General features: G+C 33.1%; 1 pseudogene; it reads right to left on the reverse strand.

Moving 5' to 3' along the window:
- Positions 1-14,303: 14,303 nt before the first annotated feature.
- Positions 14,304-53,990, reverse strand: LOC108467408 (wax ester synthase/diacylglycerol acyltransferase 11-like; annotated as a pseudogene).
- Between the last annotated feature and the right edge of the window lie 18,099 nt (positions 53,991-72,089).

Here is a 72,089-nt window from a genome sequence, read left to right on the forward strand (position 1 = left end):
TTTTCTCTTCGCAAAGCTCTTCGATTTTACAAGCTCGATCAAACAAAAAAACAAACTCTTTCAATTTAAGAATCCTGACTAACATTCTGATTTCTTCATTCAATCCGTCCTCAAATATTTTACAGATTATAGCTTCAGAAGAGACACATTCATGGGCATATTTGCTAAGTTGTACAAACTCTCTTTCATATTTTATGACTGACATACGACCCTGCTTCAATTCAAGGAATTCTTTTCTTTTCTGATCGATGAATCTTTGACTGATGTATGTCTTTCTAAATTCAACCTGAAAGAAATCCCAAGTAATTTTTTCTTACAGAACTACGGATATCAAGGTATTCCACCACTGATACGCGGTGTCTCTCAATAGTGATACTACACATTTTAAACATTCTTCAGGTGTGTAGGATAATTTGTCGAATACCCGAATCGTGTTCTCAAGCTAGAACTTAGCTCTCTCAGGATCATTACTAACAGTGGCTCTGAGTTCCTCAGCTCCATGTTTCCATATCTTATCAACAGGTGGTTTATTTAATCGTAGAGAATCAATACCTTGAGGAACTACAAGGATCAGTTGGGGAACAGGTGGGGATCGAGGTTACTGAACAGCTGGGTTCATACGAATGTACTGTGTGAACCACTAGTTTAATATTTGAAAGAAGGCTTTTTTAGCCTCACCCCCATGACTACTTGTCACAGGTCTAGATTCAATAGACACTGTCCCTTGAGCGAGAGCTGGCGCATTAGTTTCTACGTCATCCGCTACAACTCATTCGGGATCCATTACTATATAAAAACACATTCGAAAATGTCAGAAGTCATCACACTATCACAGTTTTATATATATAGCATGTATAGCTAGACTCACATACGCTACGTTAGTCCTAGAATCAACTAAACCGTAGCTCTGATACAAGCAAATGTAACACCCGTAACCTATAACCGTCGCCGAAATAGGTTAAGAGGCATTACCAGACTTGTAACTCATTTTAGAACAATCATTTATCAATCATCATCTCATTTTAGTAACTATCATTCGTTCACATTCAATATATACTTAAATTGAGCATACAAAGCTTAAAACATGCATTCAGGACTAAATTGGTAACATATTAAAATTTTGGAAACCAACATTTCAAGTATTACACGCCCGTATGAACAGACCATGTGCCTCACATGGCTAGTAGACACGCCCGTGTCTTAAACTGTGTGAAAATAGGGCATACATACTGACTTATGTCACACGGCCGAGGACACGCTCGTGTGCCAGGCTGTGTGAAAACTAGAGAGGTTATGACTTGAGTCACACGGCAGACCACACACCCATGTACCAGCCCGTATGTCTCGCACGGCCAATAGACACGCTCGTGTCTCTAAGCCATGCCAAACCTGTAGGGTATACTGACTTAATTCGAAAGGGTACCCTAGGGGGCAGATGGCTGTGCAGCATGACCATATGTCACACACGGCTGAGACACATGCCCGTGTGGACAAAAATAGGCTATTTGCGAAGCCATTTTTCCACATTATAAACTCAAGCATTCGAAAACATAGATAATCACATTTTTACAACTCAATAGGAAACCAAAATAACCATTTCAATACACATAATTTTCCATATCAAAACTGAACAATTACATGCCCAAATACCTATTTAACATCATGCATAATCCATTCATTTAATAACTACATATCAAAACTTTACTTGCAAAATTTCATTCCATCATTACCTTGTCATAACATACCATAATTGAACACTTATACACAACCAAATACGATACCAAAATAAGTCAAATCTCATGGCTTAACTCATATACAAAATATACCAAAACCATGATATCAAGTAACTTAGTTATCATATTTTAAACTTGCTTATACATGCCATATTTACAATTATCCACATGTTCAAAAGTACCAATCGGAAATTAGATAGTGTGATGTGCAACTCTAACTTGTCTGAAACGAGAGAGCTAACGAGCCTCAATAAAACATAGAAAAAGAAATAGAGTAAGCTTTATAGCTTAGTAAGTCCCTATAATTCAGAACTGAACTTACCATTTATACATAATCAAAGTAATACTTAAAGTGTAACCAATTCAATTTACAAACACCTAATCACAAGTATTCATCACATGTTAGTTGTAACATCCCGATATAGGGCCTAAACGAATAATGGTTACGAAACCACAAATTTGAGGTAGAAAAATTTATTTTATTATCATTTTAAGGTCTATGGCATGATTGCATGATTGTGTGAAAATTTTGTTTAGAATTTTATCGATAGAGGGTCCAATTTGATATATAGGACTAAATTGCAAAAGTTGTAAAATGTGTGTTCTAGTTCACAAAGGTACTAAGTACTTGTGAGTAATGGGTTTTTAAAGTGGAGGTCCTTGGATATCAATTAGATCATTATACTAGTTTGGATAAAAATACCTAAAGGAAGATAAAACACCATAGTTTTTAGTTAAGGGCATTTTGGTCATTTAATTATTAAAATGAATTAAAAACAAAATTAAAAAGCCAATTTTTGTCCATCTTCAATCCCTTGGCCGAATTTTACATGAGGAAGACATAGATAGGGTTTTTCAAGCTTCCAAGCTCGATTGTAAGTCCGTTTTAGCCCCATTTTTAATGTTCTTTACGTTTTTAGAGTCCCAAAAACTTGATTAAGCTTATTCTAGCAATAATTTAACCTAGAGTTTATATTTGGAAAAATATATTTTGATGTTTTATGGTAGAATATCAAGCTTGAAATTGTGTTAAACAACTTTTGCTAAGCGATTTTACGTGAAAACGAGAAAAATGACATAATTGGTAAAAATACCTAATGTTCATAAGTACATGTTAGAGTGAGAATTTGATGTTGCCATAGAAGGAAAAAATGGCCAACACATCATAAAACATAAGAAAATAGGATAAAGGTTAATTTCCGAGCCTTGGGGAAAAAGTGTAAATATGTAAAAGTTTAGGGGAAAAAATGTAATTTTGCCAAAATTTGAGTCAAGGACTGTTTTAATAAATGTGAGTATTAAATAAGTTAAATTTGTTATTATAGATCAAAAAGAACGAAATCCGGAGTTAGACCAGGGAAAGAAAAAGATAGTGGACTAAATCGATATAATTGATCGTATTTTGTTTTGAGGTAAGTTTACAGTAAATAAATGCAATATTCTATTATTTTATGTTAATTTTGTTAATTTCCAACATGTGTATATTTATTTTATGAAATTATTCAAAGAAGACTCAAGCATGAATTGACGGAGAAGTAATTTCAGAAGATCCCGGTTGAACCTTAGGAATGTGTAGGATACAAATGTCATGACATTAGTGTTTAAGGATACCATGTAAGACCATGCCAAGGCATGGTAGTTGGTAAGGTTTCTATGGAAAGGATATCATGTAAGAACATTTTAATACATGGCATTGATAAGTTTCTATAAGGCAAAGGTCCAATGTAAGACCAAGCCAAGGCATGGCATTGGTGAGTTCATAAGGCAAGGATACAATGTAAGACCATGTCGAGTCATGGCAATGGTAAGTTTCAAAAGGATACCACGTAAGACCATGACAAGTTATGGCAATGGTAAGGTACCTGTGTATCCCTAGTATTCCAAGTGGTGCAACGAGAAAATTTAAAGAGAATATCAAGGTAAGGTAAGGTAAGATGAGTTATACTAAAAAGGGTAAGTATATAATGTTCATGTATGCTTGATAAGAAAAAAGGTAAGTAAAATGTATTAATAAATTTGATTAAGTAAGTAAGTATTTAAGTAACTGAGTAAGTGAAGAAGTTTAAAATATGTCTATGACAATTAATGAAGTTACATTAAGTAGTATCATGCCAAGTAGTAAGATAATTCTTATGAATGTTGTTATTTATTTGCATGCAAACTTAATAATCTTAATGCTTACCCCCTTTATTTTCCTTCTTTTTATAGTTCTGTCAAACTAACTCGGGGATCGTAAAGTATGTCGGAGGTCCGGGCACACTATCACAAGGTTTATTTTGGTATAGCTAGACGCTTCATTTTGAGTGTGGCATGTATAGCATCGTAGCCATTTTGTGTGTATGATCTTGTGATATGGCTAATGAATGGTATGTAAATGCTTGATAATGATTAGGTATTGGAATCGCTAATCAAGGACATGTTTGGTGTTATGTATGCCTAAATGCTAGTTATTCCATGGAATTCATGAAAAGGTGAAATTAGCTTTAAAACAGTATCGGACAGCAATAATGACGTGAATTTGAAAAATCACTAAAAATAGTAGAAATGGATTTAGATAGTGAATGAGATATAGAATTAAATATTATTGAGTCTATTTTCATATGAAAGAAATAGAGTAAATAAAGGAGTTTTATTTTATGAGATATTTAAATTTTGGTGAGACAAGGTCAGAGTGATTTCTGAATCCCCTATTTTGAATTTAGAAATTCACTGAAAATTATAAAAAAATAATTAGGAGTTATACTTTATATGTATAGATTCTTCATTGAGTCTACTTTTAATATAAATAAAAGGCATGGTTATTTGAATTCTGTATAGGGAGAAGATTAATTTGTAGTGAACAGAGGTCAGAGTAGCTGAACACTGAAACAGGGAAAACTTTAACTAATAAACTGTACTAATTGGCTAGACCAAAAATTCTGAAAATAAATATTAGTAAGAAGATATACGAGTATAGTTTCAGATAAAATTTATGGATATGAATTTTGAGTTTCTTAACTCGAGTTATGATTTATTTAGTGACTATGACGTAGATGGACTATTTATTTATGAAAGATAAAATAAATTGTTTTGATTTGTTTAAGTGATCGGAAAATTTTTATTGATTCCAGTTTGTTCCTGAACCATTTTAATTTCATGTTTTAGGGAGGGACATAATGAATGAATGAAACTATATTAATTTTAAAAGCAAATTTTTATGCCCCAAATTAGTAAGCTAAGTCTGGTAACGCCTCATGCTCGACTCCGGTGACGGTCTCGGGTAAGGGGTGTTACATTAGTCATTATAAAAATACATGTAACCATCCATTGATACAATGCTTAGTATCATTCCAAATTCACATATCATACATATAACATTAATAACATTTATAACCTGTATCTTATCTGTATTAACAGTATTTAGACCCGTTGAACCTATTAGAACTTCAAAGGATACACGAGTGAACAATGTCAATAATCCATCAATTCTTTTTCATATATGCTCTTTCAAGCCATGTTCAGTAAGCTCCTCCTGAGCTGATGAACAGTAAGCTCTAATAAGTTGAAACGGTAAGCTCTATCGAGTTGAATAGTAAGCTCATACGAGCTAAAAAGGTAAGCTCTAGTGAGCTGAAAACAGCAAAAGGTAAGCTCCAGTGAGCTGAAAACAGTAAACTCTTACAAGCTGATATATGGTAAGCTCATACGAGCTGTGGTGAGTCCACAAAAAATGCAGGAGCTCGACCAAAATGGTAATTCCTGTAACATGTCACTCGTATCCAATGGATCTATACAGTTCAAACGGGACTTAGTAACAAATACATTATATCAATAAGGCATTTATATTTCAAATATTACCATCATACACATTCATTTCAATAATTACAAATATATAAAAGTTCGATTTTAATTATACAAACTTACCTCATATCTTCGGGTAAAACTATCGGCTATTCGTCCACTTTTTGTTTTCCCCGATCTAGTTTCAGTATTTGCTTATCTTGATTTATAATACATCAAATTAACTCATTCAAACTTTCATTTAATTCAATTTAGCCTAAAACATTTATTTTGACTAAATTACAAATTTACCCCTAGACTTTTGACTATTTTGCAATTTGGTCCTTAATACATAAAAATGGAAAATTACACAATTAAACCAAAATCCCATGGTAGCCGAATTTCATAAGGACTTCTAGCAACCCATTTCTTTCATTAAATTGCACTTTTGACCACCACATTTTACAATTTCACAATTTAATCCCTATTTGACATTTTTGTCAAAAATCACTTTACAAAACTCGTATATCTATCATTAAAACTTCATAATCTTTCACTAAACATCAAAGAACTCAAGTAATCAACAATGGCACTTTACAAAATTATAAAAAAATTCATAAATTAAGGTACGAGCTAGCTAGAATACGAAGCAACGATTTCAAAAACGTAAAAAATCATTAAACATAGAGTCAAATACATACCCAATTGATAGAGAAAAGAAATGACAAACCCTAGCCTTCTTTTTCCTTCAAGAATTTGGATGGTTTTCTCTTTTTGAAGAAGTTGAATGCAAAATACACATTTTATTTTATTATAATTATCATTTTAAACATCAATTACCATTTTAACCTTATAATTATAACTTATAAATCACTTAAACAATGTCCAAGAATGTCTATAAATGGACTAATTGCATAATAAGGACTTCCATATTAATAAAACATAGCTATTTAATACTTTTAAACAATAGAACTCAACTTTACGCGTTAGGCGATTTAGTCCTTTTTACCAAATTAAGCATTTAAACGATAAAATTTCTTAATGAAAATTTCACATAATTAATCTATCACGCTGTAGACCTTATTAAAATAATAAAATAAATATTTTGACTTCGAATTTGTGGTCTGTTACAAAATCACAGTTCTGATTTCACTGAAAACGGGCTATTATATGTATGGAGAGAGTAAAGAGTAAAATAATAGCATAGCTTGATCTTCATCGTCAATATTAACCTTCACATTCTTTAAATCATTCAAAAGTGTAATAAATTGACTAATATGATATCTAATAAGCTTACCTTTGTTCATGCGAAACGTAAATAGAAGTTGTTTCAACACTAAATGGTTAGCTAAAGACTTAGTCGCATAAAGAGTTTCTAACCTTTTCTACAAGGTGGATGAGGTTTTCTCCATCAATACCTCCTGCAATACCCTATTCACGAGGCACAATTGGATTGCAGACAGGGGATTTTCATCAAGCTCTTCCCATTCTGTTTGATCTAGATTCTCAGGCTTTTTCCCGATAACGACCATTTTTAGGTCGGTCTAAACTAGAATTGCCATCATTCAAACTTGCCACAAATTGAAATTTGTGATACCATCGAACTTCACAATGTCAAACCTTGTCTCTGCCATTTCTGAACGAGTTTATCTACAAAATTGAACTAGCTCTGATACCACTTATTGTTGATCGACTCAATTAAGTAACGAGAAAGTAAAAATAGCAAAAGAATTTGAGAAATTGAACTCACAAATTTAATGTAGAAAAAGCCCTCCAAAGAGGATAAAAAAACCGCAGAGAAATATAATTTTACTATAATGGAAAAAGAACGAAGAGTACAAAAGATGAAGATAAAAACTAAACCCCGAAACCCGAAAACAAAGAACCCTCAAAACGTAAAGACAAAATTCTCCAAAAGTGTTATGAGTTCTAATCTTTTAATGGGTGTATTTTCTAAGGTTGTAAAAGAGTCTATTTATAGTCTGAATTCATACGTCAAATAATAATAAACTAATCTAGACTAATCAGATTTCGACTGACACAAATAAACAGAGTTTAATTGGAAGATTATCTCTCAAATTTAACTAAAATATGAGGCATACTCAATAGTAGCTAAGAAAGCTTGTAATTTTCTTTTTCTTCCAATGGCTATGGACGATTTAAGATGAATAAAGACGAGTGTTTTTTTTCCTCCCCCAGTCACTAGTATATATACTTAGATTAAGACATAATTAACCTAAATTTTAACTATTAGTGATCTTTACTTTAATAATTAGCGTTCATTAATTAAAAGTGGGTAAATAATCACCACATTCCACTATCCATATTATATGAATGGTTAAATAACCATTAAGTCCTTTGGTTAATTCCTAATTGGGTCCTCAAATATTTTCTAAATTAAAACTTAATAATGATTGAAATTTTGTAATTTAGTCCTTGTACTATAACTAATAATTTTCTCGATTTAATTACTTGATTGTCTATTAATTTATTTTCATTCTAAATGTGTAAATCTTTCTATTCATAATTTTACAGACTCAATTTATGGAATTAGGTTCCAAAACCATATTTTCCGACATCGTCTAAAATCGATAATTACATGTACCTAGTATCATAATTTAATTTGGAGTCCATTTTGATGTTTTGACATTTAAAATGTTAGAAACTTGTAATTGAGTATGTTTATATATGTATGGAGGTCTGTAGTATACTTCTATTCATATGATGGTAGGCATGAAATTATTGTAATGTTTATACCATGTTTTAAGTATTACTTGCATGCCAAATTTAGTGAACTTAATGTTTGATTTGAAAATGGTATGACCATAATAGCCACCATGTATTTGAATGTGTTTAATAGACTTGTATGAGGATATTAACATGTTTTTAGAGTTTCATAATATCCTGAAATGAATTGATAATGTTTTGGATTAATATAGGTGACTATATTTTAGGTCTTGACAAGCTTATTTCGGTACAAGTGGTAAACCAAAACATAATTAGATAAAATAAATATTATAAAATACAACTTCCAAATAATTGAAAAGCAATCCAAAAAGAATTAAAACAATCAAACCATTAGGGAAAAAAAAGAAAAAATAAATAAATTACATAATTGGCATGGCAAGAAAAACAATCTTAAATTTTTAGCATTTCTAATTCATTAGGTCAATTCCCAAAGATGTACCCCTCCTTGGAACCTGCTTTGTTTAAATTAGCTCAATTTGATCGGTCAATTTTATTGATTTCTATGTTTGTTAGTAGGCTTTAGAGTTCGCAAGAGAGATTGAGATGTAGTCAGTTGCTTTTGGATGTTAATTTTGTTTGTTATACTTCGTTATCATAGCAAGACTTTTAAACTTATCGACTTCAAGCTATACAAAATGTCACCAAATAACATAATATCGAAGAGCTCAGTTTGCATAATACTAACAAATGTTGATAATCTAGTTGAGATTATTTTTAATTAAGTTTGTTAAGTGATAATAAAGAATGACCAAAACCTTTGTTTCCTCATGACCTTCATATATACACCAATAACGAATTAATTTTTAAAAGACATTTGTTGATATAGTGAATGAAGAAAATCTTGGAATACATATGCAATTTTATAGAATTTATAAATATCGAAAACAAGAGAAAAATATTGTCAAGGAGATGATAAAAAGGTTTAGGAGTTAATTGATCATTCAAAAAACCAAGAAGACTATATATGCATAAAAAGTGGAACTTCCATGGAAATTGAAAGCTATAAAATGTAACACCCAAAAGTTTTGAAAATAAAATGATAAATATGACGTTCAAAACACAATTAATTCAAATAAATTTTATAAAATTTAACTTTTATATAATTGAAAAAGTATCCAAATAAATTAAAACAACTAAAAATAACTTGGTAAATAATAAAGCTATAAAATGATTCGTACTTAAAACATGACTAATCAAAATAAATGTATTAAATAAAATAAAAGAAAAAGTCCATATATATGAATGTATTATAATGTAAAATATTAAATTTTTTTAATTACTGCGAACATTTTGAAAATAAAACAAGTGAACTGAATAAACTATTGACTAACATAAGAAGGAATATAAAAAGTTGTAATTGAGAAAAATAGTCACTATGATAATTTTAAAAGGTGAAACGGAAAAGAATGAATTGTAAAAGGAAATATTAAGTAAATATATTTAATAATTAATAATTACATTTCTTAAATAAATTTTTATATTATACATGTTCATTTTACGATTCATATTCAAGATTTGTGGTTGCTCCTCCTAATAATATTGTGTCCAAGATTCGATTTTACGTTCTTCTCTTGAGATTATAATGTGTTTTACCATTGTACTTGTCGAAACCATTTTTTATTTTGGTGTTTTGAAAAAAAAATATAGATCGACTTTTAAAACGAGCTGTGGAGTCGCCACCAATCTCTTTGTTTAGGTGTGATTGGATCACCTACTAAAATATTTTGTTCCATTCAAATCAAATTTGCTCCACGTAAATTTAAAAATGGGTTCGGGAGCCGGTTACATATGAGAAGGGTTAGCACCCTCACTACGCCCAAAAACTGGTATCAAATTGATTAAGTGCTGTCCTTATATCTAGGGTTTTTAAAAAAAAATTTTGAAGTATGGTTCCTTCTAAAGCATTTGAGTGGCTCAAGCTGGTTGTTAAAATTCTCTCGTTTCAAAGGTATATAGCATCACATCCAGCACGATTGGACACGATTCTTCATTCCTTTGAAAACTCGATTGATTGTTGACTTCCAATAACTCTTAGGTTAAAAATTACAAAAGGATGTCCAGATATTCAGTCCAACGAGAAATCGAAACCCAACATTGTAGGGCACAATTTTTCGAATTTCTAAATATTGAACATTGTCTTGTTTTAAAAAAATTTAAATAAATGATTTGTAAACTAGCACAAAATGCCTTAATTTGACTTGAAAAAAAATAAAATAATCGATTTTACAAAAAAAAGTCAGAAATTACAAAGCAACGTTTGCAAACAAAAAAAAGGAAATAATAAACATGGGATAACATGCACAAATAAAGTACAATACTTGACGAATGAGGATAATATAACCTTATTTAACCTACTAACAAAACAAACAATTAAATATAACTAAGCTAAGAAAAATGTAACGAAATTTTCAAGCATGGATGGTGAAAAATTGAGATAACAACACCAAAAACTAATAAATTATATGTAACAATAATGTATATGGCATAATATAAAATAATCAACACATAGTGAACCAAACCAAATAAAATTAAGAGCCAGATGATACAAAACAATTTTAAAATGATGAATTGATGAACAAATAACATATGCTAGAATTTAAAATAATTTACATGTATATAAAAAAACTTCAAATATATAAATAATTATTAAAATATATATTATAAAAGAAGAAATTTGAATCAAATAACGTACAAAATATATTGAGAATTAATACATCTCTTTAAAGTTGACATTGCACATACAATAACAAAAGTAATTAAATATGTAAGGCTTTAAATAAAATATGTTCTTAAAGAATGAATTATTTGCATGATAGGTTTTTAAATATATATATATATATATATATAATAGATTTAAAAAGAATTTATGTATATATAAAATAACATGAGATTAATAATATTCACAAAATACAACTAATTTTACATAGACTATGTATATATATATATTAATGTAAGGATAATTTAAACTAATGATTATAAAAAAATTTAAAATGATATGGCATAAAAGGAAACTTTAAAATATTAATTTTATAAAAAACAAAATATAATTATCAAAGTAATTCAAAATATATACAAACAATTAAAAAATGAATGCCAAGTGAATTTTAAAAATAATGAATTATATAGATTAAAATACTCAATTAAAATAAGATTAAGATAAAAGATATACTTAATAAATAAAATAAACCATTAAAATAAAAAAAGGTAATAATAATAATAAAGGGACTAAAGCGCAATGCGCGCAAACATATAAGTATTAAAAATGTAAATATTTCAAGTCACAAAACGCAGTGTTTAATCATGGGCTAATTTGAAACAATATTGAAAATGAGGAGAGAAATTAAAAGCAAAGACAAACTGCATTAAAACGCAACAGAAATGTGAAAGGACTACACCCGCAATTATCCCCTCCCCATGAGACGCGTGGATCTAAGGAGAATTCGGGCCGGGTCATCGGATCAAGTCATGAAACGATGCCGTTTCAAAGCCAATATTCCTAGCGTAAAACAACACCATTTTTAAACATATATAAAGGCTAAAATCTGCCCTAGGAATCAATTAACAGATCATTCTATCAAAACAAAACCCTAAACTCTTTTAAAAAACTCTCCTAAGCCCCTCTGACCAGTACCTATTGTGTCATCATCACCGCCGCAGCATTAATCGGACTTAGGGATCCGTTTGCTTTTGAGCCGGAGGAGTGAGCGTCGACAAGGTTGACTCTAAAGAGGCAGGTATGCAAACCCTTTTCGTCTTTCCCTTTTATATTTTCAATGGATCAAAACCAGAGAAATAGAATCGGAATTTTTTTAAAAACAATCGACATCTAAAATTGCCCTTTAAAAATTGATCTAAGATTGCTTTCTCTTTTTTCAATTTTCGTGTAAAAATATTCAAGAAAAAAGAAACGAAAATTAAAGAAGAAAACGATCTAAAATCCCCTTAAAACTGATTTCGAATTGATTTTTCTTTCTTTCAATATGCGTGTGTATTTCTATGTGTGTAGAAGAATTACAATCCAAAATGAAAAATAGCTTTATAGCCAAATAAGAAAAATACAATCTTTTTGTCCCGTTTTTTCTTTTTGCTATTGTGTTTGCATTGGTTCGCAGGTACGGAGGAACTAGGTGGCGTGTACGGAGGTGGTACAGGCGTGTCAACGTGGAGGCGCGAGTGATGGTAGCGCTGGAGGCTGCTGCGGCACAAAGCAGATGGGGCTAGGGTTAGGGTTTCCAAAAACTTTGAAAGGATTGGGCCTATCGGGCTCTATTTTTTTGGGGTTTTGTAATTGTAGGATTGGGCTTGTAACTAGGTTTTAACTTTGGGCTGTGTAAATTGGACAGTGGACATTTAATTATTTGGTTTTATATATATATATATATATATATATATATATAGTTGTTTAGGCTAGTTAATGGTTTTGGGCGGGTAAATTTGGGTATTTACAATACTCAACCACTTGTTGATACATTTCTTCAATATTAATATAATATAAAAATATTTAAAATATCAAGATTATCCTACCAATTACTTCAAATATCAAGATTTTCCTTATTGGCCTTTTAATATAAAATTGAATGGACTAAATTGACACTATTTACTACATTTTGTTGATGGTTTTATATTATATATAAATAGAATGTATAACTGTTATTTTTTTTTTAAAATGAGTTATAATTTTAAATTTTAAAGTTATTTGGTATGCATACATATCTATATATACACTAGTGAGAATATGCATACACATTTATAAAAGTGTTTACAGGTCGGGTCAGGTCAGGTTGGGTCAGATCAGGTTAAGACTATGTAATGATATTAGCACACTTTATTCTTATAAAGACCCAATCCTAATTAAAATGTGAGCTTTAAATTTTGCCTAAACTTACCCATATTTAGAAATGATTAACCCAAATCTTTTCAAGCTCACCCATATTATTTTTAATTCTTTTAAATTTTAAATTTATTATTTATTAATTAAATATTTTCTTTCATTGTTTATAGGTGAATTTCTTTTATTAAAATTTAAACATATATAACTTATCTTTTAAACCTTATAGCATTATATATTTAATCTAACTTTAAATAAATTATATACTATAGAAAAATAAAATAAAACATATATTAATTACAAAATAGAAAACAAGTCATGCATGAGTCATTAATGTTGGAGCGAATCCTATTCATATTTTAAACAGTCCTATTTTATTTTGTTTAAGTTCATTTTTGAACCTTATACTTTTCACAAAATCATCCTATATTTTGAACTTGCATTTGGGCTTAGACAAGTAATTTGACATTGAACATGACTATTTCCAAAAAAATAAAGCACATAATTAAAAATTAGAATTTAATTCATATATAAATTTTACATTTTAAGAAATAGTAATATTTAAAAAGGGTGGATAGTTATTTTTCGCAATAATTAAAAGTTACAAGAATCATGAGTAATTTTATTTTATTTTATTTACATAGTAACTTCTAATTTTCTTTATAAAAATTTAAATTATATAATTATTTATATATATTAAAATAATAATTTTAAGTATTTCGTATTTTTATTAAGTTGGTGTCACTTAACTTCCGACACTAAACTTGATTAAGCATTTTATTATAGTAAAGATAATTATATGAAATATTCATCATATACACATATCTTTTATAGTTTTTATATGATGATTTTATGGTATATGATGTGGTTATAAATTAATTCCTTAGTTTTAGTGACCAAGGTTAATTTTTCTTCACTAATGTCAATAAAAATAAAGTTTAATAAATTACATTTTAATTAGAAGCATTTTATATTAATTGTAATTAAGAGAAATCACGTATATATTAATTATATTATACAAAGAACATTATTTACATTTTGGAAAAGTTTTTTTATATTTATTAATTATGATAAATATATTTTTACATTAATTACATAATGAGAGAGAACAAATTGAAAGAAAAACAAAAGTTTTATCAATAAAAATTTTATGTAATTATATAAAATCTAAACACAATTTTTAGGTATATAGGAGCTCCTTTTACATAAATATAAGTCAAATTAATTGATTTACTTTTAAAAAATTAAATCGTTATTTTTTCCCAATTTTATTAGAATTTTTGAGTTGGAAAGAAAAATAAGTTCGATATTGCGGCAAAAGGCTATAATTAAACTTCATTGTTTCCTAGGTCCTAAATTGAATTAGCAATTACACTGTTGTTTAATATGATGGCGTCCTTAAACAGCTTGAGAGATTCTGAAAAATCGTCGCAAAGACGGTGAGGGTCAGGAATCACATTTGGATCAACTGTTACAACAATGCTCATCTTATTAATGTAGCTCTGAAAATGAACTGTCAAAGCCTGAAATAAATTAAAATCCAAAATAGGTTCAACAATTTAAGCAGGAAGAAAACAAAGAGTAATAAATGACAGTATATATGCAAGAGTTATAGATCGATATACCTGTGGATGGCCATAAACAGTGGGAGCAATGAAAGCAATTGGATGACCAAAAAAGCTTATTTCTTCTACTGGTCCAACCACGTTTGATATTGACATTGTAGTGTTGAAAAATATTCTATATGCCAAACATGACGATATCTTTGATCCAAATAACTTGACAACGCAATTGTTGATTAAATATGTGCATAAAGCTAGGAGGGAGAGCTTTTTCCGATCAGCGATGGCTTTAGCTTGACGAATGTAATCTAAAGGATCAAGTCGCAATGCAATGGTGAAAGGGAAGCATATGAATCCCAATTTGTTACCCCACTTGGCCTTTGACTTATTCTTCATCATATCAGCGATTGCCTGCCCATTCTAATGCATATTAAAAGAAGAACCAGAAGAAAGTATACTCACAACTAGAGAAAAATAGTCACCTGGATCCCAATAGCTTGTCTAATATTCACAAGAACAGTTGCTCTTAAGCGGAAATGTCTGGGAAGATTGTTGGACTTGGACTTATCAACTTCAACTGCCCAAATTTTAATAAATCACAAATCAACCCAAATTATTGTAAACTACAAATCAAGAATCCTTTTGTCCATGTTTACCATTCATATGAAACTATATTGTCAGAGGAAAAAGCTCACCATATTTTCGATTTAGCTATCGCGAGAGACCAGCTTGCGTTACTCCCAAAATGACATCGTTAACGGTCTAGTACAGTAAGTGAAAAAAGAAAAAAGGAAAAGGTAATAAGCCTATGATCTTCAAGAAAAATATATGTAATATCTACTTACAAAAGTATAAATTGAGTGAAAGGTACCACGGCCATGGCATTCTTCACTAGTTTTATGTCGTCCAAACTCACAGTCTGGTGGACAATCCTCTTGGGGTTATGCTCGACGCCAGACAATCCTTTTAGAGGAGTCTTTGTGTCTTTCATAAATAAAATAGTTGCCATAAACAGCGAAATATTCACCAAGGTGTTCAAGGTTAACCTTAAAACTGACCAAACTGACAACAATAGCCACAAATCACCACGCCGGTTTCTAGGACGATCGGTTTGCTTTTGCATTGGAATAGTAGGCAAGGCTCCAGGGTCCGAAGACTTTCGGCAACAAGCAAACAGACTTGAAATGAGAGACATCCCATCACCGATTGAATGGTGGATCCTCAAGATGGCAACAGCCTCTGCCTCCGGAGTTTTGAGGTTGAGAATGCGAAGCTCCCATAACGGTTTGGAGGAGTCAACAGGAATTGTGGTGAGATTGGAGATGTAATCTTCAATAAATTGGCTTGGAGATTCAATTTGTGTGTCTACTTGTTGGACTATAACATGGTTGTCCAAATCCACTTCTGTCTTAAGCCATTTCCTTTTAACACCATTAATTACCTTTTAATCATGTTTCTTGGAACATGTTAATGTACGGAAAGATATAACGAAATTATCACTAAAACTAATTTTGGAACACGATTTACATCAAACATGTGTCCCAAGGTCGAGCTATCAGCTTCACCCGACAAGCTCGGCCTGTACAAGTCACGTTCTACGTAAGGAATTATTTTTTAAATTAGGCAGAAATTACAGTTTTATAATAAAAAATATTCGGAAAAAAATGTTGAACAGAAATATGCAGGGCCTTGATACCTTGGTTAAATGATTCAATTACAGTTTTAGCCCTATTAAACTTAAATAAATCAATTTAATATTTTTACTGCTTTTGTTAAATTTCAAAATTATTAATTTTCGCCCTGTCAAAATTATTAATTCAATTTAATCTATTTTAGGGCAACATTTAATCTAATTTTATCTTGTCACCAACAAAAATTCTGATTTCACCTTGAAAACATCTTTTGTTAGTTACTATTTTACTAAATTGACATTTTAATATATTATTATTTTATTAAATATAATTTGTACACTTTATATCGATGTTAAAATAAACTTCTATTATAATTCAGGTCATCAATTTTCGGTTAGAGTTTATTGGTATTTCAATCATATAAAATTAAATCTTATCACTAGAAAATAGATGTATTAAAATTTAATATTTAGGTACTTTTATTCAATTAGTAACTAAGTAATCACAAATTCTTTTACTTTCATTACTAATTTCATTGAAGTTTAATTATGCTTTAAAGTTATTATTATAATATTTTAATTATAAAAATAATTAATAAGTTTAACTTTGTTAAACAATTTGAATAGTATTACTTTATTGTTTACATGAAATAAAATTATACTATTTAATAAATAAACAAATAAGCATGTAAAATTATGAGTAACCCATATACTATTAAGAACTAATATGCATAAAAGCACAATGTAAAAAACATTTTGATTTGGTAAAATATCTTTTATTGGTTATACGGTGAGCCATCTTTATAATAGTCGCATGCTATAACATCATTTCACTATAACAATTAAGTTTCTAGTCGATTCAATTTTTATGTATTATTTTAACTTTTTATAACAATTTTTCACTTATGAAAGCAACAACCATAGTTAAGGAATACATTCTTTATCAATTAGTTCTCTATAACAACATGTTGTCTAGAATTTTAAGTGAAGTTATAGATATTTACTATAAGCAAGTATATTAATTATATTTTATTAATAAAAATGATCTTAACTAAAATATCGTTTCAATAAAATGTTTAAATTTCACATGAAAAATCTACTAATAACATTTTATTAAATTAAATAAACTTTAACGAGTGAAATTATATATATCAAGATTAAGTTCTCGATTAAACATTCTACTATGAATTTGAAACAACATAAATTTATACTGATTAATTTAACTTATTAGATTTATGAACTTCATAATTAGTCATTTGAAAGAATGTAGAACAAAATATGCATAAAAGCTATAATGCATACACCTGCTATACATCTTTCAATTTTATTGATTTGACTCCGACTTTCTTTCCTTTTTGAACATAATTATAATTTTCTTCATTTGATGGAAATTCATATATGAACTTTTAGGTAGGTTTAAAACAATTATCCATCTATACCAACCTGCTATTAAAGGTGTATAATAACCACCGCTATATAACAAACAAAATCTTAATAGACAAATAAGACTGTTATGAGAGGGTCAACTATACTACTAATTTAGCATTTGAAAAATACTTTACTACTTGTTGAGGCAATATGACCTAAGAGGTGTTGAGTTGCAACCGGCAGTGCCAGTTGCAGGCTGCCACTAAGGTGCTATAAATACTTGCTTTATTTGGTTTGGCAATTTAATAAATAAAATCCTTAGACCTGTTAATGTGATGTTTTACTGAAGATACTATGGTCCATCTATGGAAACTATTCATCGACATTTGAAGGTTGGATTGGATTCATGTGAACCAATTAAGTCCTTGGAATGTAGAGATTTGTAGCGATAGTGTTGTTGATTTTGGAGAGATTATATTCGATTGATTGTGTTTTTATTATTAATTATGTAATAGCTAATTTTAAGTAGTTACTTTGTATTCACCTAGATTCTATGTTAGTAAGTAAAAAATTAAACATATGCTTTGAGGCTTGTCTAGGTTTCATATAAGAGCTTATTGAGTGCATTCTAATTTGTTCATAGTGGAGCTAATTTGTAATAGAGTGCAAACTATTACTATAAACATTGTTAAATTTTTACTGCCCAAGTTCTCAGGGGGAGGATTTGGAGGTGAGTGTTCTAGCTCTTAGGTACAAAGGTGAGATGTCTATACTTAGGGATCGATAGAGTGTGAATCAGTTTTTGTATTTGTGAACAAATATAGTGAAATTACTTATTGAGCTAGGCTTCGCAAACGTAGGAAAATGAAACTGCGTAAATAAATTCTAGGTGTTATTTCTTATTTTGTTTGCATAGTTTTCACAATGCCAAGTTGTGGTGGCCACTATAGTGTAGCACTTCATTGTAGTTTTCAGTTTTAACGAGAAAGAAACTTAAGGTAGAAATAATTGATGTCAGTGCAAACAATTAATGTATCTAGTGTTGGATCCTAATGTTGCTTTTTACTAATAATGGAAGGTTTTTCAATTGCTCATTCCTCTATAATTGAGAATGGTAACTATCCCTATTGGAATGCTAGAATGAAAGCCTATATTAAATCTGTTAAAGTGAGAGCATGGCGTTCTATACTCACTAGTTGGCAAGCTCTTACTTTTGATTTGAATACGAGAAAGGTTCCAAAGCTTTAGGTTGAATGGACTACCCAATAAGAGAGAGTTGTCATTGCAAACTTTAAGGCCGTGTATGCTATATTCTATGGTATTGATATATAAGAGTTCAAACGTATATCCAAGTGAACTGTGGAAAAGGAAGATTGGGAAATTTTCCAAACTACTCATGGGGGAACTAATACTATCAAGCAATCTAAGATGCAGATGTTAAGCACCAAATTTGAGACATTGAGGATGTAATATTTTGAGATAATTGGTGAATTTTATGCTAACTTGTGTGACTTGTCTAATCAGGATTATTCTCTTGGAGAAGGGTATTCAAACTTTAAAATGGTGTGAAAGGTATTAAGGTCATTGCATAAAATATTTTCCATCTAAGTGACTGCCATTGATAAGGCCAATGATCTAGAGAGATTAAAGATAGATGAGTTGACAGGGTCCCTAAAAACTTTTGAGTTGAACCTGGCTGAATCTAAAAGAGTTAAGTTTAAGGGAGAAAGGAGCATTACTCTCCAAGTTGTTGATGAAGTGGCAATCGATGCTTCTACAGTAGAAGAATTTCAAGAGCAGATTGCATTGTTTACTCAGAACTTTAACAAAGCTAGGAGGTTCAAGTTTGAAAAATCAAAAAGCATTACTAAGAATAAGAGAAAATATGTTGTTATCAAATATGAGACTGAGAAAAAAAAGAATAAGGGCATCCAATGTCATAAATGTATTGGTTATGGTCATATTTTGGTTGAGTGTGCTAACACTCTTAAGAAGAAAAAGAAGACATTGTGTGCATCATGAAGTGACAAAGATAGTTCTTGCAATTTTGAGTATGATCAGGATCAAGTCAATAATTTTGTTCCCTTTACAGTGTACATTCTGGTTCTATGGTTGAGACAGATGATGATTCTAATGGAGATTTTGATGGAGAGGTCTTGATCATTTAGAAGACTATGTTAAGTAAATGGGAACAAGTGTGTGAGTTTATGTAACAGCCTGATCTAGACCCTAATCGGAACGGTAGTTTTGAGACCACGAATCTGAGTTAGAAAAATATTTTAAAATTATATTTTCTGTTTATTATGTGTGAATTTATATGTGTTTAATTGTCGTTTGAGTATCCGATTAAATAAAAGAATTTAATCGCGTAAAATGAAAATTTGGTGGTTATCTTTTTAAAAGGGCCGAATAGTGGTTGTTCTTTTAATGTGGAGGATTTATGTTGCAATTAACCCATTGATTAAATGAATGGACGGTATTAGGCATATATTATATGGTTTTGTTATAAATTTATTAAGGTTAAACATGTAAATTAAACATGAAGTTAATATAAGTTATAATATATCATATAACATAAAAAAATAAAGCCATAAGTGTCCATACTTTTTCATGACCGAATAAAAAGAAAAGAAAAAGAAAGAAAGCTTCCATAGGTTCAGCTTTTGTTGATAACTTGATTCAAGGTGAGTTCTAGCTCAGGTTTTGATAATTTTTACGTTTTTGAGATCGTTGCTAAGTTATCTACAAGACCCATGCTTGAATTTTTTATTTTGGTGAATATTTTGAGTTATGCTATTGTTGAAAGCTTATGATTTTTTTTGTTTGATGGTAGAGAATAAAAGATATGTGATAGATTAACATGTTTTGTATTGGAATTTTTTATGATTTTGTGTAATTAGAACTAAATTGCAAAAATAATAAATTAAGGGACTAAAATGTGAAATAAATGAAATGTGTGGACTTGTATGAACACTAGGAGTATTCGGGCTAAGCATGGTGTGTGCAAATTTTACATGTTTTGTGTTTTGTGCAATTTGGACTAAATTGTAAAAGGTGTAAAATATCAAGGGTAAAATGGTAATTTTCCCATTTATGTGTTTTTGGATGAATTTGATTGAATATTTGGTTAAATAAGTTTAATTTATATTAATTTAGATCAAGAAAAGAGAAAATCAGATTTGGATCGGGGGAAAACTAAAGTTATCGACTAGTCGTTCCGTTCCGTTTTTCATTGTCCAAGGTAAGTTTATAAGCAAATAGACATTGTTAATTTTAATTAAATGCAATTTATATATGTTGGAATCAAATGTGTGAACATATATTTATAATAGCCGAATGTATACAAGCTTGGAAACTATGTTTGTGAGTTCGATTCGACTGAGATACGACATCCGAAAGTCCCGTATGAACCTTAGGAATAGCTAGGATACATATGCCATGACATAGGATTCTGATATGTGATATCCGAGTAAGACCATGACATTGATATATATGTGCGAGTAAGACCCTGTCTGGGATAGTGACATCGATATGTGATTACATGTAAGACCATGCCTGGGACGTTGGCATTGTACGATGTGTGTGATCATCCGAGTGTCCTACCCAATTCCGAATGGTTCATCGGGCAACGATAAGTGTGACCGAATGTGTAAATTGAGCTAAAATGACCAGGTATGAATTAGTTTATTTTCTAATTGAAATAAGGTAAGTAAGTTATTTGATATTTTTTGTAAGTCTTGTATGAAGTAAAAGAAGAATGTATGTGAACATGGTAAGTGTATTCGGCTTTGTGAATAAATGATATGAAAATTATGGAATTGATTCTTGAATATGTGTGTAAATGACCATGTATATTCGGCCTCATAAGTAATATATGTACATGATGTTATATTATGATTATTGAGCTTGGGCATATATGTGTATGTATATTTGGTTATATAATGACATTTTGGTTTTGAAAGTTGAATGATAATTTTTTACTTTAATTATATAAGCATTCGACCAAGGTAGCATTTGTGTATGAAAATGTATTATTTATGAAATTTGTAAGTTTGAGACTAATTGTGGTAATGATAATATAATTTGGTTTAGTTTAATTGAGTTGATTATATCATTGGGTTGTTTATTTGCTTATGACTTACTAAGCTATGTAAGCTTATTGTATGTGTTTGTGTTTGCCTTTGTTTTATAGATTTTGGAGTCGAGTTACGAGTTCGGGGATCGTCAGCAAAGTCTATCACACTATCGACTGTCTTTGGTATCTTTATATGTGAACTTTCAAATCTATGGCATGTATAGGCTGGATTATGTTTTGAAATGTTGTATTTTGGACTATGTATAATTTGAGCCATGGGAAAATGGCTTAACGTCTATGCTTGAGTTCGGTTTTGGTTTAATTATGGTTTAAGTCCGTTTTGGTTTAATTATGGTTTAAGTCCATTTTGATTATTATGTTATGTGCCATGGATGATTAGAATTTGTGATATGTGTTTGTGTATTAAGGTTGGTTGATGATTTCGAATGTGGTAAGAATGAATTGGTTATGATGTATATTTGGTCTTGGTTTGAGCTTATATTGAGAGTCTATTATATATATATGATGTTGTGAAGTTTGTTATGTGTTTTGGTCATATGGTATGTAATGTTTGTTAATCGAACTAAGATATATCCAGTATTAGCTAGGTAAAAATCAAGATATATGCATAGGGTAAATTCGGTGTTCACTTATGGACTATATTAATGATATGTATGATATTTGATTTGTTGTTATAGCAAGTCGGACATATTGAGGCTTAGATTTATATAAGGAGATTGGATTAATGACTAAAGGATTTGTGTGCTTTGGTTTTTTATCATGATATGTTAGTTGAGCTCTTATATGTTTTTACATGTATATATATGTGCTTATATTATGGTTGATATGTATATGTGTATGGCTATATAAATTAGTAGTTATTTGTAAGCTTATGAATATGTACAAATGAATTGTGTTAGCTGTATAGATAAGAAAACGAAATGGGCTTTATATATAACTTTCAGTAATGTTGGTTTTGTTTATGATTTTGGGTTATTAATATGTACAGATATGACATGAATTATTTGAGTGTAATGATACTTGATTAATTAAATAAGGTAACTTGTTTGATTCATAATCATAATTTCAAATACCAAAGTTATTAAACAACTATATGAGTTGATTGTTGGTAATTTATGGAGCATGCACAATTTGTTGTTAAAGTACACAATTTGTTGTTAAACAATTAGTTATAAAATTGTTTTGATACTCAGATAATAAGTGAGTTGGTTGATATATGCTTGGTATATGATATGTATTTCAAATCAATAATTTTAAATTTTAAATAAGATGAGAGTATTCATGTGATTGATTTACTAAATATAAATTGTTTAATTGTCTGTTTTGAGTTGCGTTTGATCAATAATGTCTCGTAACCCTAATCTAGCGACAGATACAGGTTAGGGGTGTTATAATTTAACACTTAGTTGTCACAGGAGAATACTCAAATAAAGAAGGAAAATATGAAGTTGATCAAGCATGTTGAGGGTAAGGAATCTTTGTTAACCAATGAGTTGGATCATGTAGTTAACATTAAAAAGGAGTTGGCTAACACATAATTTTTTCTTGAAAAGTTCAATGTTAGGAGTAAAAAACTGGATTTCTGTTGGTAAAACACAACCTAGAAGAGGTGGACTAGGATTTTTGATAAAAAGGAAAGTTGTTATGGAGAGTCCAGCTATGTTTGTGAAAGCATCCAAGCAAAATGAAGTTAGTGAATGCTCAACCAAGGTTATAATGATCAAGACTAATAAAAAGGTACATGTTTATACTAGAATTGTTTGTCATTATTGTGATATGCCAAGGCATATTCGACCAAAGTGTTTTAAGATGTTACATGATTTGAGGTGGAAATGTTCAGTTCTAGCAAAAGTGCTAACTGGACTGATAGTATATCAATCTAGACCCAAGAAGAATAGATCTTAAATTCATTTATGGATTTATTCACTTCTGACGTTATAGTGTGGCTTACCTATTTCGTAATTGGATGATAGACTATATATCTACGACTCATATACTTTGATGTAAGTAAAAACCTGACTTCAAATAGATAAAGAACCAAAAGCTGATGTGTTAAGTATATGACTTCTTCGATATGTGGCGTCATTCACAATAATGAAATTCATAACTCAAAACGTGGGTAAATGATATCCTCTCATTACCATTACATGGTTGATGAAAAGTAAACATTCCCACAAGTCACTCGTCTTTATGATAAATGAACTAATTACTATTTGTTAGTAATTGATTTTCATGAAGGAAAACATAATAGTTACCATGAGATAAAATAGGATCATATTAGGAGAACAAATACTATCCCAAAGAGATTAATGATATCCTATGAGGGTAACACACTTATGAAAAGGTCATTGGATGAGCATTGATCGAGTTTCTTTCGTAATGGTATGTCATTGGGTAGAGCTTAGTCATGATACTATAGTGGAATGACTTCGTGACTAAATAAGTTTATTATTAATAAGTGAAAAGTGGAACTTAATTATAAATCATTTGAGCCCTAATTGCATATGTCCAATCGGTCCCTCCGCTAGCCCATTGAAACTAGAAATGAATTGCATATTGAATCAATTAAACATAAATGGATAGAAATGATAAAATTGAGAAATGGGAAAAACATTTGGAAATCAATGTGCTTTTCTCCAAAATGAAAAATGACATGGAAATGAATTTACATTTTCTGAATTAAATGAAGTTAAAAAATGGAAATAAATCATTTGGTCGTAGCGAACTAGTTGAATGTAGAAATATTAAATATATTTCCCTTGGATTTTTTTACGATAAAGTCATCATGATTTCAACGAAATTAAAATTGGGTTGAGAAGATTATTTAATTAAAAATAAATTGAGATGTTTATTTTGTGAAATAGAAAATCAAATATTGGGTTGGATCAAATTATAAAATATAGGGTTAAAATTCTAGGAAGTATTTGTAATTGGACCCATTATGAGAAAGGCCCAAAACCCTTCATGTTAAAGGGGGAATGACAAAACCTAGTATTATTAACTAGGGTTGTCTCCTTTCTACTCATAGTTAGACAATGAGTTCATTTTTCTAGTTAAAATTAACTTGTACAATTCAACAAGGGTTTTACTTCTTCTCCCTATAAATAGATGGCATCGGTAGGGCTAAATACACAACTTTATGATATTATTACTCTATCTGAAAATAGTGAGAGTTTTATTCTCTAAATATTAAATCTATTTTTTAGAATAATAATTTTGCTAATTTTCATTTGAGAATAGATTTTCATTTTTACATTAAAATTATATAAAACTCTTTCTAGTTCTGTGCTTGATTCAAATCGTTCGAGCCTACACTCAAAGCAGATCATGGTATAAGAATAGCAGAGAAGGTTGTTCGATTGAAAGCCAAGGAAGATAAGGATCAGTCTAGTCGAAAACAGAAGTGTGATTTTGGTAAAAGGTTTATTACTATAAATATCACAAATCAACTCGATTTTTGAAATTTTTATTTTTCACTATGCAAGAAAACCATTTTCAAATCGAGTTTTTCCAACACCACACATTATTGAAGAATGGCTTGGTGGGAAAGTCACCTTTTTTTTTTATAGAAAGAAGGGCAATATACTTGGAATAGGTAGTCTAGATGCTCTAGGTTTTCCTAGGTTAGCCAATGTGTTATTGGTAGATGGTTTGAAAGCCAATCTTGTCAATTTAAGTTTATTGTGTGACCAATATATGTTGGTTAACTACACCAAAGATGGTTGTGAAATCCATTCAAAGACAAAAGAGAAGATTATGGAAGGGGTCAGGACCTTTGATAATCGCTACAAGGTTTTACAGCTTATGAAGTCGACAAGGCAAGTGCCTTTGAATTAGTACCATGGCACGAGAAGCTTGGTCATGTATTACAAAGAATTCGATAATTGATCCAATTCAAGGCTACCAAAGATAGTCTTAAATTGAGTGGTGATGTTCCTAAAGCCTCTGTAGAATATTATTCGAGATTCACATAGGTGATATTCCTTAGAGACAAGTCTAACACTTTTGAAACATTTTAGAAGTTGTGAAAAACCTTAATGAATGAAAGGGGTTGTGTTATTGGAATGGTTAGAAGGATAAAAAGTGAACATGAAAGAAAGTCTAACAATGAGAATTTTGCAGATTATTGTGAGGAAGAAGAGGTCAAGCATGAGTTTTTGCTCGAAAAACTCCACAGCAGAATGGATTTGTAGAAAGAAAGAAAAGGTCAATGCAAAACATGGTTAGAGTGATGCTAAATAGTAAAGTTGTTGCTCGCAAGTTCTAGCCAGAAGCTATCAACCCAACTACCTATGTGATTAATAGGGTGCACCTAAAGCCCAAAACTCAGGTCCCCCCTTGTGGGTTGTAGAAGGACATAAAACCAAGTGTGAAATACTTTCATGCTTTTAGAAATATCTGCTTCAGTTTGAAGGATCAAAAGCATCAAAGGAAGTTTGACTAATAAGCTATAAACAGTAAAGCCTATAGAGTTTACAATAAGATAACACAAAAGGAGATGGAGTCCATAAATGTTTTGATAGATGATTAAGGATCTTGGGGAAGAAATAAGTAGAAAATGATCCTCTGCAATCCTAAGTAAACAGATGGATGACAGACATGTTAATGAGAGTAAAAAAGATGAAGATGAAACTGAGACAAAAGATTATTATGATGAATTTGATCAGCATCAACCCTCTTCTAGAGTTAGAAAAAATCACTCTACAAGTGATATCATTGGTGACATTCTTGATTGTTTTTGAACAAGAGGGAAGCCTAAACAGAATTATTGAGACATGATAAGGTTTGTGTGTTATAAATCTCAGTTTGAGCCTAAGCGAGTTGAAGAAGCATTGAAGGATTCGAAATAGATCCAAACCATTCAAGATGAGCTTCGACATTTTGAAAGGAATGAAGTTTGGAAACTTGAGTTGATACCACCTGTAGATTGTAATATTATTGGCACTAAGTGGATCTTCAACAATAAAACTGATGAGTTTGGGAACATAATGAGAAATAAAGTATGTTTGGTTGCATAGGGGTATACACAAGTAGGAGTGGATTTTGATGAAACTTTTGAACTAGTGGCAAAACTTGAAGCCATTAGGATGTTGCTTGTTGTAGCCACTTATCTAGACATCAAATTGTATTAGATAGAAGTCAAGAGTACCTTCTTACATAGTTACTTGAATAAGGAGGTCTATGTGGGACAACCAAATGGTTTTGAAGACCCTACACATCTAGACTGTGTACAAATTGAGTAAACCTTGTATGGTCTCAAATAGGCACCTCGTGCATGGTATGAAAGGTTGAATCAATTCATTATTGTTCAAGGTTTTGTAAGGGGGTTAATGGACAAAACATTGATCATTAAAAGATAGAGAGGGTTAACTCCCTTGGCTCAAATTTAATTCGATGACAACATATTTTAAGCCATTTCAATAGCAACTAAAGACAACTTTGTTAAGCTTATGCATGTGAAATTGATATGAGTATGGTTTTTTAATTGAGCTAATTCCTTGGTTTCTAGATTAAGCAAATGAAGGATGGTGCTTTTCTTTCATAAGAGAAGTATGCAAAGAATCTAGTTAAAAAGTTTATGGTGTAGAATGTTAAAGCAACTAGAACACCTATGGCTATTGGTGAGAAGTTTTACAATGATGAGAAGGGAGTGGCCACTTTAAATACCACTTACAAGTTCATGATTGGTAGCCTATTATACCTTATTGCTAATAGTCCTAATCTATCATTAAGTGTGAGAGTATGTGCTAGATACCAAGCAACTCCAAGAGAGCCCTATGCGAAGGTTGTGAAAAGGATAATTCGTTATGTCCATAGAACTACTTATCAAAGAAAAGATAGCAAGATGAGTCTAGTTTGCTATAGTGACGCTAACTAGGCAGGCAACATTGATGATAGGAAGAGTGCATTAGGTAGTTGTTTATTCCTTGGTTTGAACTTGGTGTCATGGTAAAGTAATAAGAAAGCTTCAATCTCTTTGTTTACTATAGAATTTGATTACATTGTTGCAAGGAGTATCTATGCTCAATTAAACTGGATGAAGAAAATTGATGAAGGATTTTAGTGTTGATTTAGATATGAATACTACTCTCTATGATAACACAAGTGCCATTAGTATTTCTAAGAATCCAATACAATATTCAATGACAAAACATATTAACATAAGGCATCGTTTCATAAGAGAATTTATTGAGAATGGTGTTGTTGAACTTAAGTTCGATTCTACATAAGATCAACTATCTGATTTGTTTACTAAACCATTGGGTGCAGCTAGGTTTAAGCATTTGAGGTCCTTTATTTGTGTGTGTCAAGTCTAGCTGACCCAAATAATTTTTTGAAAGGCATCCAAACACTAAAGCTTGATGTCATTTTCGAATTAAAATTTTTTTTAGGAAAACATATTTTTATTTATTTCTCTCACCTAATCCTTGAGGGAAACTTTTATTTTAAAGGAGTCGCGAAAATTATGTGTTTTACATTAATAGATTGGAAATTGACTTTATTGTAATTCCAAAAAGGGTCTTTGAAGGGGTTGTGTAGTGACCCTATCCAATTCACATTTTCTATAAGTTGTTATTACTAAAGTTGTTATTCCCTCTTCATTATTCATCTATGTTGTCTTATCAAATTAATAATGGAATAAACAAAAATTACTTCTCAAGAGGAATTTGACTAGGCTTAGAAAAGACTTAGAGTTAAAAGGGAAGGTACATAAAAATTTCAACCAGAGAGACATAAGGAAGGAAAATCAATGAAGGCGGTAGCCCATTACCGTTGGCCCTCTAGATGCGCAAGAGAGCCAATTGAAGGAAAATGATGAGAGTGGAGATACCTTTTCTTAGGATGTCATAGCAGATATCAATGAGTTTCTTACTAATCGACCAATTCTAGAGCATCAACCTATGTTGAAAGGAAAGATGGAGTCATTGATTAATGCAATAGTTCTCAAGGTGACGTTGATCCTGTCATTGATGAAACTCTTGTAAATAATGCCTTGAATGTTTATGTTAATCCCTCTATTAGTCATGGTGATAAATATGAGTTTGAGACTAACATAATGAAACTTAAGGCTCTTATTTATGAGAATGTTACTAATGTTAGTGTTCTAAAGGAGATTTCTGATGAAGTTGTGGTCACAAAAGTAACTAAACTTGTGGCCACATCCTCTACCCCTTAAGGGGAAAGATAAGGTTTGTGGCTAACTGAGAGTTGGAAGCCATGGATGAGTCAAAAGATAAGGAAAAATAGAACGCTTCTATTGCCACCAAGCCATTCTGGAAAAGAAATAAGGAAAATGAGAGTTTGAGAGAGGAGGTTATTGACTTGTCTAACTAGTCATTCACTAGTTTTAATTTAAGTTCCTACTCAGATTCAAGCTTTTATAAAAATGTTCCTTTAAAATAAATTATGTCATCAAAGGCTAAGTCTAAGAAGCTTGTGATAACAAAGTCTGCCATTCGAAGAAATAAAAAGTTAAAGAATAGTGGTATTCCAGCAATGCTTTTTGAAGTAGTTGAAAAGGCAAAAGCAGAGGAGGAAATAGTTTTGGCCAAGAAGGATTTAACATTCCTGATCCTTAATTACTCCAACAAATTCATGGGATTAAGGACAAAGTGTTTCATTAAGGATCAAAATATTGAAAATAAAAGTTTTTTTTAAGAAATGCATTAACACTTTCACGACAAACAATGGTTTACTTGGCATTGTTTCATTTGTGAAGCCATATGTAATGGAGATTGTGTTTGAGTTCTTTGCCAATTTGATGCTTTCAGTCATTTGTTCAAGAAGCAAAATTTATCAGAAGGTGTATGTCAGAGGACATTGGTATGAGTTCAATCGAGAGCTAATATAGAGAGTGCTTCAGTGCTAAAATAGAAACATGGTTGAACGAGATGACAGCTTGGATGCCACTACTATTGCAATTACCAATAAGATCTATCATTTTATGGCTTGAGAAAGGAAGAATTATAACTTCTTCATTTTCCATTGTATATGTTTCCTTGTTTGCATTTGCAACGAAAAATTGGGTCCTAAACACATAGGGGGATTTAGTGAGTACAAAAGTTGTTATGTTGATAAGAAAAGTAGTGGAGATGATTGAGTTTGTTATGGCACAACTGGTATTTCGTAGGTGGTAAGTCATACTGAGAAGGTACATGCTAGAAGCCTCTTAACATTTCCATATTCAATTTTTCAACATTGCAAAAGCCAAAGATTGTGAAAATCACTGAGAGATACGAGCGAATAGTTCCTAAACTTAAGTTTTCTTTCAAGTGGCTAGTAAGCATGTTCGTGTAGAGCCAATAGAGCAAGAAGGTGAATAAGGTGTTGAGCAGATAGAACAAGTAAACCATATAGAACAAATTGATTTGGAACTATGATATTAATCTATGGTGCATGTTTACTTTGTTGCACTTTACCTTATGTGTTGCTTACTAAATTTTAATTTAGTATTTTGATTGTGGTGCGAATTATAGACATAGAATTGATAGTTAAAATTATTATACTATGCACTAAGTTGAGCTAAAAAGAGTGAGGTTTGTGCTGAGGGGAAACTACTATTGATTGTAGTAGTTAGCTTTCTATATTGTTTGATTTTTCTCAACAAATTTCCAAAGGGGGAGATTATTGAGGTAAGATGAGCTGAGAGTTGCTGAGTGGCACTCGACAATGCCAATTGTAGACTGCCACTGAGGTGGTGTAAATACTTACCTTATTTGGTTTGACAATTTAATGAGGAAATTTTTTGGAGTTGTTAATGTGTTGTTTTATTGAAGATACTATGATCTGTTTATGTAAATACTTGCCTTATTTTGTTTGGGAATTTAATGATGAAAATCTTTGGACTTGCTAATGTGTTGTTTTATTGAAGATACTATTGTCCATCTATGGAAATCAATCCTTGGCATTAGAAGGTTGGATTGGACTAATGTGAATCAATTATGTGTTTAGAATGTGAAGATTTGATTGAGATACTGTTGCTGATTTTGGAAAGTTTATCTTCATTTCACTGTGCTTGAATTTTCAATATTGAAATAGCTATTTTCAAGGAGTTACATTATATTCCCCTTTATTCCATGTTAGCAAGTCGAAAGTTGAATATATGCTTGAAGGCTTGTCTAGGTATTGTATGAGAGCTTATTAAGTGCATTCTAATTTGTTAATAGTGGAACTACTTTTTGAGTGAGTGCAAACTATTACTATAAACATTGTTGAATTTTTACTGCCTAAGTTCTTAAAGGGAGGATTTGGAAGTGAGTGTTCGAGTCTGTAGGTACAAAAGTGAGATCTTTATACTTTGAGAGTAATATAGTGTGAATCACTTTTTATATTAATGAAAAAAGATAGTGCAATTAATCACTAAGTTAGGCTCCACAGACGTAGGGAAATCGAACTATGTAAAAAAAATTCTTGGTGTTATTTTTTATTTTGTTTTCATTGTTTTTGTAGTGCCAAGCCGTAGTGGCTATTGTAGCATACTATCACGGGGCTAGAACTTAAGTTTGGAAAATTGTGTGGCCTTAGATGATTTTCATGCTTCAAATCCACTTAAGTCACCCTAACTCTCAAAATATGAGAATTCCTGCAGATAGTGGAAGCAACTCAAAGAGAATGAGCAATGAAAGAACTAAAAAGCCATAATAAAGGAATGCACACAAGGTGTTTGAGTATGCGATTTCAAATATATTCTTTAAATATCATTAAGGTGATTAAAAATGAGGGGGAGTGCCTCTATTTATAGTTGAGCTCCCTTAGATCCAACGGTAGAGATTAAATTACACCAACGATTGAAATTAATGACTATTTATAAGATGAACGTCCTAAGAGATTTAAACTCTATAGATCTTTATCCCTTTGGATTTACAATAATTATCTTGGTAACTTTAGTTTTACTATATTGTTTGAGTCGATCACCAAAGGCTTCACGTAGATGGGTGTTCTATGAATCAAGCAAGTTCAAATGGGTTAAATAAGCCCTAAATCAGCTGACCACAATGAAACACTTTGTGTGCATTCATCAAGGTCTTTGATCCACAACACATGACATTCTCCGAAACCCACTCGTGCGATGCCTTCATCACATCCTTGAAATGACACTAGTTTGACTTATTTTGGAACTGCCGCAATGTGTCGACAAGTTTTCAACTAGTCTTTCTGTCGAGTAGTTCTTGTTGGATCTGGTACCATGAGTGTAGTATATACGTTTGTAAACTTGTAATTTTTTTTAACAGATTGGTTAATAAAATAATTCATAGATTACATTACTATACTTTTCATAATGTCCTCATGTGGTTTTTGCATGCCAAGCAAATATTAACTCATTGGTTGACAATGTTTAAACTACTACTAAGCGGTATTATGTGATCAGGTCATAATATGAAAAGACAAAGTATATTAGTCTAATCGAAAATGTGCAAACCGATTAACAAGCTACTATTTTGGCTATCAAGTCTAATTGGGGAGATGCCTTGTCTTTGGCATCAGAGCAGATGATTCCTAAAAGATAGAGACATAGATATGATTGGTTAGACTGACAGTACATAGTACTAGACCCAAGAAGAATAGATCTTGAATCCATTTGTTAACTTCTTCACTTGTGACTTTCAAAGTGTAACATACTTAATCTTGAGTGGATGAAAGACTATGTATGTGGGACTTGTATACTTTGATATAAGTAAAAGCCTGAGTTCAAATAGATAAGGAATGGTGCGTTGGGTATACGACTTCTGCAATATGTTACGTCATTCATAATATTGAAATCCATAGCCTGAGATATGGGTAAATAATATCCTCTCATCGTTATTACATGGTTGATGAAAAATAAATGTGGCCCGAGATATAGGTCGCTTGTCTTTGTGATGAATGGCTTGATTACTATTTGATAGTAATTGACTTTACCTGAAGGAATATATAATTGTTACCATGAGATAAAATAGAATCATTAACCTACCGTAAAATGTAATAGTTATTTCAGGTTATTTCTGTACTTAAGGAGCTTGTTTTCTAGGCAATTTAGTAGTTAGGATTAAATATTAGTAAAATAAGTGTTTTTTAATATATTTTATGCATATTGTGACCTATTAGCCCGACATGGGCCTTAAGTAGTGCTAATATGTTAAACTGAGTATGTAGGATAATTTATAGGCCCAATTGACGTAGGGAAAGAGACGAGTGATGAACAAGCTTCCCTAGCCATTAACAAATGAAACGAACCATACAAGGCATGGAGCACCTGTCGTATCGCACCATGCAAGGCCTATGGCCTAACATAGGTCGATGTTCTACCCAAGTCTTCCAGGGTTATTTTCATCTCCACAATTGACTTTATATGAAGAGCTAGGATGTGACAAAGACCTAATTTGGGCTGCTAGCACTCCTATAAATAAGACCTTAAAGGTTTGATGTAACTAAGTCATCTTAGATGGCTTCAAAACCCTTGTAGTTTAGGAGTAGGATTAAACTTAGTTTTTATTCATCTTTTTTAGAAACTCTTTGTTTTTTCCTCTTGGAATTGATTTTGATCCAGGAGTTATTTTATAATATTGAAGTATTTTACTTATTTGCCTTTCGAAACGGCATTATTCCTTATTCTGATCGAGAGATTTACTACTCTATTCTTCACTCGGCATCAATCCTAGGATTATTCTAACCTCTTTTCTCTTCTGATTTATTCATGTTAATTACATGCTTATTTGAATTGAGATTAAGATTATGAATAATATGAGTAGCTAAATCCTTTAGGGGAGATTAATGATTGGATGGGACGTAATTAACGAAGGATTTCGGGTTTTACGAGAGGATTAGTTGGTATATATTATGTGTTCCTAAAACCTAGGCTTGACAACCTTAGGATATAATCATAGGTTAGATGGGATCGGAAGATAAGTCTAACCGAGTAAATCATGGTTTATCTTGGTTGAGAAACTGAGGTCGAGAGATAAGTGACTATCAACCAATCGATTATTTAGTTAGAGGTCAAGAGGTAATAATTGGTTAATAAATAACTAATCCTCCCTAAAATCCTAATCCAAAGTTAATTGCAAACCCTGGAATGATTTAATCTTCCTAATTGATTTTATTAATTTAAGTCGTTTATTTATTTTCTTGCTATTTATTTTAATTATTTAATTTCCTTATTAATCTATCTTATGATAATAAGTGAGTATCAACCAATCGATTAACATAGAACTTTTAAAAATGTTTTAAAATTTCAAAATTTTTGTTACTTGTTTTATGTATTTTAGTAGTTAGTTTTAATTTTTGTGTGTTTATTTGTGCTCGAGCTTGTAGGAATACAAGTGATTGGTTAGGAGCATGTAAATAGGATTTTGTGTATAAGTTGTAAATTAAGCTTGATAGTAATTGATTTTAATTTATTTAATGCTAAACTAATTTGTTCACTTTATTAAATTGTAAATAGGTAAAAGTGTGTTAAGTATACCAAATAAAAAATAAGTAAATAGAAAAATATATATTTTTGTTTGAATTATAGATTGTTAGAATGTTAAAATACAATTAATTGAATTCATGAATTGAAACACTTAGGGATGACCTAAGGCATTTTGGTAAACACTAGAGAAAAAAAGGTTGACCCTATGTATTACTTCCCAAGTACCTTATTTTGAGCCTAATTCCATTTTCTGGATGAACCTCGAATGAAACCATAAGCCGAATATACAATCTCTTGATCCTTTTCTTTTTAGCACCAGCAAGAAGTTAGACGTTGGGCCACTAATATTAAGGGTTAGGTAGACACATCACGAACGTTTCAAAATGAAAATAATTGAAAGTGAAAACTAAGGAATATTATACTATAGTGAGTATAAGATTCTTGCAAAATTGTGTGTTAATGAAGAAAAAATTCAAGCGAAAAAAAGCGTTGTGAAGGCTAAAAGCCAAGTGAGAAAACCACGAACGGAAAAAAAAAAGAAGCAAGATGAGTAAAAAGGAAGAGAAAGAAAGATAAAAAATAGAAAAAGAAGAAAAATACTCATTTTTTTCACAAAAGACTCGTTAAGAGGATTGTACTCATTAATACTATATTGTACCTTAGGAAATGGCTAGAAAAGGAATGTGAGAGAAGTGAATATAAGGTGGTGAGCTAAGGGATATAATTGGGGTAGCATAGGGGTCAATATAATGTGCCAATCTATTTTCGTGCTTAACCCATTTTGTAGAGTCAACTTTTCAATTATAAACCAGCCTAAGTCAAAGAACATTACATACTGAAAAGTCCTATGTGACCTAACTGATACAAATCATGGATTAAAATTGAACTGAATGTTGACAATTCTGACCACTTGTATTCTTCAAACATAAATGTCTATTGTGTATTTGTTTAGATGGAATAAAATACTTGACATTCTCGAATTTTTTACTTCGTAACCTAGTGAACTAAAGTGTTTGATATTTAAAATCGGGAATCAATTATATATCGTGCTAGAGGTACATGTTTCATCACATTGACTCATTTATAATTTTCCAAATTAATCTCGTGTATGAAGCATGCTCAAGCACTGTTTAGTCATCTTGTTTTCTTTTTGTTTTTTTGTTTCTTTGTTTTGCTGCTTAAGGACAAGCAACAAGTTAAGTATGGGGGAGTTTGATCTTCTATAATTTGTTGTGGCAAATTAGAGTCTTTTCGACACTTAACGAGCTTGTTTTCTAGCTATTTTATGTTTATTTTTTATATTTTCAATTTTATTAGATTAGATTCATTTTGTTGCAAAATAATGATTTTTATGCACTTTTTAGTAGTTTGATGACCCGTTAGGCCAACTTGGGCACCAAGAATGACTACCAGGCTATTTGAGTGTGTAGAATGCCAATTTAGGCCCAAGAATACAAAGGAAGATGACCATGTCGTGACACACGCATGGGACATCATGACATAGAACTTCAAAGCTTCTAAGGCTGAAATGGGGACAACGTTGTGAAATAGGCCTTCTTGACATCGCGACTACGCGAAAAATTTATGGAAAGAGGTGACTGTTCCTTGGACAGAAATTTTTGGTTATTTCCTTAATTAAACCCTAGTCATTTAATATTAAATTGTATTAATTAAAGTGTATCAAGGATATGTAGGTACCACATAACACAAATCTAACTTATATAAGTCGCCTTAAAGTTACCTAAGAAGGGATTAGACGTAGGTTAGACTTAGATAAACAGTTTTATTATTTATCAATAAGCATTCTCTTTCCTTTTATTCTTTTATTCCATGATTTATATTTCATTAGCTTGATGAACTAACATTTGTATGAATATTGGAATAAAATCTTGTGCATATTTTATATCTTACATGTTTCGGTTATTGAATTCATTTACTGATTAAGAAACTAATTGTCTAAAATTGGGTGTTTATTCAAGGGTATTTAGTATACTAGGGAGTGATGCCCATAGTAGAATATCTAAACAGGTAAGACTGAAATGATATTCTTAGCTAAGGGTGGTAAATAACTCAGTTGAAGCTAATTAGAAACTTAATTGATAATTAGGGATTCAATCGATCATTGGCTAGAAGCTCACATGGTTGACACTAGGAATAGGAAATTCAATTAGGATATCTTAGGTTAATTAAATTCTATTAGGTTATTTTTGGTTAGTTAATTTAAGTAGTTGAATTAATATTTTATTTTTGCATCAGCACTGTTAATTCATGACTCAATTAGATTAGTAATTATTTTCTATAATTAATTTAATATTAAATTTCTCCAATCGTAATCCCTTGGGTACGATCCTCGAAATGCTTTCAAGTGTTTCGTTGTAAAAAAACTATATTATAATTTGACCCATATACTTGCAGACATCACTACTTTAATTAATTATATTTCTGCTATAGTATTTCCAATTCAGACATTTGCACATCTAGCACCGATCATGCTACTCCCACAGTTAGGACCTCTTTCAAATTAACAGTCTTGATCTTCTTAGTTGATTTGCCAACTGAGAGACCAACTTTACCCACAACTTTCTCTGGTATGAATAAGTCTGACGCCCCCGTATCAACAAGAGCACTCATTCAGCCTGCAATGTTGATTTCCACAAACATCAACCCTTTTTGTTTACGATCCCTCTTTGCTTTTGCAGAATTGAGTATCATTGAAACAAGCTTTAAAGCCTTACTCTATGGCTTAGCTTCATCTCTTTATTTATCGTGAATAACTTAAATCGCTTTGGATAATGCCGCATCCTATATGGACCACAACATAAGAAACACTTTATTGGCTTCTTTTAATTCTCTCTGACCTTCTTGGATTTGACAGAACTCAAGACCGAAACAAGCTTCAACTGTGCTTGTTCTAGATCATCATCCCTTTCAATAGAAGAAAACATGGATGTTTTAGACAATCCCTTTGTTGGATTTGGTGCCTTGAGTGTAGTATATTCGTTTGGAAACTTGTAATTTTTTTCGTATAGATTGGTTAATAAAACAATTCATGGATTACATTAATTTTCTTTGTATAATTTTCCTCATGTGGTTTTTGCATGCAAAGCGAAAAAGAAGCAAATATTGACTTATTGCTTGTCTAATGTTTAAATAAATACTAAGCGGTATTACGTGGTCAGATGGTAATATAGAAAAATAAATTGTATTAGTGAAAAAACCTAAATATGTCCTTAGTCTAATCAGAAATGAACAAACCTATTGAAAGACTAATATGTTGTTTATCAAGCCCAATTGCAGAGATGCCTTGTCTTAGGCATCAAAGCAGATGACTCGCAAAAGATAGAGATACAGATGCGTCTGACTAGACTGACAGTACATCGGACTGGACCCAAGAAGAAAAGATCATGAATGGATTTATTCACTTTTGACGTTCAAAGTGTGGCATACTTTAATTCTAGTGAATGACGAACTATGTATGTGTGACATGTATACTTTGATGTAAGTAAAAGCCTGAGTTAAAATAGATAAGGAATTGAAAGTTGGTGCATTGGGTATATGACTTCTGCATTATGTAGCATCGTTCACAATAGTGGAATTCATAGCCTGAGATATGGGTACATGATATTCTCTCATTTGCATTACATGATTGATAAAAAGTAAACTTGACCATGGGTCATTTTTCTCTGTGATGAATGACTTGATTACTATTTGATAGTAATTGACTTTTCATGAAGGAAGATGTAGTGGTTACCATGAGATAAAATAGGATCATATTAGGAGAACAAATTGATCCTAAAGAGATTAGGGATACCCTATAAGGATAACATACTTATGACAAGGTCATTGGACGAGCATTAATAGAATTGCTTTCACAATGGTATGTCATTTGGGAGAGCTCAGTCACGATACTATAGTGGAATGACTTTGTGACTAAATCAGTTTATAATTAATAAGCAAAAAGCTAGAACTTAATTATAAATCTTTTGAGCTCTAATCACATATGTCCAATTTTTCTGTAGCTCATTTAAACTAGAAATGAATTGCATGTTGAATCAAATGAGTGGAAATGGATAGAAATGATAAAAGTGGAAAAATGAGAAACATTTGGAAATGAATGTCGTTTTCTCCAAAATGAAAGTGAAAATGACGAGGAAATGAATTGATAATTTTCGAATTAAATGAAGTTCAAAAATAGAAATAAATCATTTGGTCATAGTGAATTCGTTAAATGTAAAAATATTAAAGAAATTTTCTCATAGATTCTTTTACAGTAAAGTCATTATTTTAATGGAATTAGAATTGGGTTAAGAAAATTATTTATTTGAAAAATTAATTAATCTCAAGGTGTTTATTTTGGGAAATAGAAAAATAAATATTAGGTTGAATGGAATTATAAAATATGTGCTAAAAGTCTAGGAAGTACTTGTAGTTGGACCCAATATAGGAAAGGCCCAAAAGCCCCTCATGATAATGCTAGGGATGACAAACCCTAGTTAGACTAGGAGTTTGCTTTTCTATTTTAAATATACTTCTACAATTCAATTAGGGTTTCACCTATTCTCCCTATAAAAAGATGGCAACAATAAGACTACATATACAACTTTTAGATATTGCTATTCTGTTTGAAAATAGTGAGAATTTTATTCTTTAAATATAAATTCTATTTTCTAGAATAAAAATTCTACCGATTTCTATTGAGAGAGATTTTACATTCACACTAAAAGTAAAAAAAAAAAAGAAAACTATTTCTAGTTTTGTGCTTGATTTGAACCGTTCTAGCTCACACTTGAAGTAGTTCATAGTACAAGAATAGAAGAAGAGGTTGTTTAGTTGAAAGCCAGGACGACAAGGATCCTTCTAGCCGAAAAAATAGGTTGTAACAACCCGTTTTTAGTCTAATCAGAACAGTGATTTTGGAACCACAAATCTAAAGTTAAAATATTTATTTTATTATTTTATTAAAGTTTATAGTATGATAGAATTATTGTGTGAAAGTTTTGTAAAGAAATTTTACTGTTTGAATGGTTAATTCGAGAAAAAGGACTAAATCGCTAAAGTGTAAAAGTGGAGTTCTATTACCTAAAAGTATCTAATAACTATAGAACCTTAAAGTTAAGGTCCTTAAGTGGTAATTAGACCATTTTAATTGTGAGTGGACAAAGATGGACAAGCATTGAGTGATTTTTAAATTATATTAATAAGGTTAATTTGGTAATATGTTTAATAAGGTTATATTAAATAAAACAAAGCCATTTTATTCATCTTTCTTCTCTTGGTTGCCGAAAATTTGAAAGAAAGGAAAGTCATTCTTTAGGTTTTCTATTCGGTCACTTTGAAAGCTAGATTAAGGTATGGTTTTAGCTCAGTTTTTAATGATTTTTACGTTTTTGAGATCGTTGCTTCGTATTCTAGCTAGCCCGTACCTTAGATTTCAAAATTATTAAATATTTATCACGTTTTCATTGTTGAATGCTTGAGTAATTTGATGAATTATGATAGATTGGAAGGTTTAATGTTAGATTAATAGTTTTTGTAAAATGATAAGGGATTAATTTGTGAAAATGTGAAATATGAAGGTTAAAAGTGTGAATAAATTGAAAATATGGGCTGCTAGTAACATGTATTAAATTCGGCTAAGCATGGTTTTGTACTAAATTGCATGAATTTGCAATTTTATGTGATAAGGACTAAATTGTAAAAATGTGAAAGTTTAGGGGTAAATGTGTAAAATAGCCCTAATTTGTGTTTTGGACTAAATTGAATAAATAGTTGATTAAATAAGATGATTTTGATAATATATAGATCAAGATAAGTCGAAATTGGGATTATATTGGGAAAAAGGAAAAGTGGACGAATAGTCGATAATTTCCATTTGAGCAACTCGAGGTAAGTTCGTATAATTAAAATCGAACTTTTAAATATTTGTAATTATTTGAAATAAATGTATATAATTGAGTAATTGATCTACTTGAAATACAAATGCCTTATTGATATAGTCTGATGGTTACCGAGCCCTGTTTGAACCGTAGGAATTCGTAGGATACGAGTGACATGTCACTAGGGTTACCGTTTAAGTTGAGATCTTGCATGTGTTGCGAACTCACTGCAGCTCGTATGAGCTAACCGATATATCAGCTCATAAGAGCTTACTGTTTTCAGCTCGTCGGAGCTTACCGTTTCAGCTCATTAGAGTTTACTATCCATCAACTCAGGAAGAGCTTACTGATCATAGCTCAAAAGAGCGGAAATGATAATGAATTGACGAATTACTAATTTATATATGTAATGTATATCACCCAAGTATCCCTCGATATTCTAATAGGTTCAACGGGCATAAATTTTGTTATTGGTTATGTGAAAAAGCTATGTGTTACACGGATGAGTTACTGTTATCGAATGAATTACTGTTTATATGATTGAGAGTGAAATGTTACATATGATGTACATGATAAATTTGAATTTGATATGATACAATGTATTGAGTATTAAATTGAGATATTGGATGACTACATGCACTTATGTGACTAACTTGTTGATGAATGCTTGTGTATAGGCATTTGACAAGTGAATTTGATATACTTTGTTTAATTGTTTGGTTATGTATAAATAGTAAGTTAAATTCTGAATTATACAAGCTTATTAAGCTATTAAAAATTACTTTGTTTCTTTTCCATGTTTTATAGAGGTTCGATAGCTTGCTCGATTCAGATAAGTCAGAGTTACGCACCACACTTTCCAGTTGCCGATTGGTACCTTTGAACTCATGGATATTTGTAAATATGGCATGTATAGGCTAGTTATAAAGATGATAGTTATGGTTACTTGAGATAGAGATTTTGGTCCATGTTGTGGTATAAGTTAAAGCCATGTGATTTGGCTTAACTTGGTATAATGTTTTGGTTGTGTTAAGTATTCAAATATAGTATGTTTTGGCAAGCAGTAAAAGAAATAGGAATATGCAAATGTTGTCTTGATATGTAGTAGCCATATGAATGGAAAATGCATGATATTACTTAGGTATTTGAATACTATGTCGAATTGGTATAAAATGTGTATGAAATGTTGTGGATTGATTGCCTAATGAGTTATAAAATGTTGCAATTTATGCTTGTGCAGGTATGTAAATATAGGGTGGCAAAATGGCTTTGCAAATAGCCTACTTTTGTCTACATGGGCAGAGATACGGGCGTGTGTCTCAGCCTTGTGTGACACACGGTGAAGTTACACGGTCGTGTCTCACATGGTGTTGATATTAAAATAAAGTCTATATACTCCACATGGTCTTACACACGGGCGTGTGACTGGCCGTGTGGTACAAGTCAGTATACCCCCTATTTGGCACACGGCCTAGCACACGGGCATGTGACTTGGCCATGTTGCATAAGTCAGTATACCCTACAGGTTTGGCACGGCCTAGCGTACAGCCTGACACATGGGCGTGTGTGGCCACTTCGAAGGGCACACGAGCTAGACACACAAGGGTGCAGTTGGATATGTGACCCAAGTCAGTATGTACCCCCTGTTTTCACACGGCCGATGACACGAGCGTGTCTAGTAACCATGTGAGACACACGGCCTGCCCACACAGGCGTGTGTCCTCTGTTTTGAGTAAAATTTTCAAAGTTTCGTGAAAGTTTTATAAGTTATCTGTTTAGCCCCAAACCGCTCCTAAAGCATGTTTAAGGCCTGTAGGCTATTATAAGGGACAAATTGATTGAGATTGAATGATGATTTTATGAATTGATTGAATGCATGAGAAAATTATGATTATATGTGTTATAAGTTCGGTAATGCTCTGTAACCCTATTCCGGCGTTGAATTTAGGTGAGGGGTTTACATAAGTGCAATTTCGATAAAGGGTTAACTGCTATAAATACCACAAACCAACTCAGTTTTCAAAATTTTTATTTTTCATTGTGTAAGAAAATCATTTTTGAACTGAATTTTTCCCAACATCTTTAAGATATAATGACCGTCACAAAGGAAGCATCTCATCGGCTCATTTGGTTTTTTGTTGGGCTTCCACTTCCATTATATGGTTTTTCATTACCACCATTTCCATTGCTATTCTCAAGCTTTCCTTCTTCATCTCCCCCACCATTGGCCTTCTCTTTGGGCTTGGAAGACTCAAACTTGTCTTCTTCAGAACTAGCTCGATTACAAACTTCATAACAATCATTGCTTTGGAAAGTTCTTTGACCTTGGAAACACAAAAATATACACTTTTTCATGCCCTTTCTAGCTCAAATTCATGCAATTTCAATAAAATTCTTGTCAAAAAAATATATAATTATTATAAAATAATTAAATTGTACTTAGTTAAATTAATTTTGATTTTTCTCGACAGATTCGGACAAAGGGCGAAAAACGGCTCAGCAGACACTACTAGAAGCATAAAACCGATAAGCAATTTTGAAGCATCAAGTAGAATTATATTTTCAGTCGAAGACGGTCCAAATTATGAATATTAATTCATAATATAATTAATTTTAATTTTAATCCAATTTAATTGCGTTAAATAAATTATTTTTAATTAATTATGGAAAGGGGCCCAGTTGAGCTGAACAGGGAAAACCAATCCAACCGAACACTGGGCAGCCCAAAACCATCCCACATCTGATCCAATCAGCTTGTTTGGAAAATTATTTGGCTTGCAAAATGGATCTTGAAGACTCCTTCAATTTTCATTCAAACCCCTCCACTATTTACGCTTTTCAAGATTTGCCCCTACTTGAAAATAACATGTTTGAAATCTTCAAAAATGCCACATGTGTGGATGGCCATGGGGGGAATCTTTGGCTGCTGATTTTGGCCATTTTTAGCAGCCTTCTCAACCTATAAATACCCTTCTTGGCTACTCACATCAAACACATCTCAAAACCATTCATTCTTCACTTCTCTCTTACTTTTCTCTCTTCATTGTTTTTCATTTCCTTCCTCATCCCCTCACCAATTTCACCTCTTGAAAAAGAGTCATTCAACCACCATTTGGAACAGCATTCAAGTGTTTGTGGAAGCCTCAGTTCAACAAGAACAAGTGGAGAAGGAAAAGCGAAGCAAACTAGTCAAGCCTCGGAGAAACACCACATTTGATTCTTGGTTCCTATCCTTTTAATTTTGTTGTTGTTATGATGAACATGTCTATGAATATTTGTAATGTTGATATGGTTAATTTAATTAATATGGCTTGAATTTAATTCGTGTTAGGTTGATTACATTTCATCTAGTTGAGTTATTAAAATTGTGTTTGTGTTGTTATAGGTCTCGGTAAGATGTTTGATTAAGTAAACCCATGACTAAGTTATTCTTGCATTACAATTGTAAGGTAACTAATGAATTAATTATTTAAATGGATTGAAATTTTAATTAATTGACACAATACTTAATCAGTGCATGTTTAGCCATCTAAGATAGTTGAGGATTAAATTAGCAATGGTATCTAACGATACATTAGCCTTGCATAACTTGTAAGATTATTGTGATTAAACTGTTTCAAGGTATAAATACATTGTTACCTCACGTAATCTTTGATGTGCTTATGAGATTGAATTAATTGTTTGAATTGGCATAGAGATATGTACAAGAGATTATTTTAATTTCATAAGTATGTATGTGCATTAACACATTTGCTTATTAAAATTTGTTTAATCGGTTGAATTGACATAGAGATAGAGCCAAGAGATAAATGGATTTGGTAGGTAAGTATGTTCATAAGTTAGTAATGTAACGCCCTAATTTTCGAGAATTCTGTGAATGTTGGTATAGGTTTAATTATGTTAGTGGGCCTCTAGAAGGCCCAAGCTTAAGATAGAACCCGACAATTTTAGTTAATTTTTGTTCCATAAGAAAAATGGGGTGAAATTATGAAATAGAACCTATATGAAAATGTTTGAAAATGCTATAGGCTAAAATTGAAGTGGCCAAATAAATAGGAGTGCAAAATAGGAGGATTTGCATGACAAACCTCTTATTTTACATGAAGTCGCCAGCCATCATGTTGTTGTATTGTTGTAGACAATATGAGCACTTGATATCCATAATTCATGGTACAAATTGATAATGGGTTAGGTAAATGTTCCATGATAATGGATTAGGTAAATATTCCATGATAATGGGTTAGGTAAATGTTCCATGATAATGGTTTAGGTAAATGTTCCATGATGGGCATTTCATGTCTTTTGTATTAAAGAATTAAATGGATGAAATATGAAATTTTATTAAAAAAAAAGGGGTGAAAAGAACAAAGTTTTGTCCATCTTTGTTCATCATAGCCTAAAGTTAGAGAAGAGAAAGGAGAGGAGAAAGCTCTTGAATGTTCGGTCACTTGGGGAAGAAAATTGAAGGTAAGTTCATGGTAGTTTGCTTCTATCTTGATGTTCATGAGTTCTTCTTGATTCTACCTTAACTCTTGAAGCATATTTTGGTTTTTAGTTGTGTTGTGAGCATTTAGTCATGAATTAAAATGAAGGAAATGGTTGTTGTTTCATGTTCTTTTGATGAAAAATGGAAGATAGGTGAAGTTGAGCCAAACAAATGAGCATGCATGTGCCGTAGATGCTAAGGGGAAAAATCGGCTAACATGTTGTGCTTTAAAATGATGAAATGGAGATTATACTTAAGTAAAATCATAGATATGTGATAATTGATTGGTGATATACATGTTTAAATAATAAGCATGCAAGTTAGGTGTGAAAGAGTGATTTGGTAATAAATCTGCTTGGGACAGCAGCAGTAACGTGACTTTAGAAAATCACCATAAATTGTGGGAGATGAGTTAGAAGCTGCATAAATTATGTAATTAAAGATTAATGAGTCTAGTTTCAAATGGAATAAACGAGAACATATTTTGAATTCTGTAAAATGAGAAATTTGATTCGTAATGAAGATTGGTCAGATTAGTCAAACAGTGAAACATGGGAAACTTTAAGAAAAATCTGGTATTGATTTGCCAAACCAAAAATTCTGAAAATTTTATGGATAGAAGATATATGAGTCTATTTTCAGGGAAAATTAACGGCACTTGATTTAGAGTTTCGTAGTTCCAGTTATAAATAATTTAGTGACTGTTGCTCAGGAAGACAGCTTGCAGTGAAATTATGATTATGTGGTAAACATTGACAAAAATTTGTTAATGAGTTGCTTATTGTTTTTTTATAAGCTTACTCTGATCTGTAGGTGTGGTTGGCCGAATATTGTAAGGGGTTAATACGTAGTTTGTATTGAATAGTTAGATTAACGTGTTAGTAATCCAATTGTAGGCGGTTCGTGTGTGGATCTCGTCAGCATATCGTCGCAAACAGGTGTGTAACTGACACCCTCTCATAGACTAGATTGGCAAAAGCCGAAAAGCTGAAATGCCGAAAAGTCGGTATTTTGGGAATTTGCAAGTGTGCGAATGCTCGTAAGATAGTTGGGTTTGTATATTTGGTAATCTAAAGTAATAAACTGCAATACGCGCGATTTCGTACATTTTGATAATTTGGGCTTAATGGGCCAAAGATCGGGTTTATGGGCCAACGGCCCAATTCGATAAGTATCTTGCGATAAGTGTTCGATAGTGCGTAAATAGTTAGGATATGCATGAAAACCCTAAAAGCAGCTAAATTACTATAATACCCTATGTATGGAAGATTCTTTATTATACCCCTAGGTGCAAAATTACCGTTATACCCCTAGGGTTAATTTTGACCGAAAAGTATGACGATCGATTACGTATGATGTATGCCATGATTATATATCATTGCATGGGGACATGGGTTATATTATGGAGGAAGCGTCCTGGTGGCTATGCCACAATTATTCGATCTGGTGGCTCGCCACATATATACTCTCTGGTGGCTATGCCACAATTATCTGATCTGGTGGCTCTGCCACATATATCTGTTCTGGTGGCTCTACCACAATATCTGTATCTGGTGACTACGTCACAATATCTGGTAGCCCCGCTGCGATTTACGTGGTGTGTAGTGGTTGGGTGGGTCGAGTAGTCTCCCACATGGTGTAAGGTGGTATGGGGTGTTATGGATGAATCTGGGTTGGGTTTCGCATAAACATGTAATATATGTTCGCTCATTATGGGCCTATGGGCTTTATTCTAAATTTACATTGCAGGCTAAGGCCAACTTATTCATTTCGTGGGTTAAGCTGATTTAGACTATGGTTGGGTTATTTTACACACCGAGTTTCCCAAACTCACCCTTTTATTTTCATCCACGCAGTAATCCCCAACCATAGTGGGCTTGAAGCTATGAGGGAATTCGGAGTGGCCACCCGTTCTGAAAGTTTGATTTTCTTCTGGTGAACTGGACATCCTTTTATTTAAGTTTGAAGTTTTGGGTTTTTAAATATAATAAGCCCGCTTAATTATTTTTGATGGTTTTAATATGTATTACTAAGATAGGTATTACTTATTTTAACTGTTGAAATTGGATAGCTTTAGGCGCGTTTTCAAAAACAACAATTGATTTCAAAATAACACGACAACAAGCAAAGCTTCCGCAATGAAAGTATTTTCCAAAATTAATCATTTTTCCTAAAATGACTTAATCAAATCGGTTTCTAGAAATATCCATGACGTTAAGGTGTGGCAATGGCGGTGCGCATTCTAGGATTGGATTGAAGGAGCTTCAGATTTAAGCGATCCGATGGACTCACCACCTCTTTTCGGTTTCCTACCGGTGCACGCTTCCATTAACTTTAACCTATAATGAAATTATCTTTTAAAACACTAAGTAAGTTTTTCGGATCAACAATATAAAATATTTTGAATGCTTCGATGTGGCATGTCGGATCTGGCCATAACGCCTGGGCCGAGTTTGGGGTGTTACAAGTAAATTACCGAGTTGCCGTGAATTTATTTGTAACAACATGAACATGAGTTTAATAATTCTAAGTTAAGAAATGTAATTAATCTAACACAATTATGTCATCTTGATTAAAATCATCTTTTGAAATCATGCATTGGAACTTTTATTTTCTCTTTATTTTTTTACTTAGTTAAAAATCTTAGTTTTTAATCATCTCCTCAAATCAAAATATTTTTCTTCATCAAAGTATTTAAATTGCATTCATAAATAATTCTTTTCACAGTCACTGTGGATACGATAACTCGACATTTACTTGTCACTTTATTACTTGTTGCGATTGTGTACACTTGCACATTTCCGTCATTCCAAACCCCTCGACATTGCAATTCTAACTTTGCCTAAGGCTTCAACCCATCCATGAAAGAGAAAAATGCCCCTTTCTCACCCAAATAAAAAATTTTGAGAAACAATTAACTAAACTCCCGCACATACTCACTAATTGTGCCGTGTTGCGTAAGCTAGTGCAACTTAGGCTAAGCTTTATCCTCAATATATTCTAGGTAAAACTGCCCCTTGAATTCACTTTGGAACTCCTTCCAAGTCCCAATGGTAGCTCCACCTCATTTCTCATCTGTGGACTTATGCTGCCACCATAACAAAGTGATATAAAAAAAATACATAGTAGCAACATTTACCTTAGTAATATCATCCATGATGCCTTTAGCAGGGTAGTACTGGTCCATTCTCAACAAGAAGTTGTCCACATTGATTGTAGAGTTCTTCCTATTAAATTCTTTTGGCTTCGAGACATCTACTTTAGGCTTAGGCGCCACAGCTAACACCCTATTACCCAAAGCAACTTTGCAGATAGCAAACTCCCCCTTATGCTCTATAATTTGTTTTTTCAAGGCTGCCACAATGGCCTCGAGAGCATTATCCTTCTCAATCAACTCACCCATAGTAGTATTGAATACCCATTGCATCACATCCACATTAACACTGAGGGTCTCTACCACTTATTCCTTGAGATAACCTTACCTTAATTCCAACTCTATGGTACGTCCATCAACTCCTCAAGGGTCCCCTCACATATCCCATGGAGCCCTCAAGTTTGGCAATCTTACATTCCATAACTGACAGCATATCCCTCGTGTAACAACTCAATTTTGGGTCTAGTCAGAATAGTGGTTTTGGGACCACGAATCCACAAAAAAAAATTTTTATTATATTTTTATGCTTTACAGTTTTATGGAATGATTTCGTGAAAATTTCGTTCAAAATTTTTGATGTTTGGGCGCTCAATTTAAACAAAAGGACTAAATTGTAATAAATGCAAAATGTGAGTTCTATAGGTTAAAGGTGTCTAATTGTTATGAAATTTTAAATTAGAGGTCCTTAAATGGTAATTAGACCATTGGTTAAGTTGGTGGACAAAAATGGACATGGTTAGGTATGTTTTCTAAAGTTTTTCATTAAGGATAATTTAGTAATTTGGTAATTAAATGAATTAAAAAGCCAAAATAAAAGCCAATTTTTGTCCATCTTCCTCCCATGGCCGAAATTTACAAGAGGAAACCATGACTAGGGTTTTCAAGCTTCCAAGCTCGATTATAAGTTCGTTCTAGCCCCGTTTTTAATGATTTTTATGTTTTTGAAATCCTTGTAACATGATCTACCTATTTCTAGTACTAATTTGAGAAATGGTTAAAGGTCTAGGGTTTGATCCATGTTGAACATGTATGTATTTTGATGTTTAATGGTAGAAAATGCATGTTAGTTGTTAGATAAATGACTTTTGCTAAGTGATTTTCGATGAAAATGCCTAAAAATGACCTATTTGTAAAATGTTGTAAAATGGGTGTTAAATCACAAATAAAAGAAAAATGTGGGCTACTATAAGCATGTATAAGGTTCGGCTAGGCATGGGTATTGAAGAAATTGAGTTCATTTCATTTTACGAGCTTAGGGACTAAATTGTAAAATGTAAAACTTTAGAGGCAAAAATGTAATTTTTGCCATAATGTGATTTTGGGCTGACTTGAATAGTATAATGTTAAATAAGTTCAATGTGATATTATAGATCAAGAAAAACGAGGTTCAGAATTAGAATAGGGGAAAAACGCTTATTTGACAGTTAGGTCCTTTTCGCCATTTTTATGTCGAGGTAAGTTTGTATGTTTAATAAGCATTAAATTATATATGTATAAATGCTTAATTGATATAATTGCAGCAAATGTCATATTATTGAAATGAAATGTGAATGCTATTGAATACGATACTACGGAAATGACTGATAGAGATTTGATACAGCGAAAGTCTCGATTGAACCTTAGGAATAGATAGGATACAACTATCATGACATTAAGGTTACTAAGATTACGCGTAAGACCATATCTGGGATATGACATTGATATGAGATTGTGTGTAAGACCATAGCTGGGCTATTGACATCGATATAAGATTTCATGTAAGACCATATCTGGGATATGGCATTGATACAGTACTGTGTGTACAAGATTATCGAGTATCCTTTAGGATTCCAAGTGGTTCAACGAGAAATTCCACGAGTAAGTCAAAGAAGAGAAAGAGTATATAAGTATTACAAATTAGTATAGGTATGTACATAAAGTTTATACGCAGTGATTTCATGAAATTTGAGTTCATGGTTTTCACGAGAATGTTTTTGTGAAAGCCTTGTGATTATTGGTCCATACTTGTGATGCATGAAGTACATGGTAAATTCGGTTGGTGATCGTGTAATTGGCTTTCGATCCAAATTGAGTTATGATATAGAATAAAACGATCATGTAATTGGCTTTCGAGCCAAATTGAGTTATGATATAGCACGTTTTATTCACACAAATTGTGATGTATTGGATATGAGAAAAAGGAAAGATTGGCATAATCACCTACTAAAATGATTACGGGAAGATATGAGTTTTAAACAATGGAAAGATGTTAAAATACATGTTTGAAATGTAAATACTCATAATTAATGTGTATGTTTATTATGAGGTTTGAAATGATTGGTTAATTGTGATAATCTGTTGTAATAGAGAGATTATGGTTGTTAGGCTAATGTCAAGACATGTTAAATTATGCTTGCAAATTGATAGAGCAAACAATGTGACTGAATAAGCTATAACTGTGAGCTTTATAGTAATTTATATTATCTTGTGTTTATATTGTTGGACTTGGTAAACAATTGGTAAGAGTTGCTTATTAAGTTTATACGGACTTACTAAGCTATATAGCTTACCCCCTTCCTTTCCCATGTTTTAGAGTGCCGTCAAGCTAGCTTGGGTTGGAGATCGCCGAAGATCCTATCACACTATAAAGCTATCATATTGGGTATTGATGAATTCAAGTATTTAGAGTTTATGGCATGTATAGGGACTTGGTCTTTTGGTCATATGTGTTGGCTTATAATGGTTCATGGTTCATTTTGTATATAGCCTTGTAAGTTGGCTAATGCTCATTATGAGTATATTTGTATTAATGTCATCTGTGAATGTGGAAATGGCATGTATAGGGACTTGGTCTTTTGGTCATATGTGTTGGCTTATAATGGTTCATGGTTCATTTTGTATATAGCCTTGTAAGTTGGCTAATGCTCATTATGAGTATATTTGTATTAATGTCATCTGTGAATGTGGAAACTTGCATAATTTGATGTGGAAAGGTTGATGTTTTAAACATGTTTAAAAATGGTATGAGAATGACATGTTATTGTCTTGGTTGTGATTATTTGGTTGCTCTTCTTGCTTGAGTTTGTGCCATGTGATGTTGAGTAGATATGTGCAAGTGAGGGTGGCAAATTGGCTTGGTAAATAGCCTTGTTTTTGTCCACACGAGTAGACACACGGGCATGTGTCTAGTCCGGTGTGACACACGATCAGCCCCATGGGTGTGTGTCCCTTGCACCTAAATTTGTTGCAAAACAGAATGTTCAAAATTGAGCACACGGGCAGAGACATGGGCGTGTGTCTCAACCGTGTGAAGGACACGACCTTGGGACATAGGCGTATGCCCTGGCCGTGTGACTTCAATTTGTTATTGGGTGACAAATAGAGAGTTACATAGGGTTTGGACATAGGCGTATGTGACCACACGGTCTACCCACATGGGCGTGTCCCATATCCACTCGGGTGTGTGACCCCTGTTTAGTGGAAAAATTTTCTAAGTGCTGTAAAAATTTCTAGATTTCTCGGTTTAGTCTCGAACCACCTCCAATGCATGTTTTGGACCTTGTAGGTTCGTAATAGGGACTTTATGATTAATTGTAAAAAGTTTTAATTTGTATGAAAATTTATGGCTCGAAAATGTTTGTATGCTTGTGTTTAAGTTCGGTAATGCCTCGTACCCTGTTCCGACGTCGAATACGGGTAAGGGTGTTACACCTCGAGCTTCTAGCTTTCTTACCCCTCCCATGAGTCTCCGCAGGGTCAACCTACTCATCTACTCCTTTCGACATCTTAGCCAGCGCCTTCGAACCATAACTTAGATACCAACTGTTACAAGCTAGAACTTAAGTTTGGCAAACTACATGATCATAGGTGATTTATTTACCTCTAATCTTCCTAAGTTAACCTAACTCTCGAAAGATGAGAATTTTACGAAAATTATCTAAGGCACCAAAATATAGCAGAAGCAATTCAAAGTGACGGAGCAATGAACGAACTAAAAAGCCACAAGAAAGAAATGCACACAAGGTGTTTAAGTAAGTGCTCTCAAATATATTCTTTAACTATCAATTAGATGATTACAAATGAGGAGCAATGTCTCTATTTATAGTTGAGCTCCCCTAAGTCCAACGACACAGATTGAATTACATCAACGGTTGATATTAGTGTCTATCTACAAGATGATAGTCCTAAGTGATTTAAACTCTATAAATCTTTATCCCTTAAGATTTACAATACTTAACCTGGTAACTTTAGTTTTAGTGAAGTGTTTCATTTGGTCACCAAGGTTTCAAGTAGATGAAATTCTCTATGTGTTCAATGAATGGAGCTAGTTCAAGTGGGTCAAATGAGTCTCATTTAATCACTTGACCTCCATGTAATACTTTGTGCGATCATGGCCTTTAATTCGCAGCTTTTGACACTAACACTTCCGTTACCTTTTTCATTTGCAACATTATTGTTATATTCTAATTATTAGAAAACATTTTAATTTATATTTATGTTAACTTTATAATTTCACTTGAATTTAAATTAGGATAAAACCCGTTAAATGGTACCAATTTATTTAAATAAAAGCAAGTACTTTTTATGGAATTAAACAATCTTTTAACTTTATAACTTCTACTTTAGTAAGTTTAACTTTTAATTTATATCTAAATAAACCCTTAACATAAGTCAACCTTTGACTTAAAATAAGAGTGTATTTAGGTGAAAAAATATAAGTACTTATTCAACAAATTATAAATTCTCAGTTTAGATTACTTTTTATTTGAGTTCCGCCATATGATGATAGTACTTTCCAATAATGATTATAGCTAGCGAATGATCCGGAGAAAGTGAGAAACCAAGCACTAATAAACTAAGAAGAGAAGATAGATTTGAAAAGAGTATGTTAGATTCTTACCTGCAACTTGCTGGAGAAACGTGAATGGTGGACCAGAGTTTGCTTTAGTCCCTCTTTGACGATCTCAGGATCAATATTGGTCTTGCATCCAATCACGGCTATAATACAGCAGTTAGTTCCGGGTTCAAGAAATAACAGCGAACCTGGACTCAAGCCCACTTCGTCTTGCCCTTCCTCTGCCTTATCCTTTCTGCCTAATTCTTCGTCGATTTCTTCTATTTCTCTTCTACCCAAATCCATGGCTATATTTAAAGCTTGAAACCCTCTGGCTTTGATTTGCAATTGAAAGTGAAAACGAAAATAGGTGGTCAAATGAATGAGATAATATAAAATATCCTGAATCGCCCTCAAAGTTCTGGAAAATGATAGGAAACTATTAAAATATATAGGAAGGGGTTGGTGGGTCAAAGATGATGACCTGCCTAAAACAATTCTAGGTTTTTATCACTAAAATTTACACTAGACAGGAAAATAAATTAAAAATTTGAACATAATATCTATATATTACAAAAAGGCCAGCAAACTAGCAAAGCTATATCAAAACCTATGCACAATATCCATAGCTAAGACGCGTAAAACCGCAGCAGGGGGTTCTTCGAACTGCGCTCGTGCTGCGTCATTTAGGTTATACGGTCAGCCACCAAATTAGCTTCTCTAATTCTTCAAACGAAATTCCTACAGTTGGTTCCCCAGTAACTGAATTTTCTTTCACCAGCGACATTTTCGGATCAGGAAAATCTGCATAGTTTAATATGTTGACCACGTCACTCTACAACTATCTTGTTCATTCCCTTAGCTACGGACAAGGTCAGTCCATCGAAAATTTCCGAATGAAAAACCGAGCAAACGCCAAATGTTTTCTCCAACTTGAGATTTATTGCACTTGGCTGTCGTGAAAGACCCCTCCAGTTGAGCTTCTGGGCGGCGGATCACTCACAGCAACATCCACGTTGAGTTTCACCCACCCTAGATCATGTTGACTCCATTTTGCTATTTGATGATAAGGACACGTACAAAACAGGACCCTAAGTTTGTTTGAGTTGGTGATTTGATCTAGGACTCTAGACAAATGAGGAAATTTGAATTTTTTCTCAACCTGACAGACAAACTAACCAATTTAAAATAAAGAAAAGGCAGCAAATAAGAACTTAATAATTAAGTAAGAAAGAACAAGTAAACAGTTTGGAAGAGAGTACATGTTTTTGATGAATTTGGACCAATTCAAGGTTGCCAATTAAGAGAAAACAATTGATCTGAACATATTTGAAAGAAAAATGATTAAAATCTAATGAAATCAAAAGAAACAAAGAGAAAGTAGTTCGACAAACCAAGAACAACAAAGATCCAAGTAGTTGATATGTTTTGGGTTGTTCTTAATGGAGAAGAAGCTATCAAATTGAGATCTAAACAAAAGAAACAAAACAAATTAGCAATTGAAAAAAAAATTGAATGAAAAAGAAACCTCAAAACAAAGAAAGTGAGGGGCGACTAGAAAAGAGTCCAATAATGATTAAACTAGGGTTTTTTGAGTCAAAAGAAAACGTTCTTGAACTTCAAGGAAGCCCTCAACCATATTTGGAAACAAGATAACAAAACAATTTGTTTGAAAGAGGAATTAAGCAAGCCTAAAAATTGTTTGTAACAAAAGAATTCGAAACAATAAGCAAAGAAAACAAATCTTATTTTTAAAATATTCTTGATGGACTACGATGGAAGAAAGTCATTTCTTCATGTTTTATGGCTTAGAATTAAATAAATCAACTATTAGAAAGACCTAAACAATAATAGAACAACAACTAGAAGGAAATAAAGAAGAAAGATGGAAAAAGAAGGGAAGTGATGTGTAGATGTCCTAAGGAGTCTTGAAAACAAGATGAATCCACAATCCTTTCAAACGACTCAAATCTCTCCTCAAAGAAAGTATTCCTGGTTAGAAAAATCTTGAAGCCGATACCCGCAATCTAGAAAATTACTAAAACTTCTTCTAAAAGAAAACAAAAGATAAATTCTTGAAAATTAAAACTCAAAGGGAATTTTATTAATTCAAAATAGAATGAAAAATTGATTGAATCTATAACACCCTCTACCCAACCCGGTTGCCAAGTCCGAGTATTGGATGTCACAATAACCTAAATGACTTAAAGAAAAATCTTTTTTGATTTAATTTACATACATTGTCAACTTATATTCACTAGTAACAAAAACCTTAAAGCTTCATTTTCATTGATAAATTACAAAATTTCTTGACCAAGACTCAAAAATGTAAAATGAAAATTAAAACCCTGAGATAAAGCGTCTACGGGTGCCCTTCTATATACATGCATAGGTGTCGCATTCGCCTAACCTTTAATGAAGTCTGGCTTGGTCCCTATCGATTTCTAAATATTTAAGTAACCTGCATTCAAGCAGAAAACTTATAAGTTCAGGAGAACTTAGTGAGATTCTGCATAACGGACATATATCAAAATTCAAAGTTAAGACATTGAAGTTTTAAAAGAATTTTTCCACTCCCTGGTCAATCCTCGCATTTAAGAAATTGTATTCATGAGGCCTTTGCCTTCTCTTCTTTCCTTGCAGCCCACAGCTGATTGACTTCTTCTCTATCTATAGTATACACCAATTCCCTTTAGAGTAAAGTTTCTCTAGGAACACGGCTCTGAATGCACCTCATCCAAATTTCTTTCCCTCACCACTTTAGATGGGAACCCCATGTCAGTATTTGGTTTTCCGACCTTTATTTCCTTGGTTTCAAAATTTTTATCTCCCTATTTCCTGGTGGACTACTCACCCAAATTAGTCCTTGACGGGCGCCTTCTTGTGCTAGCCCAGGCAACTTAGCCTCACATAACCTCGATGGACATAACTTCCCTTAGTTGCCCCTTTTGTTCGTGAACCTTTAAGTCACGATCCTCGGTGAAGTACATTCTCTAGTTCAATCTACCTTAGAATCCACTCCATTCGACGATCTTTTCCAACCTCCATTATTGAGCCAAGAATCTACACTTCAAAAATTCTCGAGCTCACCTTGCTACCCCAGTCTTCATGCTGCCATAACCGAGTTATAGTCTTTCACTCTTTCTTTCCAAGCTAATTTTCTTAGTGGATGTTACCACACCTTCTATCTTGGCGAATTGCCCCGTGGTTATCGTTCAGATGGACTATCCCGTATTTATTTTCCCAGTAGACTATCCCGTAATTATTGCCCTGGTGGACTATCCGGTGGACTATGGCAAAGGATGCCATAGCGTCTTTCAACCATTGTTTTAGTCTTATTTAGCCATTCTAACGTGTTTCACTTGATGCCATAGTGTTTTTCAGCTATGATCTTACTTATTTTTATCATGATGCTATAACATCTTTCACCTATGGTCTTACTCATTTTTATCATTATGTTGTAGCATCTTTCAACTATTGTCTTAGGAGTATAACCTCCGATTGATCCCATGGCCTAGCCATGATATTTTATTTACTTTTGTCATTGCAATCCAACCATCCCTCTACTAGTCATCCTAACTTTTATGCTTGAAAATTACAGTGTCCTCTTCGCAAGGCCTAGAGCTTTGCACATCAAGGACACACTTAGCAATATTGTGTGGTAGTATCTAACAAAATCTGTAACAGCCCGATTTTGGGCCTAGTTGGAATAGTGGTTTCAAGACCACCAATTCGACTAGAAAAACTTGTTTTTATTACATTTTCATGGTCTAAATTTTTACGAAATGATTTTGTGAAAATTTCATTAAAAAATTTTGACGTTTGAGTACTCAATTTAGCAAAAAGGACTAACTTGTAAAAAGTACAAAAGTTGAGTTCTACATGCTAGAGGTGTCTAATTGTTATGAAATTTTAAATTAAAGGTCCTTAGATGGTAATTATCCTATTTTACTTTAATTTGGACAAAAATAGACATGAGGTAAGAGAAATTTCATGTTTTAAGTTAGGGCCATTTTGGTCATTTAGCTAATAAATGAATTAAAAATCAAATTAAAAGCCAAATTTTGTCCATCTTCTTCCCATCGCTGAAATTCTCAAGAGGGAACCATAGCTAGGGTTTGTTCATCTTCCAAGCTCGATTATAAGTCCGTTCTAGCCCCGTTTTTAATGATTTTTATGTTTTTGAGATCCTTGTAACCTAATCTAACTATTTCAAGGACTAATTTGAAACAAATTCAAAGTCTAAATTTTACCCATGAAGAATATTTGTACATTTTGATGTCTAATGGTAGAAAATGTATGTTATATGTAAGATAAACAACGTCTGCTAGGTGATTTTTGATGAAAATGTCAAAAAGGACCTATTTGTAAAAAGTCACAAAATGGGTAGTAAAAGTGTGATTAAATGAAAATGTGGGCTTTTACACCATTATAATTCGGCTAGGGTTAGGTAATGAAGAAATTGAATCTATTTCAATTTACAAGCCTAGGGACCAAAGTGTAAAAATGTCAAAGTTTAGGGGCAAAAATGTAATTTTTCCATAATATTATTTTTGAATTGAATTGAGTAATTTGAATAATAAATTTGTTAAATTTACTATTATAGATCAAGAGAAACATGGTTCGGACCTAGATTGGGGGAAAAATAAGGTGTTTGATGAGTAGGTCCTATTTATACTATTTTGTACCGAGGTAAGTTCTTATGTAAATAATGCATTGTTTTAAATTTGTTTTAAATGCTTTACTATTGTATGAGTTATGATTGGCCATTGAGCGTGTTCGACAAAGTTACGACAAGCGTGAAATCCTAGTTGAACCTTAGGAATAGATAGGATCCAAATGTCATGACATTAGGGTTACTAAGACTACGTGTAAGACGATATCTGGGATATGGCGTCGATATAAGATTTCGTGTGAGACCATAGCTAGGCTATTGGCATCGATATGAGATTACATGTAAGACCATTTCTGGGATATAACATTGGTATGGTATCGTGTGTACGAGACTCCTGAGTATCCTTTAGTATTCCAAGTGGTTCAACAGGTAATTTAATGAGTATGTCAAATATGAATTATATGTAAATCTAATTCGAGATGACTCAGGTATGTACGTAAAACTCAAATGAGATGAGCTCGTTATGTGATGAACTCTTGGTAAGGTTATGATTGAGTAAGTTATGGTTATAAGATCTTAATCACATTTATGCCAATTATCATCATGTTAAATGTATGTTAAATGTGTGTTTATGATGCCTATTATTTGCATGGGAACTTACTAAGCTTTAAAGCTTACTCCTCTTTCTTTTCCCTTGTCTTATAGTGTCACCAAGCTAGCTCAGATTCAGGGATTGTCGGAGACTCTACCACACTATCAACTGATTATTTTGGGTACCAATGAATTTGAAATTTTGAGTTATGGCATGTATAGGGAATTGGTTATTTTTTTATGTAACACCCTGATTTTGGGCCTAGAAGTAATGGGCATTGAGTTTGGGATCGGTTAGAAGGAAGCTTGAATAAAAGAAAGGTGTTTAAATATTTTATAATTGTGTGTTTAGTTTAATTGTTAAATTATTTAGGAAGGGTTGGTAGCGTGGAAAAAGTCCTGGGTTCGATCCAGGGCTTTAGCAAAATTTTGTATTTTTTTCTAAAGAAACCTGAACATTAGGTGGAAGGCTTATTAATAAGGCCTGGTAAAATTTGACACAAGGAAGCATGTGGCCTAGTGGCAAAAGGCGTGGGTAGTAAGCAGGAGGTCCAGGGTTCAGGTCTTGGCCTTGGCAAAATTTTTTATTCCGCATAAGATTAGTAGGGAAGCTAGCGTTCAAGCTTTATAAATATGTTAGGTGGGAATTTAACACAAGGATGCGTTTGGCCCAGTGGCATGATGGCGTTAGGAGTAAGGAGAGGTGCTGGGTTCAAGTTGTAGCATGAGCAGAAGTTGTAGGTTTTTTTTTACACACCTGGAGGTCAGCAGAAAGAGTTTATAATTAATTGGGGAGGAGAATTGTGACAGCCCAAAATTGACCCTAGTCGGGAAGTGGTTTCGGGACCGCTAAACCGTGTCACCGAAATTTTTGAAATTTATTGTCTAAGAATACGTATATGAATGTGTGAAAATTTCAAGCTTCGATTTAGCCGATTGCATGTGAATTCAGTTAGTAGGACTTGTGTGACACTTTTGAAAAGTGATAGGCTAATCTGTAAGGACCTAATAGTGCATGTAGTCAAAGGGGAGGACTTGCATGTCAAATTTCCCCCCCCCCAAGTTCTAGTGGCCGACCATGACAAGGAATCATGGGCAAAACATGTCCTAGACATGTTATGTTGGTACATCATGGGAGAAAAGAAATAAACAAATAAGTATGGGTAATAAAGAATGAAAAAAAAAAAGTGTGTGAGTGAACCCCCCCTTTTGCCGTGAGTTGAAGGAAAGAAAACAAAAAAATGAAAAAAATGTTCATTCTTGAACATCCTTGGCCGAATAGAGGAAAGGAAGGAAGGGGAAGAGCTTGAGAAAATCGGCTATGGTGGTTGTTAGATTAAGGTATGACATCATGTGATTCTTTTGGAATTTTTGTGAAGTTGAGTTTGTTTTGGTGCTCATAACATGACCCATGTGTTAATTTTTGAGTTTTGTGTTGCAAGAAACATTTGGTTATGTCCTTATATGTCAAATTGATGATAAATTTTGATATTTGGTGAATGAATATGGGTTTCGGTCATGGTAGATAACAAAGAATGTGGTTGTTGTTCTTGTAAATTTGGATGAAGTTTTGGTGGATAGGTGCTTGAATCAAACAAATGATCATGTGTGTACACTAGGTGCTAGTTGAGAAGAATCGGTCACTATATTGGAGGCCATTGCGAATTTGAGTTTAGTTATTGAGAGGGATGAATGTGTTTTGAGTTGATGGAATAAAAGAATGCTTAAAGATGTGTTTATGAAGTAATACATATGTTCTCATAAGCTAAGTTATGTATATGTGATATCTTGCATATTGGTTGTTATGGTAAGGTTTGAGATATTGACGTATGAATATGTTTTGTTTGTGGTTCGGCAACTAATGGTTAAGTTGTTAAGTTACATGCTTGAGTAGTAAATATGTTAAGAATGGTTCTAAAATGTATATGGATGCCGTGTGATTGTGTTTGATTGGGAAGTAAATTGTTTGATTTAGCTCAAGAGCCTAGAGGATCAAAGTCGGATAAGGAAAAGAGAAGTAAACGAATAGCCGTGGATATCTAGTCGTCGACCACTTCGAGGTAAGTTTTAAGTGATTAAACGTTGAGTAAATTCAATCATAATAGGACATAATGAGTTGATTTAATAAGATATGATGTGGCCATGATATGTCTTAAACCCAAATGGTAAGTTCATAAGTGCTTGGACTTGGAAGTTTAAGAGCAAATAGTAATAATTTGCTTGGACAGCAGCAGTAATGTGATTTTAGAAAATCACTATAAATTGTTGGTGTGGAATTATAGGCTGAATAAAATATGTAATCAAAGCTTAGTTGGTCTAGTTTCTTATAAAAGAGACCGTGGAAGCAAAGAAATTTCCTATAAAGAGATATTTAAAGTTGTGCGGGACAGTGTCGGAATGACTCCGAAATCCCCTATTCTGTTTTTGGAAAATCATTATATTTTGTACAAAAATGGTTATAAGATAAGATTTATATGCTTAGACTCCTTAATGAGTCTAGTTTCAAATGGAATCAAATAGAACACATTATGAATTCTGTACAATGAAAAATTTGATTCGTAGCGAAGAGTGGTCAGATTAGTCAAACAGTGAAACAGGGGAAACTTTAAGAAAAATCTGGTATTGATTGGACAAACCAAAAATTCTGAAAATTTCATGGATGGAAGATATATGAGTCTATATCCTGATAAAATTAACGGCAAGCGATTTGGAGTCTTGTAGCTTCGGGTATAAATAATTTAGTGACCATTGCTCAGGAAAACAGCTCGTAGCGAATATGTGATTTTGTTGTAAACATGGATAAAAACTTGTTTTAGTTGCTCATAAGCTATTGATTAATCCCATACTTGAATTCTAAATTGTGATATTGTAAAATGATACATGAGTGTTAGATGGATCTTTGATATCAAAATTTGTGAAATTGTAAGTTTATGAGTATTCGAATATGAAATGATAGTATGGCGTGAAATTGAATTATTCGTTGGAAAATGATTGATGTAGATTCGGCCAAGACCAAGTCTGTACATAATAATATATGTGATAAGGCCTAATGGCCGATGTGATGAATGTGAAAATGTATATATATGTGATAAGGCCTAATGGCCGACGTGATGAATGTGAAAGTGTATATATATGTGATAAGGCCTAATGGCCGACGTGATGAATGTGAAAATGTATATATATATGTGATAAGGCCTAATGGCCGACGTGATGAATGTGAAAATGTATATATATGTGATAAGGCCTAATGGCCGACGTGATGAATGTGAAAATGTATATATATGTGATAAGGCCTAATGGCCGACGTGATGAATGTGAAAGTGTATATATGTGATAAGGCCTAATGGCCGTGATGAATGTGAAAATGTATATATATGTGATAAGGCCTAATGGCCGATGTGATGAATGTGAAAATTTATATATATGTGATAAGGCCTAATGGCCGATGTGATGAATGTGAAAGTGTATATATATGTGATAAGGCCTAATGGCCGATGTGATGAATGTGAAAATGTATATATATGTGATAAGGCCCAATGGCCGATGTGATGAATGTGAAAATGTATATATATATGTGATAAGGCCTAATGGCCGACGTGATGAATGTGAAAGTGTATATATATGTGATAAGGCCTGTGATGAATGTGAAAGTGTATATATATATGTGATAAGGCCTAATGGCCGATGTGATGAATGTGAAAATGTATATATATGTGATAAGGCCTAATGGCCGACGTGATGAATGTGAAAGTGTATATATATATGTGGTAAAGCCGAATGGCTAATGTGAATGTTGTAACATGTGATTAAGTGTACATGAAACTTGGAAATATGTTCCGGGTGAGACCCGATGACTACGTGTGGAGATTATGTCCGGGTACGACCCGATGACTACGTGTGGAGATTATGTCCGGGTAAGACTTTGTAATAAGAATTGCTTATAAATATACGCAATGCGAAAGGTTAAACAGGTATGTACTCCAAGTTTATATATGATGCATACGAGAGCAACCTATGGGACTATTCCTATGATTATGTGACATCGGATTAGTGTGAGAGGTTATGTGAAATCATACGATATATCTATGTCACATGAGCTCACTTTTATGTGACAGTTTATCTGCCTATTGTATATGATAAGATGTGCATATTCGGTAAAGGGATGGTATGCCCGAAGGAAGAGTGAAATAAAAATACGAACAACTATGTTATAATTCGATTGTTATCTGTTGACACTGCTTAAAACTTACTAAGCATTGTAATGCTTACTCTGCTTACTCTGCTTCCTCGCCTTATAGGTCTCATTGCGAAGCTACGTGGCTCGGGATCGTCAAGAACTAGTCACACTATCACTATCCACTGTTTGGTACTGCTATGTTTTGGAATATCTTATGGCATGTATAGAATAGACTAATAGTGAGAGGATATTTTGGTTAATGTATAGGACTACTCTTTCGTTTGTTGGTCATAGACCCTTTGATTTTGTATAAATTTGGATAGCCATGCGAAAATGGCTTGTATACACTTTGGCATGGTATCATAATCATTTTGTATGTTGTCCATTAAGAGATGTGAAAATGTTTGGAATCGATTAGCCCTTGGAATGGTTAATCGTGATCATCTTTGTGCCATGTATGCTAAAAGGGCTAGTTGAATCAAGGAAATTATGAAGTAGGTAAAATCTACCTTAAGGACAGAGGTTGACAGCTGCAGTGATGTGGATGTGAAAAATCCCTAAAAATAGTAGGAATGAAATTAAATAGTGAATAAATTATGTAAATGAACCTTGATGAATCTACTTTCATATGGAAGAAACAAAACGGTCATATGAGTTGTATGTTAAGAGATATTTAGGTTTTCGTGAAACAGGGCCAGAACGGTTTCTGGATTCCTTGTTATGACTTTGGAAATTCATTGTAAATTAACCAGAGATAATTAGGAGTCATGCCATATATGTATAGATTCCTCTTTGAGTCTAGTTTCTATAGAAACAAACGGCATCAGTATTGAAGCCCTGTACAGGGAGATATCCAGGTCGTAATGCATGAAGGTCAGTGTAGTCGCACCCTGTAACAGGGGAGACTTTAACTAATAAACTGTACTAATTGGCTCGACCAAAAATTCTAGAAAAAAATTTGTAGATGCATATATGAGTCTATTTTCAGGGAAAAATTACAAAACTGGTTTTTGAGTTTTGGAACTCAAGATATGATTTTTAAGGCGATAGTGATGCAGTAACCAGCTTGTCTGGAAATTTTTAAATGGACAGTGAAAATGATTAAGTCAAGTTTGTGTGCACCTTGTGTTCGACTCGAACGGACTCGGCACGGGGTGTTACAATTTTATTGGTATCAGAGCTACGGTTTAGTCGATTCTAGGACTAACGTAGCACGCGTGAGTCTATTTATACATGCCATAAAGTGATAAAATGATAGTGTGATGATTTTGACTATTAAAAGGTGGTTGTTTGTATTGTAATGAATCTTGATCCCGATCGAAATGTAGCAAGCTTCTGACTATGAGAATTTGCGATATAACTTCACTTAGATATGCCTAAATTATTAAGTTGATTAGGTACGTATCATGTACTCGTATTTGAATTTCGATTCGGATTGAATTAAGGGTATAAGTGATGCAATTTTGAAAGAGTGTTATGACTATAAATGTGGTTTTTGTATGTGGCTATGGAACTGGAAGTTGAATGGTCGATAAGCATGTTGTGTTTGTATTCAAGTAATGTAAATGATATACTAATGAGTATTGCTATATGTGTATATGTACATGAGAATTGAGAATGATGTATCCGGACTAAGTTCCGAAGAGCATTCGTGCTAATGATGTATCCGAACTAAGTTCCGAAGAGCATTCGTGCTAATGATATATCCGGGCTAAGTTCCGAAGAGCATTCGTGCTAATGATATATCTGGGCTAAATTCCGAAGAGCATTCGTGCTAGTGATGTATCCGGACTAAGTTCCGAAGAGCATTCGTGCTAGTGATGTATCCGGCTAGGTCCCAAGAGCAATCATGTTTGGTGACGTGTATTCGGACCTTCGTGCCTAGTAGGCTTCGTGCTTGGTAAATTGAGCAAAGTTTAAGTGTTCATTACTATACGAATTCAAATTTATATGAGACGATATGTTTAAAAGTGTACATACGTGATGTTTATAGACTTGGGTAAGTCATTTCAATGTGTAATAACGAATGAATAAGAGCACTATGTGTGTGAATGATTAGAGGCACTGTGTGTGTAAATCCTTTAACCGAGCACTATGAGTGCGAGATCGGTCGATGGGCACTAAGTGTGTGAAGTGGAATTCATGTAAGACCTCGTCTGGGACGAAGGCATTGATTTGAGATAATGTGTAAGACCATGCCTGGGACATGGCATCGGCTCGATATATGAGAATATGTAAGACCATACCTAGGATATGGCATTGTAAGAGCTATATGTGCTTGAATTAGTTGAGCCCTTACAAGTAAGTATTCGCTCAGTTGATAAACGAGCTACCGGCCCTTGGCTAAGTTGATCTTTTGTGTATGAACATAAGGGTTGGTAATCAAGTAAGTTTTGAGTAATGGAACTTAGATTATGATTTGATTAGATCATGTGTTAAGCAAATTGAAATCATGCTCTTTGTGTGTGGCTATTGAGCGAAATTGTAAATATGATAAGTGTATTGTGTTTGAGCTTTGGTAATGAGAATGTAATAAGAATGTGTATTGATTTGTTGATATATGTGCTTGGTTATTCAATGGTATTCGCTAAGTCCCAAGGCTTTTGTGCTAAGTGACTAAATCCGGCTAATTCGAAGGCAATTGTGCGAATCACTATAACCGGGCTATGTCCCAAAGGCAATCGAGCGAGTCGCTATATCAGGTTAAATTCCGAAGGTACGTGATTCGGAAACGAGCAATCTTGCTGTAAAAATTTCGTTAATACGCTTGCAAAAAATTCCAGCAATGAGGTATGTTCAGTATGTCTTGAATGAATTAAATGTTCGTGTGTGGAAGTTGAATTTTCATTGGAAATAAGTTAAGTTGAATATTGAGATACGATGGAGTTATAAAGGATATTTATTGGGATGTTTGAGTATATGTGTATTTTCGGCCAGGTTACAGCTTATACATGGATGAAAATGTGGGTTGATGATGTGAATTATACATGTTAATATGTGCTTGATATGTGTTTGAAATGCAATTGTGAATTAAATTAAGTGATTATTGCTTATGAAATCAATAATGAATTACAATTGTTATCGATGAGCTAATGTTTATATGAATATAATTCAATAAGAGGACGTTATTCTAAACTATGCATCAAGAGAAATTTTCGGGACGAAAATTTCTTAAGTGGGGAGAGTTGTGACATTAAAATTGACCCTAGTCGGAAGTGGTTTGGGACCGCTAAACCGAGTCACCAAATGTTTGAACGTAATATTTATTGTCTAAGAATATGTAATTATGAATGTGTGAAAATTTCAAGCTTGATTTAGCCGATTGCATGTGAATTCGATTAGTAGGACTTGTGTGACACTTTTGAAAAGTGATAGGCTAATCTGTAAGGACCTAATAGTGCATGTAGTCAAGGGAGGACTTGCATGTCAAATTCCCCCAAGTTCTAGTGGCCGGCCATGACAAGGAATCATGGGCAAAACATGTCCTAGACATGTTATGTTGGTACATCATGGGAGAAAAGAAATAAACAAATAAGTATGGGTAATAAAGAATGAAAAAAAAAATGTGTGTGAGTGAACCCCCCCTTTTACCGTGAGTTGAAGGAAAGAAAACAAAAAAATGAAAAAAATGTTCATTCTTGAACATCCTTGGCTGAATAGAGGAAAGGAAGGAAGGGGAAGAGCTTGAGAAAAACGGCTATGGTGGTTGTTAGATTAAGGTATGACATCATGTGATTCTTTTGGAATTTTTGTGAAGTTGAGTTTGTTTTGGTGCTCATAACATGACCCATGTGTTAATTTTTGAGTTTTGTGTTGCAAGAAACATTTGGTTATGTCCTTATATGTCAAATTGATGATAAATTTTTAATATTTGGTGAATGAATATGGGTTTCGGTCATGGTAGATAACAAAGAATGTGGTTGTTGTTCTTGTAAATTTGGATGAAGTTTTGGTGGATAGGTGCTTGAATCAAACAAATGATCATGTGTGTACACTAGGTGCTAGTTGAGAAGAACCAGTCACTATATTGGAGGCCATTGCCGAATTTGAGTTTAGTTATTGAGAGGGATGAATGTGTTTTGAGTTGATGGAATAAAAGAATGCTTAAAGATGTGTTTATGAAGTAATACATATGTTCTCATAAGCTAAGTTATGTATATGTGATATCTTGCATATTGGTTGTTATGGTAAGGTTTGAGATATTGACGTATGAATATGTTTTGTTTGTGGTTCGGCAACTAATGGTTAAGTTGTTAAGTTACATGCTTGAGTAGTAAATATGTTAAGAATGGTTCTAAAATGTATATGGATGCCGTGTGATTGTGTTTGATTGGGAAGTAAATTGTTTGATTTAGCTCAAGAGCCTAGAGGATCAAAGTCGGATAAGGGAAAAGAGAAAGTAAACGAATAGCCGTGGATATCTAGTCGTCGACCACTTCGAGGTAAGTTTTAAGTGATTAAACGTTGAGTAAATTCAATCATAATAGGACATAATGAGTTGATTTAATAAGATATGATGTGGCCATGATATGTCTTAAACCCAAATGGTAAGTTCATAAGTGTTTGGACTTGGAAGTTTAAGAGCAAATAGTAATAATTTGCTTGGACAGCAGCAGTAATGTGATTTTAGAAAATCACTATAAATTGTTGGTGTGGAATTATAGGCTGAATAAAATATGTAATCAAAGCTTAGTTGGTCTAGTTTCTTATAAAAGAGACCGTGGAAGCAAAGAAATTTCCTATAAAGAGATATTTAAAGTTGTGCGTGACAGTGTCGGAATGACTCCGAAATCCCCTGTTCTGTTTTTGGAAAATCATTATAATTTGTACAAAAACGGTTATAAGATAAGATTTATATGCTTAGACTCCTTAACGAGTCTAGTTTCAAATGGAATCAAATAGAACACATTATGAATTCTGTACAATGAAAATTTTGATTCGTAGCGAAGAGTGGTCAGATTAGTCAAACAGTGAAACAGGGGAAACTTTAAGAAAAATCTGGTATTGATTGGCCAAACCAAAAATTCTGAAAATTTCATGGATGGAAGATATATGAGTCTATATTCTGAGAAAATTAACGACAAGTGATTTGGAGTCTTGTAGCTCCGGGTATAAATAGTTTAGTGACCATTGCTCAGGAAAACAGCTCGTAGCGAATATGTGATTTTGTTGTAAACATGGATAAAAACTTGTTTTAGTTGCTCATAAGCTATTGATTGATCCCATACTTGAATTCTAAATTGTGATATTGTAAAATGATACATGAGTGTTAGATGGATCTTTGATATCAAAATTTGTGAAATTGTAAGTTTATGAGTATTCGAATATGAAATGATAGTATGGCGTGAAATTGAATTATTCGTTGGAAAATGATTGATGTAGATTCGGCCAAGACCAAGTCTGTACATAATAATATATGTGATAAGGCCTAATGGCCGATGTGATGAATGTGAAAATGTATATATATGTGATAAGGCCTAATGGCCGATGTGATGAATGTGAAAATGTATATATATATGTGATAAGGCCTAATGGCCGACGTGATGAATGTGAAAATGTATATATATGTGATAAGGCCTAATGGCCGACGTGATGAATGTGAAAATGTATATATATGTGATAAGGCCTAATGGCCGACGTGATGAATGTGAAAGTGTATATATGTGATAAGGCCTAATGGCCGTGATGAATGTGAAAATGTATATATATGTGATAAGGCCTAATGGCCGATGTGATGAATGTGAAAGTGTATATATATGTGATAAGGCCTAATGGCCGATGTGATGAATGTGAAAGTGTATATATATGTGATAAGGCCTAATGGCCGATGTGATGAATGTGAAAATGTATATATATGTGATAAGGCCCAATGGCCGATGTGATGAATGTGAAAATGTATATATATATGTGATAAGGCCTAATGGCCGACGTGATGAATGTGAAAGTGTATATATATGTGATAAGGCCTATGATGAATGTGAAAGTGTATATATATGTGATAAGGCCTAATGGCCGATGTGATGAATGTGAAAATGTATATATATGTGATAAGGCCTAATGGCCGACGTGATGAATGTGAAAGTGTATATATATATGTGGTAAAGCCGAATGGCTAATGTGAATGTTGTAACATGTGATTAAGTGTACATGAAACTTGGAAATATGTTCCGGGTGAGACCCGATGACTACGTGTGGAGATTATGTCCGGGTACGACCCGATGACTACGTGTGGAGATTATGTCCGGGTAAGACTTTGTAATAAGAATTGCTTATAAATATACGCAATGCGAAAGGTTAAACAGGTATGTACTCCAAGTTTATATATGATGCATACGAGAGCAACCTATGGGACTATTCCTATGATTATGTGACATCGGATTAGTGTGAGAGGTTATGTGAAATCATACGATATATCTATGTCACATGAGCTCACTTTTATGTGACAGTTTATCTGCCTATTGTATATGATAAGATGTGCATATTCGGTAAAGGGATGGTATGCCCGAAGGAAGAGTGAAATAAAAATACGAAAAACTATGTTATAATTCGATTGTTATCTGTTGACATTGCTTAAAACTTACTAAGCATTGTAATGCTTACTCTGCTTACTCTGTTTCCTCCGCCTTATAGGTCTCATTGCGGCTACTGTGCTCGGGGATCGTCAAGAACTAGTCACACTATCACTATCCACTGTTTGGTACTGCTATGTTTTGGAATATCTTATGGCATGTATAGAATAGACTAATAGTGAGAGGATATTTTGGTTAATGTATAGGACTACTCTTTCGTTTGTTGGTCATAGACCCTTTGATTTTGTATAAATTTGGATAGCCATGCGAAAATGGCTTGTATACACTTTGGCATGGTATCATAATCATTTTGTATGTTGTCCATTAAGAGATGTGGAAATGTTTGGAATCGATTAGCCCTTGGAATGGTTAATCGTGATCATCTTTGTGCCATGTATGCTAAAAGGGCTAGTTGAATCAAGGAAATTATGAAGTAGGTAAAATCTACCTTAAGGACAGAGGTTGACAGCTGCAGTGATGTGGATGTGAAAAATCCCTAAAAATAGTAGGAATGAAATTAAATAGTGAATAAATTATGTAAATTAACCTTGATGAATCTACTTTCATATGGAAGAAACGAAACGGTCATATGAGTTGTATGTTAAGAGATATTTAGGTTTTCGTGAAACAGGGCCAGAACGGTTTCTGGATTCCCTGTTCTGACTTTGGAAATTCATTGTAAATTAACCAGAGATAATTAGGAGTCATGCCATATATGTATAGATTGCTATTTGAGTCTAGTTTCTATAGAAAGAAACGGAATCAGTATTGAAGCCCTGTACAGGGAGATATCCAGGTCGTAATGCATGAAGGTCAGTGTAGTCGCACCCTGTAACAGGGGAGACTTAAACTAATAAACTGTACTAATTGGCCCGACCAAAAATCCTAGAAAAAAATTTGTAGATGCATGTATGAGTCTAGTTTCAGGGAAAAATTACGAAACTGGTTTTCGAGTTTTGGAACTCAAGATATGATTTTTAAGGTGACAGTGATGCAGTAACCAGCTTGTCTGGAAATTTTTAAATGGACAGTGAAAATGATTAAGTCAAGTTTGTGTGCACCTTGTGTTCGACTCCGGTAACGGACTCGGGTACGGGGTGTTACAAGAATTGACACAAAAGAGCTTGTGGCTTGGTGGCAAGGGACGTATAGCGCAACCAAGAGATCAGGGGTTCGAAGCTGAATGGTAGCAAATATTTTTAGGATAACCAGGTTGCGGGTTAATAGGCCTTAAAAATAGTTAGGGATGGAATATGGTACAAGAGCGCCTGTGGTGCAGTGGCGTGAAGCAAGATATGGTTATGAGATGGAGCAGGTTCGAATCCTAGGCCTGGCAAAGTTTAAATATTTATTCTTTAAGAAAACTGAGGCTTAGGCATATAAGCCTTATAGTTAATTGTGACGGAATGGTAGCACAAGAAAGGATGTGGTGCAGTTGGCAGCAGCGTGTGGGGAGGTAGAGTAACTTTGAGGTCTGGAGTTCGAGTAGAGGCGCACAAAAAAGGAAGAATTTAATTTTGCTACTCAAGTGTTGTACAGTAGAAGCAATTTGAATGCAATTCAAATTAGAATTTTTGGCTAAAATCAAGGGGATTAAGATAAGGATTAAGGGAAGATATGATGGTGATAAAATTGGAGAATTTGAAGGGAAATTATCTTGACAAGTTTAAGTCGATTGAGGAGTATAGGTGTATTATTTATTTATTTATTTTAGTATAGTATGTGTGTCGTATAGGCAAGTAAGGGCATTTGTTGTTTTTGTGTGCTTCAGTCACATATCACCTCCTCTTTTCTTTAAGCCAAACTCTTGATCTTTTCTTCCCTATTTTAACCGAATCAACCTCTTCCCTCTTCAACTTAGCCAACTGTTTCTTTTCGTTTAAAAGCCGATTCATACACTTTGGGGGTTTGATTTCTTGTTGGCAAGCAATCTCGCAATCGGTAAGTGAATTAGATCTTCTTTGGCTTTTATTAAATATTTCTAAGTTCTTTCGTTTCTACACTCTTAAAAGCCGGTTCTTCTTTATTCTTTCCAAAACTTTCTTTAACCTACGGTTTCTCCATTTATTTCTCTTTTTTTTCCCTCTCATTCAAAAGTGTGATAGTTGATGGAAAAATGGGGTTCTAGCAGAGAGGTTGGGATAGAGGCTCCTAAGTTTAAGTGATGTAAGGTGTCAGCCGTTAGGGACTTTTCGCCTGGATGCGGAAGGGGGACTACATCAGATTTTGAGTTACATAGGCAGATCGCAGTCGATCAATCTAGTCAAGGCAAGTATAGGTGGTTCTTCGGTAAGTAGTGGATTTATTTTGAATTAATGGAATGTGACTAATGGAGTATAATGTTGAATATAGGTTCGAGCAATTATGAATACTTAGTACTGCAGGTGATAAGGTGTGTACTTCTACCCTATGATAACTTGATATAAAGTCGAAGGTGTGTACACACACTGCACACACAAGTAGATCGGCAAAAGCCGAAATACCAAAAAACTGAAATGCCGAAAAGCCAAAAGTTTGACTATGGCAGTCTTGCAAGTGCGCGAACACTCGTGAGATGGAAATCGATAGGTTTTCTGAGGCCCCATGAGCGATTCCATGGGCTTGGGCTGTGATTTGGCCTACCGGGCCAGAATAGGCTTAATGGGCCAAATGGGCTGTTGGACCCATAATAGGCAAAAATTGATAATTGATGTTATGTGATGAAAAATCGTATGTGAGCATGACTATAAATGTGAATTGGGCCTGATGGTCCATATAAATGTGATTTGGGCCTAATGGGCCATATAAATGTGATTGGGCCTAGTGGGCCATATACAAGTATGTGAACTTGACTGGGCTTTGTAAGGGGTTTTGGGCCTAGTATATGATGACTACATAAAACTTAATTAATTAATTTTGACCGTGGACGAGTCATAAGGTTATGGTGTGGCAATGGGTATATGCATGTCTAGGATTGGATCTAGGGAGAGCTTGGTACTTAAGCGGTCTTAATGACTCACCTCCTCTTCTCTGGAATCCTACCTGATGCATAGTATTCGTTCATCTTAGCTCACGGGATTTGTTAACGGGCCAAGGTAAGTGAAAACCGTAATAAAAGGAAAAATTACCAAAATGCCCTTAAGGGCGAAAATGACCAAAATACCCCTAGGTGTTGAATGTAAGTTTTATGGATGTGACATGCATATCTGCTGGATACATATGATATTTTGCTTAGGTTGCATATGGGTTGGGTATTTTGGAATGGAGGAAGTATATGAGGATCGCATGGTTGCTTGATAATCGTGGATCCACCGGCAGCTTTTAAGCCCAATATATAAATGAAAGTAGTTCCGCAACTGGGCTACCATGGATGTGTATTGGTTGGATGGGTCGATATTTATATCCCCACATGATGTGTCAGGGGATGGAGCTGGTGTGTAGCGGATGGATTATTGGGATGGGATTGCACTGCATTGTATTGCATGTATGATATTGTTGTGATATTATTGCGATGTGGCCTTTGGCCTAACTGAGGCTAATTTGGGCTAAGGCCCAAAGATCACCGTTATTGAATTGGGCTCTGGCCCAAAATGACTAATGATTGCTTTATTCTTGTTGGGGGTTGTACATATTGGTTTTCGAAACTCACCCTCTCCTTATAAACTTTTCAGGTGATCCTCAGTAGGCGGTTCGACAGATAGAGGGACTCGGAGG

This window comes from Gossypium arboreum, chromosome 8 (genome assembly GCF_025698485.1).
Source record: "Gossypium arboreum isolate Shixiya-1 chromosome 8, ASM2569848v2, whole genome shotgun sequence".
Classification (NCBI taxonomy): domain Eukaryota; kingdom Viridiplantae; phylum Streptophyta; class Magnoliopsida; order Malvales; family Malvaceae; genus Gossypium; species Gossypium arboreum.